This window comes from Electrophorus electricus, chromosome 4 (assembly GCF_041902795.1).
Source record: "Electrophorus electricus isolate QZ-2024a chromosome 4, ASM4190279v1, whole genome shotgun sequence".
NCBI lineage: Eukaryota > Metazoa > Chordata > Actinopteri > Gymnotiformes > Gymnotidae > Electrophorus > Electrophorus electricus.
In genome coordinates this window covers 22,118,082-22,187,510 of record NC_137500.1, presented here as the reverse complement: position 1 = coordinate 22,187,510, position 69,429 = coordinate 22,118,082, and the positions used below count along the sequence as shown (strand labels likewise).

General features: G+C 40.1%; 7 protein-coding genes and 3 non-coding genes across 16 annotated transcripts in view; 3 read left to right on the top strand and 7 right to left on the bottom strand.

The window, feature by feature from the left end:
• clic1 (chloride intracellular channel 1) overlaps window positions 1-4,377 on the top strand; it is a 6,823-nt gene extending 2,446 nt beyond the window's left edge. For 3 of the 4 annotated variants that reach the window (XM_027028528.3, XM_027028526.3, XM_027028529.3), the window contains exons 5-6: window positions 1,197-1,378; window positions 1,546-4,377. In XM_027028528.3, the coding sequence (XP_026884329.1) occupies window positions 1,197-1,378; window positions 1,546-1,707 (344 nt within the window). In that variant the 3' untranslated portion in view covers window positions 1,708-4,377. The remainder of the gene's footprint in view (window positions 1-1,196; window positions 1,379-1,545) is intronic. The other variant, XM_081712781.1, reaches the window with a different exon arrangement.
• Window positions 4,378-4,933: 556 nt separating this feature from the next.
• Window positions 4,934-10,652, bottom strand: lypc (ly6 domain containing, pigment cell). The gene is made up of 3 exons (XM_035534215.2): window positions 10,333-10,652; window positions 9,004-9,126; window positions 4,934-7,709 (listed from the first exon to the last, which is right to left on the bottom strand). Exons 1-3 carry the CDS (start codon window positions 10,385-10,387, stop codon window positions 7,498-7,500), a joined length of 390 nt encoding a protein of 129 aa, XP_035390108.1. The 5' UTR covers window positions 10,388-10,652; the 3' UTR covers window positions 4,934-7,497.
• A 2,352-nt stretch (window positions 10,653-13,004) lies between these two features.
• Window positions 13,005-23,634, top strand: ddah2 (DDAH family member 2, ADMA-independent). 2 transcript variants are annotated; one of them, XM_081712780.1, is made up of 7 exons: window positions 13,007-13,373; window positions 14,728-14,827; window positions 15,104-15,347; window positions 15,571-15,759; window positions 16,483-16,602; window positions 20,221-20,364; window positions 22,995-23,634. In XM_081712780.1, exons 3-7 carry the CDS (start codon window positions 15,195-15,197, stop codon window positions 23,109-23,111), a joined length of 723 nt encoding a protein of 240 aa, XP_081568906.1. In that variant the 5' UTR covers window positions 13,007-13,373; window positions 14,728-14,827; window positions 15,104-15,194; the 3' UTR covers window positions 23,112-23,634. The 2 variants fall into 2 exon arrangements, with proteins under 2 accessions (XP_026884325.1, XP_081568906.1); XM_027028524.3 differs by having other exon boundaries at window positions 13,005-13,373; window positions 14,728-15,347.
• A 2,009-nt stretch (window positions 23,635-25,643) lies between these two features.
• LOC113589072 (small ribosomal subunit protein uS7) lies at window positions 25,644-31,797 on the bottom strand. Its single transcript, XM_027028530.3, has 6 exons — window positions 31,645-31,797; window positions 30,186-30,291; window positions 29,512-29,721; window positions 28,695-28,823; window positions 26,270-26,368; window positions 25,644-25,763 (listed from the first exon to the last, which is right to left on the bottom strand). The coding sequence occupies exons 2-6, from the start codon at window positions 30,288-30,290 to the stop codon at window positions 25,695-25,697; spliced, it is 612 nt and encodes a 203-aa protein (XP_026884331.1). The 5' UTR covers window position 30,291; window positions 31,645-31,797; the 3' UTR covers window positions 25,644-25,694.
• Window positions 25,839-25,971, bottom strand: LOC113589078 (small nucleolar RNA SNORA3/SNORA45 family). The gene has a single exon (XR_003411911.1). It is a non-coding gene; the product is annotated as a small nucleolar RNA SNORA3/SNORA45 family (small nucleolar RNA).
• On the bottom strand, window positions 28,993-29,125 carry LOC113589079 (small nucleolar RNA SNORA3/SNORA45 family). Its single transcript, XR_003411912.1, has one exon. It is a non-coding gene; the product is annotated as a small nucleolar RNA SNORA3/SNORA45 family (small nucleolar RNA).
• On the bottom strand, window positions 30,370-30,502 carry LOC113589077 (small nucleolar RNA SNORA3/SNORA45 family). The gene has a single exon (XR_003411910.1). It is a non-coding gene; the product is annotated as a small nucleolar RNA SNORA3/SNORA45 family (small nucleolar RNA).
• An 802-nt stretch (window positions 31,798-32,599) lies between the features above and the next one.
• Window positions 32,600-41,856, bottom strand: ppt2b (palmitoyl-protein thioesterase 2b). 2 transcript variants are annotated; one of them, XM_027028535.3, is made up of 8 exons: window positions 41,389-41,855; window positions 40,377-40,530; window positions 39,925-40,020; window positions 39,557-39,664; window positions 38,887-38,970; window positions 38,450-38,534; window positions 38,305-38,359; window positions 32,600-34,732 (listed from the first exon to the last, which is right to left on the bottom strand). In XM_027028535.3, exons 1-8 carry the CDS (start codon window positions 41,569-41,571, stop codon window positions 34,589-34,591), a joined length of 909 nt encoding a protein of 302 aa, XP_026884336.2. In that variant the 5' UTR covers window positions 41,572-41,855; the 3' UTR covers window positions 32,600-34,588. The 2 variants fall into 2 exon arrangements, with proteins under 2 accessions (XP_026884336.2, XP_026884335.2); XM_027028534.3 differs by lacking the exon at window positions 32,600-34,732 and adding an exon at window positions 34,737-35,687 and having other exon boundaries at window positions 41,389-41,856.
• Window positions 41,857-42,630: 774 nt separating this feature from the next.
• cratb (carnitine O-acetyltransferase b) lies at window positions 42,631-52,599 on the bottom strand. 2 transcript variants are annotated; one of them, XM_027028532.3, is made up of 15 exons: window positions 52,238-52,599; window positions 51,599-51,817; window positions 51,086-51,204; window positions 50,121-50,174; window positions 49,647-49,812; window positions 48,172-48,346; window positions 47,566-47,656; window positions 47,298-47,385; window positions 47,108-47,208; window positions 46,750-46,869; window positions 46,333-46,455; window positions 45,521-45,656; window positions 45,360-45,422; window positions 45,129-45,266; window positions 42,631-44,073 (listed from the first exon to the last, which is right to left on the bottom strand). In XM_027028532.3, the coding sequence occupies exons 1-15, from the start codon at window positions 52,283-52,285 to the stop codon at window positions 43,870-43,872; spliced, it is 1,845 nt and encodes a 614-aa protein (XP_026884333.2). In that variant the 5' UTR covers window positions 52,286-52,599; the 3' UTR covers window positions 42,631-43,869. The 2 variants fall into 2 exon arrangements, with proteins under 2 accessions (XP_026884333.2, XP_081568904.1); XM_081712778.1 differs by lacking the exons at window positions 51,599-51,817; window positions 52,238-52,599 and having other exon boundaries at window positions 50,982-51,175.
• Window positions 52,600-56,564: 3,965 nt separating this feature from the next.
• zbtb22a (zinc finger and BTB domain containing 22a) lies at window positions 56,565-61,949 on the top strand. Its single transcript, XM_027028531.3, has 4 exons — window positions 56,565-56,902; window positions 57,549-57,760; window positions 58,833-59,553; window positions 59,759-61,949. Exons 2-4 carry the CDS (start codon window positions 57,554-57,556, stop codon window positions 60,826-60,828), a joined length of 1,998 nt encoding a protein of 665 aa, XP_026884332.1. The 5' UTR covers window positions 56,565-56,902; window positions 57,549-57,553; the 3' UTR covers window positions 60,829-61,949.
• Window positions 61,950-69,429: the final 7,480 nt, after the last annotated feature.

Sequence of the window (69,429 nt, the reverse complement as noted above, 5' to 3'; positions counted from 1 at the left end):
AGATTTAAAAAAAAGAAAAAGGAAAAAAAAAATCCTGTTACTTCAGCACCCCTCAACAAATATGCACACAACATTTTCAAAATATTTGAATGAAAACCCAGTGATTGTCTTTATAAAACAGGTGGTTAAGGTTAAGGTTTAGGTTTAGGTTTAGGTTTAGGTTTAGGTTTAGGTTTAGGTGTTGGAACAGGCGTCTATATACCATCATTTGCCATTACATCAGCTAGACCAAGGTTGCAAAGTAACTGAATATGAAAAATAATTGTATGATCAGATAAGAATGGCCCTACTGTGAATATTTATTTGTCATCAAGGGGCCATGTGGTTTTTCACTCAACAATCAAATTCTCAGATGAAATTGTTTCTGAGTTTCAGATTGCAGAAATATTTGGAGCATAATATTGCATAAATCTAGTTGAATAGTTCAGATTTATTTATTTATTTACCTTTTTTTTAAATAAATAAAACCCACTGAATCACTAGTCATGTCTAAATGGCTTGTTGGCAAATGGTTTAACTTTACAGTATATCTCAGTCCTTCAGAAACCTTAATCAAGGTGTCATAAATACTGTAGCATACCAAATTGGACAGTTTCTTATTTAAAGTGCTCTATGGCTACACCCTCCAGGCCAAACCCATGTGATGGAGGAGTTCGTTAACACAATGTATTGGTGCTTATGTATGTGCAGGCCAAGCATAATTCAGACCCAGTGTTCCAGGATTATAGCAAACACTAACAATGCCCTTTAGCATACTAACATATAGATTTAAATCCTAATCTAAATATTAATTACACTCTCTGTGAGGATGCCCTATGGAAAATAATTTTGGTTTTACTTATGAATGTGAAGTTACACTTTTATAGCACCTTTCTCAGTACCCAAGAACATAACAATCAACACACTATGCAATGCTTTTACATCCAGTAAACACACTGGTGACTGGATAGTTAATTTTAAATGGTTCTTAGTCGTGGTGTAACCTCTGGCTGGGAAACTGGCATCTGTTCAGATCAAAATTATTTTTGGCACCTCTAAGATCAGCCTGGTTTATCACATTACTGTGATTGCTGTTTAAGGAAAATTTACTTGGTCATAAATAACTTTTATTCGGTGGTCAACATGTATAACATATTCTAACATTTGTCAATCTACGCTGTGTGTGTGTGTGTATGTGTGTGTGTGTGTGAGCACAGACCTGGAGAAAGGCCTGTTGAAGGCTTTGAAGAAAATGGATGATTACCTGAGTACCCCTCTACCAGATGAAATTGATGAGAACAGTGCTGATGATGTCACCACATCGGCCCGCCCCTTCCTTGATGGCCAGGAACTCACACTGGCTGACTGCAACCTACTGCCTAAATTACACATTGTCAAGGTAACCAAACATCCTGGTTATTCATTGTAGCTAAATAGGGTAAACATGAGCAAGAGAAGAGAGAAAGTAAGTCACAGACTACCTATCATTACTTCTTTATTGCACCCCCCCCTCTCTCTATCTGTTTATCTCTCTCTGTCTCTCTCTCACTCTCCTCTGCCATTCAGGTGGTCTGTCTGAAGTATCGGGGTTTCTCCATTCCTCACTCTCTTTCAGCACTATGGCGATACCTGGATGCAGCGTATGCTCGGGAGGAGTTCTCCTCAACCTGTCCGAGCGACAATGAGATTTATGAGGCCTACGCTTCTGTTGTAAAAGCACTCAAGTAGGAGAGAGAAGATGTGTACACACACACACACACACACACACACACACACACACACACACACACACACACACACACACACACACAGGTATATGCTTGCTAGATGCATAAAGAGATTGTCAACATCTGGATTAATGTAGTTAGGTGGTTAGGGCACGCACACCCAGCTGTATGTAATCACAGAAATTCCTTATTATATGCATATAAGAGATTTCCATTTTGAGAGCTGTTAAAGGGAAGGATTACAGTTTTCATAGTTTTGCATATTTCACTGTGTTGACTGACCAGTGGGCAAGTGTAAGAGCTGCCAACCATGGAAGAGTATGGTGCCAAATTGCAGTATGAATCTTTAACCTTTTCATTCACAGCCTGAGAATGAAAAGTTAGCTAAGGGGTACAAAATAACAGCCGATCACCGCTGTGCTTGGGATGGCAATGTTTTGTGAGATTTTGAAAACAGGGTGAACCCATCCTTTAACAAGCAGGTCACTGAAGTGTCTAGTGCTTTATCAGCACACAGGGTCAAGCCTCATATTACAATTTGCACCACAGTGACAAAGTCTGAATTATTCACCCATGTCCAATTTTCTTAAAAGTGGCTAAACTGTTAAACACACACCCTCTTTCTAGGTGCCTATCTTACTAGTTTACTCTTTCATCCCTTTTCTGATAGGCGCTTCCCAATTTTTTGCTTTCACTTTTGTTTTTACTTATCAATGGGTTTTTCTGTGAAATAATAATTGGCTGTAAGTCACTGAGGATTTGGTGATTGTGTTTCTTTGATGAGCCATCTCTTCTGTTACGATGCTTGGAGCCCAGGTACCTATGCTCTGTGTTTCTTAAAGAAACAGGTGCACATACACAAACACACACACACACACACACACACACACACACACACACACACACACACACACACACACACACACACACTCCAAGACGTCTGTCTTTCCAAATCACAGCAAGTGTCTATGCATGTGAAAGCATGCAGTATTTCAAACTGTTCATCTTCATTTCAAATAGGGTAGACTTTGTAGGTTTTACTTCCCCATCTTGCTACACCCTGGGTCATACAGATAGCATATATTAGAGAGGGTTGGAGGTTTGTTCTGAGGTCAGCTTCCTGTGAGTTCAGCATGTGGTTTCCAGCATATGTCTGACTTCAGGTCAGTGTGTGGATGGGCTTAGCGCTTGGGCGGTTGCTGACAGGATGCAGTTGCCTCAGGCCCATTGTTCTTTCCTCTTTCGGTTCTTTAACTGTAATGAAATTCAGTCTTTGATGAAGCAGTGCTCTCAGGGTACACTGCTTATCCTGGGTGAGGTTGCTACAGCCTTAAGCAAAACAATCTGACTCTCTTTACAAGCCTCCTGTCCACATTGTTTAGCCAAATTACTGTATGGAATGATGTATCACATGTGGACACCTCCGAGCATGCTTGTGTGGGCATGGTTGTGTGTGAACTCAGGGTTCAAGCATGCATTACATAGTGGAGGCCTCTGTAAGGAGGGGGGCTCACTCTTGCACATGCCTCCACAGCCCAAAGGGAAGCAACGTGGAGCCAAGTTCTGGGTGGCTCTCTCTTTGAACTTCTGCCCAGCAACACCTGCCAAGCACATGCACATCAGTAGACACACACAGACATAGCCCTCTCCACACCCATGAGAGGTGAGCTCAAGTAGCGCTGATGTGTACAAACAGGAGCAGTGGCACTAAAATCACCATGGTTTGAAAGGTTATACTAGGACTTAAGGATAATTATCCCAGACTGTCCCAGATCCACATTAGCTTGGCAAAAATGTATGTGGTCACATTAGCTTGGCAAAAATGTATGTGGCAGTGTGAGGAGAGGAGGGGTTGTGTATGTAGGGATGTCTCCTTGCGGGTTTAGCTATTGTGTTGTTGTCTTATGCGTATCAGTACAGAATTGCTATTTCCAAACCATGAAAGAATACCAGACATAATCTCATATCAAATTCCTTGGTATCTATGGTAATCTGAAATCTAAAGTGTGAGATCATCATTTCTAGAGTTGAGTTTGATTTTCATTTTGTATATGGCGATGCGGTTGTCTGAAATGATATTAACATGTCTGAATGGGCCCACAATAATCATAATGTTGATTTTAGTGTTTAGATATTATTACCACTTTATGTTTTGCACCTGTTCTGTTACTGGTTTGCTAAATCATAGGTTTTTGTTATTGAAGAAATATGTAATTGTCCCCAAGAAATTGAAATGTCAGAGACTTTCATTTAATTCTTGATTTTTATTTCAGTGTATCTGATATGCTCTTTATTTCACTGTAGTTATGGATGCTGTATTTCTGCCCAGTTCTGTAATCAAAGACTGAGTACCACCCATAAAGCAACAACGGTTGAAGATTCGCTATGAGTTGCACAATAGAAAGTGAAGTTGCTATGATCAAGAAAGGAATGCCCCTGCCCCTGCCTTCCCCATTTCCATGGCATTCAGTTGATGAGCTGTCACACTCCTTTTCTTCTTATACTGTTTCTATCTTTCCTCTTTTCATTTTTGTTGTTTTTAATTAAAGCTGCAAATTTCTTCATGACCTGAGGCTGCCCTTGCACCTAATGTAGTCTATAACACATAAATGTCAATGCAGTTGACCATAAAAAACTAATAAATAGGCTTTAATAAAAAGCATGTGAAATATCCAGTGCAATTGCCTTTATTTTTATATATATATATATATATATATATAGATATATATATATATGTATGTGTGTGTGTGTGTGTGTGTGTGTGTGTGTGTGTGTGTGTGTGTGTGTGCACGTACAGTAGAGATATTAAAACTTAGTAAAGTACAATTTCTAGAGAAAAAGGCCTGAAAAGTGCTTTGCTTGCACAACTGATGAAGGACCTCTGTCTGAAATGTTTCTCTGGAGACTGTGTTCTTTACTAAAAATGTGTAATATCTCTACATAAAGTACTAGAGCTATACTACTGTTGACTAGAACCTGTTAGCCCAGTCAACAACAAGGTTGCTGGTGAGTCTTGGGGGCCATGGCCTAGGTCCTCATAAGGATTGCTGTAATATGTGCAAAATATTGTTTGTCTAATATCAGTACCTTGAAAATGTGCTATATTAATCAGATTTTCTATTTTAACCAATGTGGGAGCCCTGTCAGATGCCCTGTGATTACTGTGGTTGAGTAGGTGAAGGGATGGATGGGAGAGAATACGGTTAAAGAAACACAGAGAGAAGGAATGGTGATGGAGGTAGGTTTAATGTTGAAGGTTGCAGGGTTAGTCATCAATATGTTATTACCAGGGTGGTCTATAACACGATCTTAAAGATTAATCGTTCATTAAATTGCATGTAGACATACGTTTAGCTAGAAACAGAGAAATATTACATTAACGTTTAAGTTACGTAATTACTGAGATACAGTCACATTCTTAGGCTACAAAATTAGTTGCATAAATCACTCATAACCTAAAATGAAACAAGGACGTACTTTGTTTTAGACTAACGCCCGATACTACTTTACATCAGTATACGTTACCACGCGGAGGAAAAATATTTAAAGCTCAATCGGTTGGCCAGCTAACAACTAGTATACTTAGCACACATTATCGTTTGCTCAGCAAATAAGGAACAATAAATATGCATCTTATTCACTTTTAAGTTAAACATCTACACTAAATGAACTGCAACAGGTTTAACTGTCCAGTGAACGGTCAGTCGCGTTTCACCTGCAACCTGCAATGTATCACTGCTGAACGTAACACCAATGACGCCATAGTTTCAAGAGTGAAGAATCATTTAATCATTCTCACAATTAACCTCATAAGCTGTTTTGTCATTTTGTCATTATAAGCGACCAAATATCAAAATGATTAACTCAAAATGGGAGCAAAATTCGTTGGCTCATTCAGTCAATGACATGAGGATGTGAAAAGCTTATTTGTGTTCCTCATAGATAAATTGTTGTTTTTTTTAATCCGTATTTCTGTATTTCAGAGATGCTGACATCACGCTTATGAGGTGTGTTTTTTATATTTCAGATAACAAAAAAGTACATTAATAACCGTCTAAAAGAGGGTATATACTGTATGTAAGAAAAGTGGATTTAAGGAGAAGCAATAGAAAAAGGGTTTTACGGTGTTGGAGAATTTTTTCGTAACATGTTTAGAATTTAGAACATGCCAAGATCATTCTTAGATTTTGTGGAATCACCCGTCAGTATGACGAGCTTCCTACACCTGACTGCCATACAACACATTTAAATGGGAAGTATAAAAGGCTAAGACTGCAGCTGCACAATGTGCGATTAGACATAAGGGCCTTAGAGGAACATTTTTTTTTTGTGGCATGTGCACATTGTGTGTAAGTGTTGCTCTCCTTTGTGGATGTCAGTGGTGAGTGCTCAACGCTCAACTTTGTGTATGCATGCAGCATCATTTATAATTTAAAGGGAAGGTTCGTCATAAATAGGCTCAAAGATATATGTTTAGATGCCCAAACACTCAATGGTCAATTAAATTAATTGTTTGTATTTTTATATTATTTGTTTCTATAACCCTTTCATGAATAACCGATAAACTACGCTCTGGCTATAAACTGCAATGGCTCACACAGGATCAACAGGTCAGACTCCGTCGCTAACTAGTTATCTAGCTAGTTAACTTGAGAGACGAACCATAGAACGTTTGGGCATCAAAACGTACGTTTGAGGCTGTATCGGATAATACTTAAGTTCTCAAACAAAACTAATTAACAGTTTGACTAGACTGACTACATGAAAATCGTTTCCACTCCAGTGTGGAAGCTAACATTCATTAGAAGAAGTAAGTAAGTAGCTGGCTAAGCTAGCAACTTGTAGATTGAACATCTCCAACGTCCAGTTATCTTATGAGTTATGTCTTGTTCATGAACTATAAATTAAAAATGAGTTAGTTACTACTTAAATCTTAGTAGTAGTTACTAGTTATCTATAATGGGTAGCTATGTACATGCTTTCAATCTTGACAACAACAAAGTAAATTAAAGTTGTTAGCTCACTATGAATCTTTCACTGTAAAATCTGACAAAACGTTTTAAAATCATACAACATGGCTGGCTACATAATTAGCTAGAGGTTCCGCTTGGGCCTGTGAAGCCATAAAGCTGGAACTGCCCTTCTTTTCATTGTCAAACGCTGAGCAAATCCTCGGTATTGTTTAAAGTTTGAGAAAATGTCCGCAGTGATATGTGCAGAGCAAACTAACAACTTGTCCGGGATGCCACTTCAGCAAATTGGGAAGGGAATGAATAGCGCCGAAACCCCCATCACAGCCTAAAATGTTACATTTCTGTATATAGTTTGGATTGTGCAGGTCCATGTTAATATTGCCTATCCTAGAATGTGGGCTGGTGGGAGCAAAATGTGGGAACATAAATATTAATCAGTCAAGACTGTTAGCTATGTCTAAAGTTTTGGAATTGGTGGAATTTTAATTTTATGGCCCTGTTTTGCTTAAGCGCGATTTACATTTGAAGGTGACAACGGAGTTTTAGGTTCACTGTGCAAACGTAAATTCAGATGTCCATTCTTTGGTACATTTAAGAAAAGTGTATGATGTGTTTACACTCCCCTTAGCAATACTAAAGAAGCCAGATTTGGGCCACACACCTTCACCCGTGTACCTTTTGAAGTGAAAAAGTAGGGGGGTCTTTAGTAGACCTAATGGACTGTAATTTGATAAGTGCAGGCCTATACATGTTCATCCGTGTTCGTGGGTGTGCATTATTAAGTAAGCACCCCCAGATAAATCAAGACTCCTTCTGACTTAGGACAGCAGGATAAAGCTAACCATGCCAAAAGTAAGTACCAAGACTTTCCAACAGGTGGCGAAGGAGAGTTCGGCGGCGTTGCAGAGGTCTATGTTGCAACATTTGTTGGTGTAGCTGAAGTTAAAACCTGCAGCATGCTTCACACCGCTCAACCCACACTGAGACGGAACTGCACAGCTCTTCTCATGGAGAGCTACACTCAAAGAGCCTAGAGAGAACCAGGGAGGATAATGAACAGCAGAGAGAAGACAGAAAATACAATGTGAGAATGAGAGAGAGGAAATGGGGATATAAGTAAAGAGATACAAGAGACAAGAAATATTTAAGAAAGTTTCAAGTTTATTTGTCATGTGCACTTGGTCAGAGACAGTTGTGCAGGTCAGGTACTCTATAGCTGCATTATGAAAAAAATTAGAATTACAAAATAAACTAGGGGGAACCTCAGATGGTATGACAGGAAGAAAGGGAAGGACAACAGATACAAAGGACAAACGATAAAGGAGAGACAGGCAGAGAACTTGTAAGAATGAGGTATGTCAAAAAGAGAGTTAGGTGCCTAACTACTCAAAACCAAGAGCCTCATAGCTGTAAAACAGCTATAGACGTTTCCCTCTGTGACTCTCTGTGGCCAAGAGAATGGCACCAGGTGTAATGCGGGTGCACACTTCCACCTCTACTCACTTGGAAGATGGATGTTCATGTAATGTACTTCCTCCATTACATGCTCATCCTCCCCGGTCCAGGAGCAGGACTGTGTGTCTATTCCAAATTATTATTTGGTGCACAGATTAAGATATATTGGAGAGATATATAGTATAGACAATGTGACAAAATTATTTATTGGTTGTTTGATTGACAGCTGTCTATACCCAGAGAGATGTGCTCTGAGGGGAGGGATAGGGGTGTGTGTGCATGTATGTGTTTGGGCAGAGAGGCATTGGTAACAGTCAATCAAACAAGCAAAGGACTCACTAAGGGATTCAGGGCTGGGGAACACTGCTTGATGTTAGCTAAAGGGACAAACTATTCAGTTTGTATTTACATTTAGATTTGTATTTAGACTGACAAGATTGACATTCTTTGCTCTCATAGCCTCTCCCTGGTATTTTAACTCAGTTGGTTGGATGCATTTGCATTCCTCTTAATCATTATTGAAAGCATCAGATATGTCATCTGACTGTGATTGGTTAGCCCAGCTGAATTGTGCTGAAAAGTTGCAGTTGGTTATTACACAGGACAGTAATTGTCAGAACAACTCTATTTTAGTGATAGCTGTCAGGATTTAAAGACAGTTTAGCTGTCCTCAAAATAACAGCTTTAAGAATCATTAATGCTTGTTTCTCTCTCTTACACTCTCTCTCTTATACACACAAACAGATCCACACTCTCAGACATCATCAGAATATGCCGAATACCACATCTGACTGTCCACAATCACACATGTTCATTTACAGAATACCGTGTCCCCATTACTGCACTGCACTATTTGTGTGTGTTCTCACCTTTGGTTGCTGTGGCAGTGCTGTAGAGACACTGTTGTCCTGAAGAGCAGTCCTGAGGAACCATCACACAATCGAGTGGAGAGATGGCCGGGAACACACATGTATAACATGTCAGGGACATCACTGAGAGAGAAAGAGATAAGCCATACATTGACTTTTAATCAAAGCATTTCTTTGAAATTATTTACTATAAACACATCTTGCTTCCTTAACCATTATTTTAGAGTCTCAGTTCCAGCAGTCATGAGTTCTGTGGAATCTGGCTCAAATGAGTCTTGGTTCCATAATTCCATGTAACATCTAAATCAAGTAGAATGGAATTTAGTTCCAACAGTCACAGAATCCACATGACAGCTAAATCAAATGGAATTGAAGATAACTAGAGTCAAGGGAGAAGCGGGATTGCTGGCCCATGCTATTTATCAAAATTAATATTGTATAGTGTTAATGTAGTAGAAATGCTAATTTAGTGCATGATTCCTATACAGCCCAGCTCCCATACATTCCCTCATCAGTGGAAGTGGAAATGACCTCAACAGCCTGCTGGATACCTAATTTAAATTATATTGGCATTCCATTTTATTTTAGCAGATAAAATGTCTTATGTAAATATGAGCCAGACTTTAAGGAATCTGTAATGATACCAGGATACACGCATACAAACACCAGGAGGTGATAGGAAAGCAAATTGAACTAATCATTGACTTTCTTGTAAGACAGACATGTCTGGAATTTTCCAGACGTGATGATGTGATGTTTGTGTCCATGCACCCCTGCTCACAGGCGGAGGTGGCCCAACTCACAGCAACACAGCATCTACTTGCAGACAACAAATCTATTTGAGATATGAGTGGACAATTATTCTATTCATTTGTAGCACAACAAAGTGCCATTGTTAAGGCACATTCTCCTCACCAAAAGGGCCAGATTGCCCTGTGTCCATGTGATTTTGTAAATGGTAAACTCAAAAGACCAATAGGCAGATGCAGGATTTTATATGAAACTATTGTATATTTGCGATTTGGCTAAACTTGTAAATAAAAACTGTGTTAGGATGCATCTTTTAAAACCACACTAGGTTCTACTGAGTCACAATTTAGCTTTAACAATTTAGTTTTAGTTTGTTTGCATGCAGCCCTTTCTGTATCTCAAAAATATATGGCATTAATCTAGGATTATTTGACATAGTTCTCTGGACAAATTAAACTCCATTACATGTGCAATTCACAAGCATGTGCGCATTCAACACACCTTCACAGCCCTGGATATGCATGTGTCAGATGTGGGAATGCAGGCTGAAGTTTTGCCCAGTTCCCCCAGTGGTCCTACCTGCTATAGGAAGGGAGCAGAGCAGGAGGGTGTGCAGTCCTTTGGATCTGACCATGATGGCAGTTCAGCCCTGCCACGCTCACTTTCTCTTTCTCTCTCTGTCTCTCTTTTTGTTCTCCCTCTTTGTCTTACTTCTTCTTGTATTCTGGAGTTCTGATACTCTCATTTACAGCTCAAATTTAATTTCTGCTTCTACCTATTTTCCTGTGAATCTTTCACTCCTAACTCACTCTCTAAGCTCACTGTCTTAACATTCTTAAAACAACGCTGAACTCACCATGATTTTTCCACCAGCCTCCACTGCTCCTGCTCTCTAAGCTGTTTGGAGAAGTGTGGAAATAAATATGTGAATGTGCAGCTTGTTTTCCTGCTGCTTAGACTGGGATGTCTCCTCAATTCACCATTGTTAGTGAGCATCTAATGCATCTAATCTAATCTATTTAAACTGGGGAGTTTTCAGGAGTACCTGTATTTACAGTATATCAAGAAGGGAGATATGGATATAAGCTAACGTTTGTGACCGCATTTATATAAACATAATGAATATGGTAATTTTATCACTAGAATTGTTAATCAAATGTTTCAACACAGATTTTGTTAGAATAAGGAAAGGTTCAGCAATGAGTAGCCACACACTTAAGTTTGCATTTGCTTTAAATTTCAATAAATGAATACATAGTGATAGATGTAACCATCCATTCTAATCTGTTTATTTGAACATATAAATAGAACAGAATTAAACATTGTTGCAGTGGTATTATTCATTATTAACAATATAACAAAGTTATGAAGGCCAGAAAGGAAGACTTCACTTTATATCTTGCCATCCTGCATACATAAGAGATGACACAAGCTGTTTGCTTATTTGATAGGAGAGAAAGGCAGAGAACTGTGGATGTTCACGTCACCTTTTCGAACTCTGAAGCAAACTTCTTTATAAACACTATATTGCCAAAAGTATTCGCTCACACGTCCAAATCATTGAATTCAGGTGTTCCAATCACTTCCATGGCACAGGTGTATAAAACCAAGCACCTAGGCATGCAGATAGCTTCTACAAACATTTGTGAATAAATGGGTCCATCTTAGGAGCACAGTGAATTCCAGCATGGAACCGTGATAGGATGGCACCTGTGCAACAAGTCCAGTCATGAAATGTCCTCGCTACTAAATATACCATAGTCAATTGTCAGTGGTATTATAACAAAGTGGAAGTGATTGGGAAAGACAACAGCTCAGCCATGAAATGGTAGGCCATGTAAAATGAGTGGGTTCAGCGGATGCTGAGGCACATAATGCACAGAGGTCGCCAACTTTCTGCAGAGTCAATTGTTATCGACCTCCAAACTTCACGTGGCCTTCAAATTAGCTCAAGAACAGTGCACAGAGAGCTTCATGGAATGGGCGTCCATGGCCGAGCAACTGCATCCAAGCCTTACATCACCAAGGGCAATGCAAAGCGTCGGATGCAGTGATGTAAAGACTCTGCCTTATGTTTCTGACTTCAGCCGACCTGACCATGATTACCCTCCAAACTCCTCTTTCCTAACTGGGAAAGCTTCAAGCCCTATAACCTCTCCCTACAGTTCCTACTTGCCACATAATTTAAATAAAAACTCTAGCTGTTGTATCGTCTCCCTCGTGTGTTTGTGCCTTCATCACACCATGTATGACTATGCCTGCTTTCCTGGTGTTTGCCTTTTTGCCTGACTCTTATTTGGGTTGTTTGCTTGGATTGACTTCTGTTGTGTTGCTGACTTTTACTTATGTTTTTAACTTTGAACCTGGGCTCAAAGCCAAGCCCTTTGAATCTGAAATGTAATTAAAAATGCAATCATTTCCCACTTCCCACCACTGATGACATCTTTTCAGATTTATCCAAACCAAAGGTATTCACTCTTTATGAGGTCAAGCATGGATTTTGGTATGTGAAACTAGGGGATAATTCAAGCTCTCTTAAAATGTTCACTACACCTTTTGGAAGGTACAGGTGACAGGATGTTGATGGATATTAGTCTGGCAACAGGGATACTCCAAAGGAAGTTAATGCAGACACTTGAAGATTTACAATGGAATGAATGTTATTGCTAATGACATACCACAGTATACAGACATACTTAGTATTAACAGCAATTTACACACCCGCCAAAAAAAAAAAAAAATTAAAATTAAAAATTCACTCTGTATCAGCTCTCTCTAATCATGTTAGGTTTATTTTGTTGTACTCGTTAATGATACTGACCACTAGGTGGCAGTATCAGCCAATAGTCTCCTAGTATGTGAAATATGCACCATCTGGTCTGTTCATGTTTTCTGCGCCAAAGTAAGGACGCTGTTTAATCTGTGCACTTATCTGTTCTTAAGTTAACTATGAAATCGTTATCCATACACAGTGATAGCGGTAGAAATTATTTTTATGAAGGTGTTTTAAGGACAAACGTGTGAACTGACAGGCAAATAACGATAGATTAATCTTAAATTTCGCTTTCTCTTTTCAAACGCCCACCCAGAGAGAAAGAGAGAGTCAGTCAGTCTTTATCGAAAAACGGGACTAATGTACAAGAAGAAGTAATACGGCTAAGGACAACTGTATCCTGGCTCTTTCAAACCTCACTGAAACCTGCTTTTTGGGGTGGGGGGGGTGGCGGGGGAATTTCAGGCTTCTCTCTCTCTCTCTCTCTCTCTCTCTCTGGAAAAAATCACTTTCCAATCTCTCCAGTATTATATCAATGTGGTCTATGTAGCAGAACTGGATATGCTACTTCCCTCTCACAGGGAAAATCACTTAGATCGGATAATTTAAAAAAAGTTAAGTTAGCTTGTATCTTTATGTGTAAACTCCCGTCCAACAACGTAAAACATTAAAGTCCATTCCCGTCTCAGCCAACAGGGGGATGGAAAGGGGGATGGGGAAGGGAACTTCAGAAGAAGGAGAGAATAACGGGCTGTTTGGGTGTGGGAGGAGTGGACATGAAACAGACTCAGAAACACTCGGAATATTCTCAATCTAATTCTAAGACTACGTTTCGCAACCCCAGAAGGTAAGACATATCTTAGCTGTTTTCCTGTAGACTAGCTCGGCAATTCTCTTCATATTTGCATGGCCAACGGGTTAATACTGTGCCTATTGTGATTATTGCAAAACAAAAACAAAAAAAAAAGTGATAACTCCTAAGTAGGACTGTTTAGAATTTTCTTTACCAAAATTAAAGATTGCGCATTTGTGCGTAGCCGAGACAGATAATAAATGCAGCAAGTTTGACTGAGATAAAGGTTGTTGTAACGTTAACTGAATGTTTGAGTTTATAGTGAGACAAGGGACTCGGACGTTTGGAGGGGGTGGGGTGCTAAAGGCTTTGCGAGACTTCCCTCACCAATGTTTTAACCGGACAGAGGTTGTCACTTGTTTAGCACACTAAACCGAAAGGTAAAATAAGGCATCTTTTTTTTGTAATTTCTCAAACACGTCCGCACTGGTACAGGTCAGTGTTAGGGTCGACTGGTTTGCGGCGCGCGCACCGGATTAGCACCGGCGTAGATCAGGCTTAGTGTCTCTTTGTTTATTTAAGGTCTGCATTGAGAAACAGTGTCAATGTAAGGCTTCTGATGTTAGATCAGATTCCCTCGGTTTATCATGACCAAAAACAAAACAAACAAACAAACAAAACAAAAAAAAACATTATAGGCAAGTAGTCACTGTAGGCTACCAGTTCTTTTTGAATCATGGACTATACAAATCAATCTGGTCTCATGAGTTTTTTAAACTGTAAATATGGCCCTGTATTTACCCATCTGAACAGAAATAGTTTATTTATATATATTTTTACATTAGTGCAAAATTAATTGTTTGTTGCAATCAATATTTTTGTCATGCTCCACATAATCTTTCTTGGCTCCCTGTGACTCAAACGGCTTAGATGAGGAAGAGTACTTTATCTAGGCCACACTGTGTATGTGTACAATTGTTTGCTTGTATATCCTTCAAAAAATACTTCCATGCGAAGGCCTCATAAGTATTTTCCCAGAGCCATATCTCTTTAACGGAATCTTGATAGAATGGGAATGTAATTCAGTTCTGCTACTGCTGTGAGTTTACTGTTAGGTTTGAGCATGTGTAACAAGGCCCCTCATCTCCATCAGAGATGAAATTATTGATAACACTGTGCCACACACACACAGGGCACTACATTATCCCATAAGCCTAGACCACGTTCAAACCATTACTTCTTCTGTATTTTTTGCTCTCTTTTTGCTCTACCTACCTTTCTTTCTTTGGACATTATTTTATTTTATGTTTGTCTTCTTCGCTCCCTGTCAGACAATAAGAAACGCTAATGCAGTTCTCTCTCTCTCTCTCTTTCTCTCTGTCTCTCTCTCCCCCTCCCTGTGGGGCAGATGTAGGACATTCAGTTAGGCTTGGGGAAAAAGCTTTCTTCACTAATATAAGACGCCTGCTTCTAAGTCGACTTCCTCAAGCTGATCCATTAGAACTCAGGTGGCAGTGGAGATTCAGAGCACACACACTTTCATCCATACACACTGTCTTACACACACATACTTGCTGAAAGGAACATCCACTCTCCCTCTAATCAGTTGTGGGCAGAACACCAGGAACAAAAACACAGATTTTCCTACAAACACACTCACTCATACATACTTTTTTACAAAACATACACACACACACACACACACACACACACACACATCACACATCACACACTGACATGGCAAGTGTTTGTCCATATGGTCCCTTTACCCATGCCATTGTCAGAGGAATCCCAGAATCCTTTGGGAAGCTGGCAGAGGGTGGTGAGGCTGTAGAAACAGATGTGGCCAGGGCTCAGCGCCAGTTTGGGGTGCTGATGGGGGCGCTGCGGCAGAAGGTGGGGCTTCAGCTGATGGAGATACCAACAGACGCCGAGTTTCCTGAGAGCTGGAGGATAGAGGACATTGCAGTCATCCAGGGAGACACGGCCCTCATCACATGCCCCTACAAACAGCAGAGACGTGCAGAGGTGAACAGCACACACACAAGCACACGTTCATACATACACATAAACAAACGCACACACATACATTAATGTATGCACAGATACATACACTCACACAGTATTTATAAGTGCTTATACGGGTACACTTGCATATACTTTACACACAGATGAATGCCCTTACCTACCCTTCCTACACACATGCGTGTGTGTTTGTGTTTATGTGCATGTTTCATCATGTGTGTTTCAGGCAGAGGCAGTGAGGGAGGTCCTTTATGAGCTGAACATGAACGTGGTAGAGATGGGAGAGGAGGAGGGGGGCTCTGGAGGTGCGACCCTGGAGGGCAGTGACGTGCTCTTCACAGGGAAAGAATTCTTTGTGGGGATCTCCAAGCACACCAACCATCACGGAGCCGAAGTGCTCGCCAACACCTTCAGGGTAAGCACATGGGGCAGCTTCGAGACTGGCCATGCAGACCAGTGAGAATGATGGATTAGTCTGTTGTATTGGTTTAGGTAATGTATCTCTCAGTGATGAATATTGATTGGTGAATGATTTGAGTGTGTATTTGTCTACAAAACTCTGTTATGATGTTTGGTGCATTATCACTCTTTTTCACATTATGTCTTCAAAGCTCTTTGCCTGTCCAAAGTATACAACCAGCTTTAGATTTAAAAAAAAATCTTAGAATAGGTTTAAATGACACTGCCTACTGAAAGTGTGCAAACAATTTTAGATTGAGTTTAAGAATGCCTGATCTGTTTCTGCTTTTAGTGGAGTGTTTGAGCAGCAGCTGTTATGGCCCCTGTGGATAGGATTATTCAGATTGGGGTGTGGTCTGCACAGCAGTTCTTTTTCTCTCTTGGCCCTTCAACATGTCTGACAGTTTGGGGAAACTCCTCTCACTTCCTCTCTGGTGGCTAAGCCATGCCCCCTTGAGGTCTCAGAGTTTTCATCACCACTGTCTTTTCAAGATCTTTTTATGCTTAATAGAATCCATGAAGTCCACAGCTGGATTATTTATGCCCCCTGTGTGTATGTGTGTGCTTTAAAGTGGGCATTACTGTGGACAGGACTATAATGACTCTAAATATTTGTTTCTCTTTATGATTCGTTTATCTTACTTGTTAATCCTGATGATGTATTTAAATGTATGTTCAGGACTTTGCCGTTTCCACGGTACCTGTGTGCGGGGGTTCTCGTCTGAAGAACATTTGCTCCATGGGAGGTCCTGAAACCATCATCTTCAGTAACAGCGAGGGAGCCAAAAAGACCTTACGGGTAAGATAAAGGTCTAAAAAAAAAAAGACCCCGACACCCCTGCTTCATGTCAGACTCAACTGGTTACTTAAAACTGTCTGATGGTTGGGAGAGACCCAGTTGGTGAGAGAGACTCAGCAGGTGAGATACACCCAGTGGGTGAGAGAGATAAAGTGGGCTCGATGCTCTTACAAATAAAAACTGCAGTAAATGTTCTGTTTAGTTCAGCTGCATTACAATCAATAACAAGCTATTTCTAGTAAACTCTGATACATCAGTGGTGATGTAAAAATGCACCGTAGGAACCATACCATCTAAAACTGAATCCCAGCAAGACTGAGTTGCTAAACATTATTAGAAATTCGGTAATGAAGAGTCAGGAGACTGTGTTGATCCTCAGGTTCCAGATGTTGGCACGCATGGAGAAACTTCAGATCATTTTTTTCTTAGCCACAAAGAAGCGTACTAGTTTAACATCAGGCAGTCAGTTCAGAAGCAGGAGAGAGACAGCAGGAGAGAAGGGAGAAGGGTAGATGGGGAGGGGGTGGAAGAGGGAGGCCTAGGAGAACCCAGCCCAGAGCACATTATTACTACCTCACAGTCACCATGGCAAAGATGAGTTACAGAGCCATTGAGAACAGTTTTAGAAGTATGAATGCAATATAAAACAATAAGAATCAAGAACAATCACAAAATAAAACACACACAACAGGGACATGGAGCAGCTAGCCTTCACCGTGATCTTGCTATCCCTTTTGAGAACTCATTTATCACTCCATCGAAGAATGCAAGAAATCTTGGTGTAACTGTGGATGACCAGATAGTATTCCCAGATCATGTTACAAATTTGACCCAGTCATGCAGGTTTCTCCTCTTCAACATTCACGTTTTTATCTCTATGAAGGCCACCCAGGTGTTTGTTCAGTCTCTTGTCAACTTGTGGCTTGACTACTGCAACATACCCACAGAAAGATTTGCCTGGAGTATCTTCAATCCCTTGCAACTGATCTAGTAACATTTTCCTATGTTACTCCACTACTCCATTCACGTCACTGAATTGCTGAAGCTGTTTGTAACAGATTTAAATCTCCAATGCTTGCATAAAGGTCCAAAGATAAACCTGCTCCTTGATGACTGGTCAAAAGCTGATCTGCACCTTGAGCCCTTCAAGTTTCAGTTATGGGCTGGCTTGACCAGCCATCCTTCAAGATTCATGGAATCATCAAGACTCTTCTCCAACATAGTACCCAGTGGGTGGAATGAACAGCAGAATCCCTCACTGACTTCAAACACCGACTGAACATGGCAAAAATTATCGGGGGATGGGGGGTTCTGACCCATCCCTTCCAAGGAATATACAGTGTTGTTTCCCTCAATCATTGTAAACATAACTATATGATAATACGGTAAATAATAATATCAAAATAATACGGTAAAATCCATTGACAGAACATATACTAATTCTAGATGCAAAACAATTTGTTTGTAACTTTTGAAAGATTGCATTCCTCCCTTCATATGCTTCACAGTGGTTTAGTCCACTGCCTACCATCACCCAAACTCCTCAAACATTAGGCCTCATTATAAGTAACTGTGGAGCAAGAAAGTTTATAGATAGCAAATGCCCATAGAATAATGAAATGTCCATAGAAAGCCACAAATTCATACAAATTGTGGCAAGTTCTATAACCCACAAACACTTCAGAATGAGAAAGCAATCATGCCCAATAAAGGGCAGGTGGCAATGGCAATGCAATGTGCCATGATCATTCTGAAGAAGTTTAAGAAATATAAATTTGATCATAAATGGTTATGCTGTGACAGTACCAAAGGAGCAACTTCACAGGAATGACGGTAGAATGTGGTATATACCGCACCATGCTGATGAAGACAAAGATAAACCTGGATTAAAATAAAATATGGATAGAATGAACTCATACCAGAAGCCAAAGCCAGACCTCAGCAAAGGTGGATAATAGAACTTTACCAGTTGTCCGAGTTCCATATCAACAAATGTATGATACCTGAGCACTTTGTAAAAATTAAGACCCCTTGGCTTCATCATTTCAGTGATGGAACGTCAATCAGGCTATGGAACAGCAAGTTATTCGAGGATCCCAAGCCTCAGAACAGATCAAGGAACCAACTTGCTGAGAACTGGAGGAATCTCTTAAAGCATTAAACCATGTTAAAATCCAGAAGGTGCTGGTAAAAAATGGAGTGAAATAGGAATTCACCCCCTAAACAATGCTCATCATGGTGATTCATGGGAGAGACTGATCAGTAAGGTTTGCTCAAAATTTTACCTAAGAACACTGCCATGAATAAGAACTTCTCCCAATGATCCAGGAGCAATTTGGTGATGAACAAATGCTTTTTTCAGCATAACGGAGCTCCATGTCACAAGGCAAAAGTGATAACCAAATGGCTCGGTGAACAAAACATTGAAATTTTGGGTCCATGGCCAGGAAACTCCCCAGATCTCAATCTCATTGAAAACCTGTGGTCAATCCTCAAAAAGAGGGTTGACAAACAAAAACTGTGATCGACTCCAAGTCCTGATTAGGCAAGAATGAGTTGCCACCAGTCAAGATTTTGCCCAGAAGCTGATATCCAGCGTGGCAAGGTGAAATGCAGAAGTCTTAAAAAAGAAGGGTCAACACTGTATCGAGTGTTGGCTTAAATTGGATGTATTTGTCAATAAACAGTTAAAATACTTATGAAATTGTACTTCACTATACCATTTAAACATCTGACAAAAGGATCTAAATAAAACTGGGGCAGTAAACTTTGTGAAAACCAAAATTTGTGTCAGTCTCAATACTTGACAGGCAGTGGCCATGACTGTACATTCTTAAATATTGCATTTAATTGTATTACACTAGGTTAATTCTTAAAACTGATTGACTTTTACTGGCTGATTGTATATTTTGTGTGTGAGTGATGAAAGGGGTAATTTCAAAGACTGCATATAAATGAATTATTTAACCAAGTTGATTTTTGTAAATGCTGAAAAGGTTTGGACAGATGTAAGCAAACAAGGTGTAACAGGTGCAGTCTGCATAAACCACACTTAATCATATATCAACACCCAACAGAGCAGGTTCCAGTTATCCTCTTGCCACATCCTTATGGCTGAGGTTTGCAGTGTCTTGAGCACACTACTGACCCTGGTGCACACCATGGTAGTTCCCACTTACACATGGCTATTATTTAAGTAACAAAATCCTCCCTCTGCCTCAAGGTGCTGTGGTCTGGTTATAACCTCATTACTTTGAAGAGGGAACAACCTGGAATGCCGTCTCTTTTTGTTCTTAAACCAATGCTTCCTGGTCCTAGCCAGGAGACTCCATGTACCATTCATTTTGGGGATTTTCCTTTTCTTACATGCCCACCCTTAAAGGGCTTGCAAATTACCTCCCTGGACTGAATCAAATGCATTAGAGCAGGGAAAATCCTGCGAAAAGTGCTGTTAGACAACATTGAAACTTATGCATAACTTCAAAGTGTGCATCACAGAGCCATCCCCATCTGTGCAGGAAGATGACGTTTACCTATCAAAAAGCACTCCAAAGATTATAATAGTTATCATTGTGTTATTCCTCCAATACTTGCCTTGCCCTGCTATCTCTGCTGTAGATGATGGAACAGCTGACGGATTATAACTATGACATGCTGTCTGTGCCGGAGTCTGTGGCAGCTAACTGCGTGTATGTGCGCAGCCCAGCCAAAGTGGACTTCCTGCTGCATCCCACTGTAGATGAGTGTCCCAACAGCATAGCCGTGAGTTTCCTTCTCAAGTAGCACATTTTGCACAATGTTTTTGCAGAATGTGTAAACAGCAGTCTGCTTTCAAGTGTGCCTGAACTATAGGGACTAAAATACTGTATTGTGATTATATCACTGCATCTTCTGAGTGTAGTTTGCCTTAAGAATACTAAAATGCATTATTTATTATTGTTTTAAAAAAACTTAAGTAATTTAATTAAAATTAAAAGTTATTTACATTTGTTGGATCAAGTGAATGTCATAACTCATCAGGTTGCTTACGGTAAGTAACAATAAATCCTACAGTTTGTTAGACAGGTTGTTTCATAGTACAGCCTTCTGAAATATGGGTACCTCAAAAGCCAGTACTATGCTATTAACAATCTATTGTGCAGAACTACAAAACCACCAACATCTTTTCTTGTGTTTTAATTTTTAAAAAAATATATTTACATTTACAGCATTTAGCCCATACTCTTGTCCAGAGTGACTTACAGATGTGCTGTTTTGTTTCCATGAAACTGCATGAATCCCTGTGCTAGTACAACTAGACCTGAGGTTAGCACATTGAGGCCCTGTCAGACACAGTGCAGAAATACATACACAAAACCAGTACAAGATTTTGTTACGTTTATCTAAAACTTTTATCCAAAGCGAAGTACAATTTGAGCAATTGAGGGTTAAGGGCCTTGCTCAGGGGCCCAACAGTGGCAATTTGGCAGCAGTGGGGCTTGAACAGGCAAATTTTTGATTTCTAGTTAACTACTGAGCCACCACTGCCCTCATGATTAATTATCTAGTGCCAAATAAGAGACTGTTTAGGACTGTATTTCAAGACAGCAGGGCATTTCACTGTACATACAGTCAAATTAAGATCATTCCATCACCTGTTTACACAATGTTGTAAAAATTACAGCAGGTTTTGTGACTATAGCTTTCTCCTGTGTACAGCATGCAGTGGTGTAGCTTTCCCAGGATCAGTAAGCGATACTTAGGCTTGTTTATTTATAGTTATATGCCACTATCACGTGCTACCACTATGCTGGAGCAGGAGATGGTTCCTTTGCATTTTTTTTTGTTTTCCCTCCTGCCCCACACACTCCTAAACCTCTTTCTGCATATCTGGGAGGGACCCGAGGTAATACTTGTGCAGGTCAGTAGACTTAATAACTCCTTACTGCTCCCCAGTGTTGCAACTGCCCATTGATTATTACTACGTAAGGTGTGCATGGGTTGTGGACCAGGGTGTATGTTTGGGATCAGGCCTAGTCTGTGTTGTGCCCAAGCTTGTAAATATGCCAAAAACATCAACTTTTTCTGTACAGTATTTTATTTTAATTTTTTTTGTATTTTACATTTTTATTTGTACATGGTTCATATGCTCTGAAAATGGTTTGTTCTGGGATCTTTTTTTTTGTTGTTGTAATTTTACATCCTTAAGCAGCCCACTATCATTTATGTTCTTTCTCAGCATTATACTTCACTATGCTCTTACTGCAGTCACATGGTCTGTATATATTCACATATAATCTGCTCAATAATTATAACTGTGATTCATTAAGGTTTATTAATGAAGTTATTTGTCAGTCCTAATTATAATTCCAATCTCTAAATTATTCATAGAATCGCAACAATTCTGTTTTGTAACTGTTTTTCAATTAGAGACACGGGCATTTTCAGAGTTCATTATAGCCCAGACAGACATGAAACCAAGACAAAGATTCAATGAATGATATGAGAGGACTGAATGAAAAGAAATATATGATATCAAATGAGATCCTGTAGAGAAACCATTAAATGAGAGAGCTCCTTTAGAGGATCCATTAAATGGGAGAGATCTGATAGAGCAGAGGTTCTCAAATCACAGTCCTCAAGGTTCAGGTCCTACAGGTTTTGCACCCTCCCTTTTTCTAGGGGTCAGGGGTGATGACAAAGTGGCCAACCAGTTACATGAATAATTAATTAACTACAAGAGATTACACAATCCAAGACTGTATTTGGATTTGAGGTCTAGATTTGAATTTCAGTGCTCCAGAGGAGCCAATTAATAGGAGAGATCCATTAGAGGGAACTGTTAACAGTGTTTTTGTAAGAGCTGTACTCTAGTGAGACCTTTCTTTTCAGGTTCCTTCTGTTTAGGGCCAGCTTGCCAAAGTGAACATATCTGATGTAAAAGGTCCTTGGTCTGATATTAAAGAGGCAATCTGGACAGGTTCCAGTGGGTGAACCTGGGTCTGTTACACAGCAAATAAATGCAAACAAGAACAATGCTGCATGCAGCAAAACCTACCAATATAGCTAAGACACAGTATCCCAGTATCCTAAGAATTAGCTATAATTTTAACTGTAATTTAACAGCATTGACATCAGTTTTCCTTCTCAGGATGCCTTATAATTTAACTTCCATGTGTAAGTAGGTGTAAATATAATAGAAGAATGTGTAAGGAGCCATATGAAAAATTAAAGTTAAAAGAGTAATAAAGGTTTGGCCTCAAGGTTTTTCCTTTTGCTTTCCATTTATAATTCAAATTAACCATATTGCAAATAAGGAACAGTCTGAATTCTCTTTACTTCATAAATTGTCAGGAAGATTTGTTTTTCTCTCAGCAATATATGTGCCCTGTTTCTCCATCTCCCTCCTTCAGGCCTTTCAGAAGTTGCCTGACTACACTCTCCTCCCCACCGCCTGCAGTGAGGCCTCCAAGCTAGGAGGGATGCTGTCTTCTTTCTGCCTGCTTATTAACCGGAAGTTCAACTACTAAACCTATAACTCATATCTGTATGAGTTAGTTGTATTGGTGTGGCTAATTTAGTGTTCCATCAGTCTCTTACAACTGTGTGATCAGTGACCTGTTCTATTACTTCAATGTATTTAAAACTAATCATTAGTTTATGATACATTCATGTAAACACCTAGGAAACATGCAGTGAAATATAGAAAATATTTTATACAGATTTAAGACATTTATGTAACTATGTGCATGAGTTCTCAGTTAACGAGCAGTTATTACATTTAATTAGTTGCTTGTACACTGGTAAGTTGTTTTGTACCCTGCGAGTATGCTGTTTGTTGATGTACCAGCATATCTTTGCATAAGAATATTTTATATAATAGGGTTGTGGTTAAAAAAATGGTGATGGTTCAGTGGTGGCATCATCACAACCTTGGAGGACACCTTCACTGATACCTGAAAGATTTGTGACCAAGCCCTTGTTGATGTCACAACCTCTGTAGAAAAAGAAAGACATTTCATAAATAAACAGACCACTGCATAACTTCTCAAACTGGTAATGTTAATATTGCAAGTTTTAATATGAATGTACATCACTCCATTCCGTAAAATTCTGTAGAATGGAGTTGAACGGACTGTATGAGAACACAAGAGAGCACACCAATAGATGTATAAGAGCCTAGCAAAGGTTTCATTCTCAGGTTCTTTTATAATCTCAAGATTAAGAAATGCAAAATCCAAAGAACAGGTGATCCAACAAGTTTCTTAGCCAACAGTTAAGAAAGAGTGGCTGCATCGTGTCAAATGTAGTTGAGAAATCCATATTAAATTCTAGCATTTGTTTTAATGTATCTCAAGGTATTTATGAGGTGAGGTGGGAGGTACACACCCTGGAAGAGATTGAAGTACTTTTTCTATTCCATTTCATTGCCAGGGTTGTACAAGTTAAAGGTGGAAAGTCATCAAAGGACTTTGGAAGGTTATTTCAGGCAGGAAGGCAGACAGTTTGTGTTTGTTGAGGGTTAGGGTGAGAAGGGCAAAGTCCCCTGAAAATCTGGCAGTACCACCTCTGTATAGAAGCAGACAGGAATAAGTAGAAATAGGACACCATAGGGGGTATGCTCTGCAATTTATATCTGTGGAGGGTTATGTTTAAATGAAATATAACAATAATCAAAAATCCAGTCTAGAATATTCTTACTGGTTTGCATACCCACAGAGCAGATGAGTGTGTAATCTAGGACAACATAGGTTTATAGATATAAAAAAAAAACAGTAAAATAGGTTTCTCACATGTAGCTAAAACCACCCCCCAAAACATCCATTTCCATTGTGTAGTGTGAATGTAGCCACTGAATTTGCAGAGCAGCTTCTAGATAACATAGGCAATCTGATCAACCCTTGTCCACAAAACATTCAACATTTTACATGAACTGCACAAGCTTGGAAGGATGTTTTATTTAAATAGTATTTCAAACAAGCCTAATGTGGAACTTGGCCAAAACTGTATAGGCTTACTGTTACCTTTAACCCCAGCTGGGCTCTAATGCTGTGGATTTTGCAGACACGGCATTAGCTGTATACAGTGTGCTGTTTGTAATCGGGGATAATGAACACTTAGCTGCGAAACACTTTACACACTAGTGTAAATTTTAAGGGTGTGTTCAGTGAACTGCAGTAACAGAGCAGTCTGGAGTGTGAATGCTTCCTTTCAACCTCTAGTGAGGTTCGTTTTAAGTATGAATTCAATATGAAAAGAACCAAACAGGACATGATGTCACAAAAGATGATACTAAACACGCAGAATGGTGCTTTGAAAGCAAAAAGTTTTGTACAGGCATCAGAAATGTGTCATCTCTTTGCAGTGCACCTTCTTTGATATGTGCAGCAGAGGAATTCGAGTCTGATTTAGAGTCCTTTATCCATTTTACCACCTCTTGCAGTGTTTCCAGATGGTAATACCACCAGATATAGACAGAGACATAAGTGCATTAAGACCATAGATTCTATCAAACACTTTTCATATGTCTATTTTTTTATTATTATTTGTTTCAATTGTGAATGCTAACAAACCAGGACTAAAATTTAACAAATGTATAATTTTGTTAAGTCCGCACCAAGGAATCCGAACTACAAATATGAACACACCCTAATCCACCACTGCCAACACCACTACTGTATTCTGAAATCACTTAACTGACTGTACCTGTGCCCATTGCATCAACTTGTACTGGCCTCTTTCACGAGCAACATTGGTCAGAACAATGTTACCTGGATGATTTTAATACAAAGGCTACTGGAAATATGGGCCAATATCATATACCAAAGTTACCATCAGTTAATTACCTCCCAAGTACAAAAAAAACTTAAGCACAGTTAGTAGGTGCTGGTTTGTATTTGTGGATAAGATTGCCTCCACACAATTCAGCCAGCTGCAAAAATTTGCACTTTTTAAGTTCCAGATATTTCCACTTAAATGCCAACTTCTGCATCTAACTGAACACAACATTTTCAACTGAATATCAGATCTGGCCCAAGACAAGTGACCCAAATGCGACCAACTGAAGTTTGTTTAAAATTTATTTCATCCTTTTGTAGAAAGCAACAGATATTTTAACGGTTGGATTTGGCCACTCTCTCCAGCTCATCCTTTTTCTTGATGGCATAGGAGTTTGATGAACCCTGAGAACAAAATAAGAAGACATTTTGAAAGATAAAACAACTCATTCTCCAGGTATTAAAATAAATCACAACAGAGTATGTTTCTGAGCTGGTGATTGGCTAAGCAATGGAATGCAGCAGCCAATGAATAAGCAGAGAACATTTGCTCTGCGAAGACTATAGCACACCAGGACAACGAAGGACATCGAGATGTGACTCTAGTCTCGCTCTCTGGACAAGCTCCAGTTAGACTGCTATGATTTCAACCTATTCTATCCAAACAATATAGTTTCTTCATAACATCTATAGACATTCATCTATGTTTTTATATACTGTTAATAAAGCAGGCACAAGTTCCAGTGTCTGACGGTTGGAACCAGGAGACTGCATTCTGCATCACATCATAATGCATTTTGCCTAAGTATTGTTAAGCTTTGTCAACTTCACTGTGCTGTGTTCTTTAATGAACTGTTCAGAATCTCTGGCGTCAGAAAAGTAGTCAGTATAAATGTTGTGTGGTCCATTACCTTTGCAGCGTTGATGAGCTCATCTGCCAAACATTCAGCAATGGTTTTAATGTTCCTGAAAGCAGCCTCTCTCGCCCCCGTACACAGCAGCCAGATGGCCTAACAGACACACACACACACAGTCCATTAACAACAAAATAGATACTGTTTTAAGTTTGCCATGTATTCCTAAACTACCTCCCGTAGTAAGTGACAGTGCTATTCAGTTAAATAGCAATGGTCTTGTTCCTGTGCCAAGATGAAACAGCTGTGCCGATCAAAGGAGAAATCATATAGAAGTGGGGATTGGTCACTGTACAATCAAGCAAGGAATTCCCTGAATAAAGAAATCAGAGGCCAAGAAAAACTACTCAAAAACTGTGTAGAATGATGCCCACCAACGAGCTATCAACTATCTGGAAAAGCTTGCAGGACATCACCAGCTACAAAAGGTCACCCTCCCAGACAATGGGTGATGACCAGCTGGCTAAAGACCTTAACACATTCTACTGCAGGTTGGAAAAGCCCAGCACCACACACCTATTCAACCACAACCCACCCCTCAACACTAAGCTACCCACTCAGCCTGCCTTGAAGATCTGCGAGGAAGATGAGATGCCTCTTCAAAATACGAAAAGTGAAGATTCTTGCCCTGATGAAGTTGCATCGTCTCGTCTGTGGGCCTGCGCAGACCAGTTTGCACCTCCCTTTACAAAGATTTTGAACAAATCACTGGAGTTGTGTGAAGTACTGTCCTGTTTCAAATGCTCCACAACTATACCTAAGCAAGCCACCATCACAAAATTGAATGACTATATACACCTGTTGCTCTGACTTCTGTGGTCATGAAATTCTTTGAGAGATTGGTACTGGCACATCTGAAGGACATAACACCCCTGCTGATCCCCCTGCAGTTTGCATACTGGGCCAACAGGTCAGTGGACGACAAAGTGAATATGGGGCTTCACCTAATCCTTCAGCACCTTGAACACCCAAGAACTTATGAAAGAATTCTGTTCTTGGACTTCAGCTCGGCATTTAATACTGGAGCATCCACAATAACCTGGAGCTGAACACATGGAAAACACTGGTGATGACAGTGGACTTCAGGAGAAGTCCCCTGACCCTCCCTACACTCCCCATCCTTGACAGAACAGTGGAGTCCTTCAGGTTCCTGGGTACCACAATCACCAAGGACCTGAAGTGGGTTGTGAAGTGGATAGTAACATCAGCTCCATGATCAAGAGAACCCAGAAGAGGATGTCATTTCTGTGTCACCTGAGGAAGTTCAACCTGCCCCAAGAGCTTATGGGGGCATCTACACTGCCATCATAGATTCTGTAAACACCACATCCATACTGTGTGGGGTAGCTGAGCCACCAAGCATGACCAACAGGCTGCAGTGCATTATCAGGTCTGCAGAGAAGACCATTAGTGTTATGCTGCCAGATCTGCTCACTTCCAGAATCAAGAGGCAGGTGGAGAAAATCAGAGTAGACCTATCTCACCCCGTCATCACCAGTTCCAGCAACTTCCCTCAGGTCAAATGAGGATCACAAGAACCAATCTACAGAGAAGCTTTTTTCCAATATACCATCAACTCAAACAGCGCATACCTCAATGCATAATAAACTCCGTATAACACGCACAATCACAAACCTAACTGAACCCAACATAGAAGCACCTAATTTCACCAGGTATGAACAGTTCTGCATTAAAGAGCTGTGGTCATTAGTGAGAGGTGGCACTCTGCAGCATGGCGTAAAAACCTTTAAACAATGGGTAGTAAAATGGCTTTTAATTGAGATTTGCAAACCTACTACTGAACATCCTTAGGACATCAAGACTAGTGATAAAGAAACTGTGTTGACATATGAAAAGAAGCAAGACACACCCCATAGCAGCTGTGGACAGTTACAGATAAGGTTTCTGTTTCAGAGTTTGTTACTGGCCAAGCACTGGAAAAAACCTCCAATGAACTGGCAGAGAATATATGCACTGAAATTCTACAGCACACCAGGGCAATGACTGGTGCCAGGATGTAACTGAATATTTGTGGACCTATCAGAATAAGGCTAAACAGTTTTGTTAGCACCTCAAAATTAGCCAGTAGAGGATACAGAGAGGCATCTGTGATTAGATATAGAAGCATAAATGCAGAGCCGTGTCCAGAAACACCCTACCCCAGAACTTCCATCACCTCAGTACTGATCAGATGAGCTACATACACAGAAGTGTCACTGTTCCCAATTTGATCAAGTGTCCCCAGTACAATAGGCTGGCTCAGTTCATCTGGGCTCTTCTCAAGCAGACATGTTTTCAGTGTAGAGACTACAGAGAAAGTGCCATGTGCCCTGTGACTGTCAAAAAGAAGATGCTGTATTATGGGTGTATTTGTATGCACGCATGGGTGGTTCTGAATTTGATAAAAGGTAGTAACATGCACCTGGTTGACCCTGCGAAGCGGGGACACATCCACAGCTTGTCGCCTTACTGTACCAGCACGGCCGATACGGGTAGAGTCCTCACGGGGGCCACTGTTGATGATGGCATTCACCAGCACCTGCAGTGGGTTCTGCAAGACAAACCAAAGAAAACCATGAAAGTAGATGAATTTGCAATATCACAAGGAATCTTAAAACACCAAAGGTTATTTTTGTAGAATCACATCCTACTATATATAAATGGTAGATCTTTTTAACAAGAAAAATGTAGCAGCCTAACTTGATATGTAGCTGAGGGAAGTCTGTTTCTGAGCTGGTGATTGGCCAAGCAATAGAAAGCAACAGCCAATGAATATGCAGAGAAAGTTTACTCTGCGAGGACAATAGCACATCATGACAATGAGGAATGTCAAGATGTGACTCTAGTCTCACTCTCTGAACTTTTAGATTTAAAGCAAATAAGTCAAAATTAATCTCAGAATCTCAGACTGAAAATGGATGAATGCACCATCTTCCAACCACAATAAATAAATAAATTAATAAATCAGCATTTATACTTTTATAAATCTTTGAAACAGTAACAGCCCCTATATGATGCTATTAAATTGACAGTGGATCATGTTTATGTAATGCTGCATCTTTCCAAAACATCTGTCCAGTGCAGAGTTTCTCTGAATTATACATGAAACCTTAATTTCTCTAGCCATAAATTTGTTTATATACCTAATTTATACCACTTTAAAAAATAAACAAAAGATGTACTGCATTTAGGTGCACCAGGCATGGTCAGTCTGAAATGTGCTCCATGAGGGTTCTGACCTCGCCAGTCAGCAGGTGGATGATCTCGAATGCGTGCTTAACGATGCGCACTGTCATCAGCTTCTTGCCATTGTTACGGCCATGCATCATCATGGAGTTGGTCAGACGCTCCACGATGGGGCACTGTGCTTTACGAAAGCGTTTAGCAGCATAGCGCCCCCCAGAGTGTGGGAGGTACTTGGCGTACTTCTCCTTCACGGCAATATAGTCCTGAGCAGTGAAGGAAAAAAATCCAGCTTTATGGGCAAGACAGTGGATTATTACATAGAGCTTCATGAACTGCCATCATATACTTTGAAAAAAGGACATTTTAATAAAGAAAAATTAAATAATCTTTTAGTGGAAGTGTTTATAATTAACCATCATCCACTCTACAGTGCATTTACCCTTTTATATTAACAGGGTAAAAAACATCACCTTAAGCTTTATCTGGACAGACAAGCCCAATCTATATAGGGTCACTATTGCTCAAATGGGTTTAGCTGCTTGAAAGAGTTCTTAGGAATGTTTCTGTGCTGATCTGGTTCAGCAACAGAAATCAGCAGCCAATGAATGAGATGGTTTGTTCTACGAGAACGATAGCACATCAGTACAATGAAGGGTGCGAGGATGCAACACTAAAAAAATACAAGAAGATTTCTCTGACCAACTGTTTCAGCATTCAGGGCACTCACCTGTAGAGAGATGTCATTGATCTGAACATCATCTGTGCTCCATTTCCCAAACAACTTGATCTCTGGTGTCTCAGCCACAGCTGGCGCGGTCTCCCAGTCCGCCATCCTGAGGACAGAGCACCGTTCAAATAAAAGTTCCACAGGTAGCCATGTAGATTTCATAATGTAGATTTACACTATAAAGAGTTGTTTCTGAGCTGGTGATTGACTGAGCAATTGGAAGCTGCAGTCAATGAATAAGCTGAGAAGAGCTGTTCTGCGAGAACTACAGCACACCAGGGCAATGGGGAATGTCAGGATGTGACTCTAGTCTCGCTTGTGTACAGCTGGTACAGGACCCCTCTTAAAACATACCCAGACAAGTCAGGACAGACTTTAAAAAGACTTGTTTTGCATTAAAGGACTGAGGAAACTAGCATTTAGGAATGTAAATTGATAGCACTTAAAAACGCCAAACTTTGAATAACCCTCACCATGCCTTGCTATAGTATTAAGAACAAATCCGCCCTCTTCTATTGATCATGCATGTATTACACGTCGTTGCTAAAAAACGTACCAATGAGGAACACGGGTAAAATGAGTTGCCATTGAAACGAAATCACGTTTTATGTTTGTTTCTTAAGTTAATTCTCTATTCCTAATGAGAAACAGAATTTGGAGCAAATTAACTAAACGACCAATTCCTACAAGTTTGCCAATTGTTATTACCTAGCCCGCCTTAATTCCACTTTATCGACCGGAAGTAGACTAGCTGCATGTTCTATTTCGTTGTTCGTCCGCTTATGAAATACCGACTTGACGTTTCATGTAAACTAGACGGAATCAACTTCAGTCGAGGGACTCGACCATAATTGCCAAAAACTGCAGGCCCTTTGTGATGAATTAACAAACAGCCTGCCGAACTAACCAAAGACCAGCGACCAGTTCGTTAGCTTACATGAGGCTATCGTCAACCACATCTTACCATCCACCAAAACTGACGGCAAGAACAGCAAAATGTACGCCCATACAACAGGCCGCAAAATAAGGCCAGCGAGCTAGCTTAGCTACCCGAAAGGAAGCCACTACGTTAGCGTTAACTAGCAAGGTAGGGATCACGGAACACGAAAATAGCACGTTCCTTAAATACTTAACGATTCAATGTATTACATTTGTAACACATTTGGAAAGCTTTCGACAAGCGTGTACACACTAATTGCAGCAACGCTCGACTTCTGAAAACATGCCCAATACCCATCTAGCTAGGTTAGCCACATAGCGGTTAGCTAGCTAGCGTCGATAGACGACACATGGGCACTTTAGAGGAGATACGAATTAAATGTTTTTTAGCATATAAACCTCCATCTGTCACATCTGCAGTTCCGGTTATCTTACCAGATATTTTAGAAACGTGTACCGTACAACAGTTTTTACTTCTAGGATATTTAAACGCCAAATTCAAATACAATTTTTCACTCACTTGTGTACAGTCCCACACTGCACTTGGTAGAGACCGAAAAGGGCCAGTCTTTGCTGTGTGGCGCCTACATCCTCGTTGGTGGAAACGTCATCTTTTACTTCCCGTGTACATCTGCTTTATGAAACTGTAGTTTCTCCATGGATATTCCATGGCAGGGCTTCTGAGCTCCAGTCTTAGAGATCCTGTGCTCCAACTTAAGCTAGTTATCAGACCCTTCATAAGTTGAATCAGATGTTCAATGCATAGAAAAGGAGTAGGGAATATCTAATTAACTTGTGATCAGCTATGCTTAGGCTCACATGAAATGGCTTGACAGTACCCGTCATACACAATACAATACAAAAAAAAAAAAAAACCACACACAAAAAAAAACCGAATTTATGAGTGTTGGCACATTAGTGTCAACAAATCATGAACCTTGATCTTTAATAAACCTGAAGATGTTTTTCCAACACTTTTAGATTTATTTAAATTACTAATACAAGTCCCATCTCCCTACATAAATCTCAGTAATAACTGAATAGGGCTGCCTTTCTCAAAAGTAAAGTCATAAAACAAAGATGTTTAATTGGTAGAACAACCATTACATTGAACACACACACTCACTCTCTTTAATTTAACAATCTTAACACTTCAGTGATTTGGGGTCCTGCTAATTTAACTCTACTTCCAGTTGTAGACCAGTCAGTCATACTAACAGAAACCTCTTTGATGACTGAAAGGTTTTTACCCTCTGGGGGGGGGGGGGGGGGGGGGTCACATGTAAATCTGAATGTGTTCTCATACTCTGTTCTAAAATGCAGATGACCACAGCAAAATCAAATACCATCACTTTAAAACTTTTTTTCATTACAGGTTAGACCTTACCACCACAGTGCTCATGAAAAACCCAGGTCACTGCAAGCAGCTTTCTACCAGTAAAGCATGATGCTGAAAATCAGTAAGACAGACAATCTTTTTGAAAACAGAATTTTATTTGATCAAAATTGTATTGACAATGTTCCATAAGATGTTTTAATATTCAAAATATATCCACAGACCTTCAGATGAAAAATTCAATTTCTTATGAAAAATTGTAAAGCACATTGGTTTGAAAGAGGAGGAAATTACAAATGTTGTTCATTTTGTGTGCCTGCCCAAAATAGCAGAGGACTCAACAACCAAGTCAGATTTAACTGAATGCTGCAACTGACCAGATTTAAAAATTAGGAGTTTGGTTAAAAGAGATCCCTTGAAATATTCCCCATTACACTGATTAACAATATTAATTCCTCCTGTTAAAACAGGTTAAATAGATGGAACAATAAAACAGCATATCTCCGCCCCCACACTGAGTTCTTTAAAATAAGGCATACATTCTGGTATTCGTCAAAACATTCCCTTTCAATTCAGGTTAAACACAGAATCTAACACACTTCAAAATACATACAATATTACAGATCACTTAAAAGGATGCCAATGTTTTCTATTATCTTGTAAAACTACCATTTGTGAACTAAACCTGCAACATAGTAGCAGTTGAAGTTGCAATACAAGTGAAGCTGGCTCTTTCCTGAAGTTACACTAACTGTTACAGCTATGGTATTATGGCAATCAGGTGAGCCAAACATGCTACAAAATGTAAAACATTTTCAAAACTGAGATCTCAAACTTTTTATTGACCAAATATAGTGCTAATGGCCATTATAATCATTGGCCAGTAGGGGTATATGTTGGTTGAGAAGCAACACTATGTGACTTATTTTATGCCAAGATAAAAGTAAAATTTAAGCCAAGCTAAACAGTTAAAGAAAAACATCATTTGCAACTTCTGAATGTAAAAATTGATACTCTCTCCTCCCCACTGAATCCCTTTAAGGGTTCCACACAATACTGCATGATGGATGTTTTCATACAAAACCCTAATTTAATTCAGTGGGGCAGAAATACCTTATGCATTACATCTAGTATAATGTTTTGTGCATTATTCTTCTCTTTCTCATCAGCTTATACTTTTGAAAATATGAGTGTTTATTTAAAAACTATTCTCATATTCTGTGAATTTGACCCACTGTGACATGAGCACTCAGCCCTGTTAAAATAAACTTCCGTAAAAAAATCCTCTTTCCCCTTTACAAATAAATCATAATACTGCTATCCATCATACACCTGAGGCTTAAATATGGTGTGGTAAAGACGTATGCCACACCTTTTACATTTAATGTGAATGCTGCCTTAACACTTTGCCATGGTCCTCAAGCATTCATTCCATTCATCTACTTTAATTTTCCTTCAAACCTTTCATCTTATTTTCTGCCTTTGTGTCATTCCTTACATTTATATATCTGCATGTAGTCTGTCATAGCATTCTCTGAGACAGTTACCAAGTGTAAACATAAAAGGTAAAAATAAAATTGTAGTGCATGATTTCAACTACACTAACAATAGAACTACAATTTTCATTTGCTGTGGGGACTTCAACCAGCAATATGTAGCATTTGAGATGGTGAAGGGGGCTGGATGACTGGTCAGCTTTATAACTGGAACAAACCACAGTCTGGCTGGACCTGCCTTACCACTAGAGGAAAGCCATACCAATCCAATAACCTGGACTACTGGGACCCATTTTGCTGACACATAATCCATAGCTATAACCATTCAATTCTATTAATCTTATTTCATGTTTTTTTTTTCAGATTTAAGTGATAAAATTTTACTTATTGCTCTTAAAATCAGTCCTTAAACCATATCCAACAAAAAACATGGCTAAGTCATCTAAAGGTGATACAAACTTTGTATGAGCAAAACTGCACTTGTGTTGCTGATAATCAGCTTCACCGTAACAGGCTGCAGGTATAACTTTACTATCGCTTGATGATACCATATGAAATGATATAAAAGTATTAACAATATGTTTAAAAATAGTCATCTCTACATGTGCATGTGTGCGCTTGTGTGTGTGTTTTTATGTCAGCCATTTCTCGATACAGGTTTTATAAACCGTTTCGTTGGAGTGCCAGTACACATGTTGCACACCAGGCACTGAACACATCTCCAGATCCCCTCGAGCATACAAAGTCTTTAGTCCGAACAAATCTCTCAGGAATGCCTGCAACATAAACACACATGCACAAGCATGCAAAAAATGAAAACGACTGGCAAGGCTGCTACATGTGAGTCATAACCAGTGGATACAAGTTGTATGTTTTTTGTGCATTTTATATCTATTTTAGAAATGCTAAGCTATTAGTAGCCTCTGGGGGGAAACAAGGGTTACTGTCATGCAGCTTGCTTTGAACAAGTCTCTTTTGCAGCACTGTGGACTTGGATGCAAATAATTACCACCAGCATGTTCTAGAGATGGCACCAATCCAATATCATGCATCAGAATATGGCCAATATCAACAAAAAGGTTGAATCACACATCAATGAAGAAATTTAAGGAAACCAATTAGGTACAATCACAAACCAGCCTGAAAGTAGCACAGCAGGTGCAGTGCATGTGATCTGCTAAAATGGTCACATGATAACAGCTGGGCTAGTATGAACAGGTTATACACCCCTAGTTTAACTAGTGGCCTATGTTTCACTTCGACCTTGGATGGAATACTACTCACACCAACCAACGCAACATATCATTTGAGTAGCTCACAGGAATTATTGGGGGACCAGTTCCATCTAAATCTAACAGCTAGGAGAAAACACTTCACACTGTTTAAAAAGAAAATGACTGTAGTTGCTGTGAGCAGAAATTATTTCCCATTAATGATTAAAACTATTACATTCAAATGCAAATATCCATGAACTCACAAATGTGTGATTTCCATTACTATCATTCTGATAACTCACTGAGGATAACAGTCTACGTGCCTTCTAGTGAGAGCATTTTACATGACAAACTAAGATGGTGTTTTAGCACTATTCACTGCCATAACCGTGATAACGGTGTTTTGTTTGTTAATCCATTCCTTAAAAAAAACAAAACAAAAAACGATGACGTTTCCAGCTTGTCCATGAAGTAAAGGAAATTCAGGGTCTGGGAATGGAGAATGAGCAGCAGAAACCTGACAGAAACCAAGAAGGAGAAAATAAATAATAACCAAATAATAAAGTACTCGCCTTCTCTAAATTCACAAAGTTAATTACTCTAAGGCTTCAGTATATTCAAACCGCAGTACAGGTAGTCTCTCTGTCTGGTCACATAGTGCCTGGTGTGTGTGTGGTGTGTAGGGGGTAGAACAGCGATTTACCACTGAGAACCGAGCAGGTGATGACCAACACATTAAATATCATCTCAGTAAGAAGAGACATGGATTATAAGGTAATGGAAGGCAAAAGAGACATGCTTTAGTCTTGTAAACAGTTTGCTTTTTATATAATTGTATTTCTTTTTATCCGTAATATCCATGCATTACATCTATAAAATTGCATATACAATACATCTTAGGGCTGAAACAATTCCTCAAAAAACTCAAGTAACTTGATTATTAAAAATCATCAAAGCTTCTATTAATCCATATAACTATATCCACGATATTACTGCACCCCGTCCTTCCTTGCACAAAATATGTGCAAAACATCCATGAAGCCAAAAACATTCAATAACAAGCTACATACTATACTCGCTAAAAAAATGTGTGAGCATACCAAAACAATGTTAAAGATGATATTGTATGATGGGTGATATTGTATTACTTCTACCATAGAAAGGGGAGAGGATGATCTGAAGAAGCCAAAAGTTACTATTTTCTTAAATAATTAGTAGGGTGAATTTAAGTAATCTGGGACATTTTTAGCAAGTTTGAGTTCTGTGACTTATTACTCTGCAATCTCCAAGATGTTTTCTAACCACACGAGTAAAAAAAAAAAAAAAAAAAAGTGGATATCACAAAAGAAGAGACATACCACACCTATTAGTGTCCTTTGTGCCAAATAAATATATATATGTATATATATATATATATATATATATATATATATATATATATATATTTATTTTTTTTTTTTTTTAATTAATTTATTTTTTTTTAAAGATAAAAAAAATAATCTGCGTGAATGACAATCTGGGACTCTTATATTAGTTTTATAAAAAGCCTAAATTACCTTACCCTTGTGGGCTACATGACAACCTAATATGGCTGGAGAGCTAAATGATTATGTACTGGTTATCTGGGTTACTACATTTGCCAAGTACCAAACAAGCTAACTAGATTGTCAGAGGATGATGGGCCCTCCTTTGAGATTTGGTTCCTCTCAAGGTTTCTTCCTCATGCTCTAGGGAGTTTATTCTTGCCACTGTCACCTTTGGCTTGCTCACTGGGGGCTTGGACTTGGACATTTGTAAAGCTGCTTTGTGACAACATCTGTTGTAAAAAGCACTATATAAATAAATTTGACTTGACTAGTTTGGTCACTAACCAGACAAATCAGTTTAATCAGACAGGAACAGACTGTATTTGTACCATGAACGTCTGTCCGACAACTGCAGGCCAAATGCTAAATCTCTTTACGGAATTACGGAATTGTACCGGAGCGATTTCTCGTCATGTTTACTGGCAGAGGCATTTTACATTTTTGGATCTATGCAGTAGGTATTATAGTAAATTGACTGACTTAAGTTACGTTACTTAAAATATTTCGGACGAATTAATTAATTGAATGAATAAACAAATGTACTGTAAGGAACCATCTTTTGTAAATTACGTAAGTAATAAACTGCTGATTTGAGAATTCTAGCTTTAGCTACTTTTACACAAACGTTGCGGCCCACTGAGTGTGCTATGAAGGTTAGGGAAAGCAGCTAGCAAATGGCAAATTACTTGGTTTACATGGTTTATTTTTCATGGGTTTAAGCCAAACTATTTTATGTTTGACATTCATATCAACAATCACTTTGTTCCACCAACCTCGTCAAAATTGTGTTTAACGACTCAGGGCGTTTTCACACTTGCCCCGAATACACCCAGTATTCTGTCTGAACTGTGGCTTGATTGCGCAATTACATACGTCACTTTTCTGTGCGTAGGCTCGCAAAGTGGTAGGAAGAGGCTTCATCCGTTTGCTGCCTTTTATTATTTTACTTGGATACAAACGCAAGCAATATCGCTTTCAGGATGCATGGAATTTCGCCGTGCAGGAGCACCTGCCAAGAAGGAGCCGTTCTCGTATGAGAATTTTTGTTGTATTGTATGTATACAGATTTTTTTTCTTGTATAATATACTCTATAATCCTGTACAAAAAAACTAAATTAGATTTTTAAAAGTTTGTCTGGATAGTAAGCGTCTATTTGCTCAGAAAATACACAAAACCTGAAAAGGGAAGTAACGCGATAAGTCGAAACAGTCACGTTACAAAATTAACCAATCACGCAGCACCACACATGGCACCGGGAGCGGATAGCTTCCACATCTGCTGCAGACCACAGTAGAGTTCGCTATCATCGATTTCAGAACGCCCAGAGATCTGTACTCTGCACCACTCTCGGGATCGAAAACTGCTTTCACACTTGACCAAGCGTATCGAATTCGCGGAGCGAGGGGAAAAAAGTTAGTGTGAAAACGCCCTCAGAGCTCAACAAAAATGCACAAGACTAAGCTTCAGAGCTACAGCTTCACCTGCTGCACACATTCCTTTTAGGCTGGGTTATGAGTAATTACCCCATAAATAAATAAGTTACTTACATCCTGATACTTCATTTCCACAACTGTCTCATTGTCATCATAGAAGCCAAAATGACTGCAAAAAAGCCACATGTACAGATATCAGGCTTTGTACTGTACTGTCAAGTGCTAGCCTACTCAACAAAATATTAAGTGAGCAGCTAACCTTGACTGCCATGGCATGATGACGCCGTCATCTGGTCCACCAATCAGGACAAGCTTTTTGATGCGCAGGAAATTCTCTTTCCACACTGGATGTGAACAGGACACCACACGTCACATTTTTGAGTGTTAAACACAAGGTTTAGCTCAATACTAAAACTCAAGTCTTTATCTAAATGTAAATATAAAAATGTTTCTCAAGATTAAAGATCCTTCAGTGACAAGGACTGAGACTGAGCTGTGTTAAACAACACAAAATATACATAAAATAGTTTTTCAATGGAAAAATGTGAAGAAAAAACAATGGGGCCTTCAATATTACCACATTTAGCAGCTTCAGAACTCTTTGATCAGTGATGCTATCAGACCAATGCTTCATCAAGAGAAGCCAACATCAAGAGGATATTTTTGGAACAGATAAACATCTTAGGGTATGATTACCAGTGGAGTTGGGATGGGGTCTCTCATTGTTCAACAGTGCCAGGTAATCGCTGCTGTTCACATACATTTCTCTGTGATGTGGGTCTATGAGAGAAGCAGCAGACAGAAACAAGCACAGCTGGAGAAAGGAAAACTCATAAAACATCTCCTTTAGACATCTAGTAAATGCACTCAAATTGTCTCCCATTTTAAAACATTATATAAAACTGTACTGCATCTCAGTCTAGGTTTCACTCACTTTTTTTCTGGCAGTATCTGAGGTTTAAGGGTATTTTTGGACTTAAAGCTATTTGTACTAACTAAAGATACTTTTCTGATTAGAACCATGTTAGCCCCCATATGAGCATCTTGTGATGCTTTGGGGAGCATTCTTGTCATGAACAAACTGATGTTAAGAGAAAGAAGCGCATTACGAGGATGTGGAAAGTCAGGAAATCAATCCCAGTCCTCACAAGACTGGTGTTTTCCAGCTGATTCATATAGGGCTTCACAGTTAGCATGTTAAAAGAATGCAAAACAATAAAATTTGTCATGTTATGTCCTGCATGCTTGAGCACTGTAACATCCCATCCTCTAGGTGTCATTGTGATCCCTGTCTCTCTCTGACGCCTAGATTCTAGAACTTAAGTGCCCTATAGGTTGATGTTTATCACCACAGCTGTCCACTCACCATTCCAATAGTTGCAGATGGAGATTCTCTGGCCCAGGGATGTGTAGCAGACACGATAAATATTCGACTTGACGAACTTAGGAAAGAGGTACTTCAGGTAGTCTGTGTCTATTGCACAAAGACAGTTAGCACACAAATGCATTGAAAACACATAAGGAGAAACACATAACTAAACTATAGTGTGCATACTGGTGTGTGTGATCAGTGAGCCCTCCTAACACCATGGCACTGCACAGTTCAGTGTTTTCCGTGTCGTAACAGCCCTAATTAGCCACATGAATGGTTTGACAGTTAGCTGAATTGCACACACTAGAACAGGTCTCCACTAGTGTGCACAAGAGCACAACAGGAGAAGAGAAACAACTGACCCCCATACTGTCCAGCCTGAGGTGAGGAGAGTGAGATGAAAGAGTGAACATTGTGATCAGGAAGGACAGAAAGAATCCCTCTACATATCAGCCCTCCTGCGTGGGAGACAGTAAGAGAATGAGATTTGCGTGTGCTAAGCTCATAAGGTTCAAAAACAGTGTAAGAACAACAGAGTGCACATAGACAAAATATCGTTTATTTTCATATAGTCAGAATAATACAAAACTTGGGCAATATGAATATTTACATTTAGTTGACGCTTTTTTATCCAAAGCATCTTACGATTATGACTTGAGAGTCAAGGGCCTTGCTAAGGGGCCCCAACAGTGGCAACTTAGCAGTGGTGGGGCTTGAACCAGCAACCTTCCAATTCCAAGTCAAGTACCTTAACCACTGAGCTACTACCACTAACATAACTCATAAGTGTATGAGGTGAATACTGAACACAGACCTTGGGAGTAGCAGATGAGGTTAACCCCATCAGCTGAATTTTGCATTATGGGATAGATGGCCTCCTTGAAGCCCTCTACCTGTTTCCATAACGGCAGTAGGCTGGCAGAGCGATCAAACAGGTCAATGACTGACACGTTTGTGCCAGGATGAGACTGGGGGGTAGAAATATGTAGAGGTTAGTGTCCATAATTATGCATCAGGTTTCTGAAGTGGGCTGTTCGGGTTTAGTAGACAACAGAGCACAAAAACAAAATGATCTCACACCCACCTTATTCATGAGCTACTAAGTAACAAGTATAGCAGCATCTCGATGACAAAGTACAATCAAACATTTAATTATGGGTGTATTTTGATAAAAGAGCATTTTAGACTTACATTAGTGCTACAGGACCATAATTATCTAATAATTGCTCAGGAATGTGTAATTCACGTATACTTATCTCCATTTCATCCTTGGGCTGCTTATCCATTTAAATGGGTCGTATTAGGACTCTGGCAACTCACGTGACCGGGTAATTCACACGGTAGCTAATTTCCATCGTATAACTCATTACCCAGTTATTCGACTTCACAGAAAGCTCTTTTATCGGTCTACTAATGTATTGTGGCCGAGGACTAAAGAGCCTGCCAAGGGCATTGTACAATAGTCAACAGTTCTCTCTCTCTCTTCTTTAGCGCTCTTATCACGCGCGGTCCATCTACATTCCAAAATATAACTGCTGGTACTTTTTATTATAAATCTAATCTAATCTAAATTAGGTGAAACAACATACAGTCATGCTAAAATGTTCGGAAGCGTTGCGACACAATTCAAGCAAATACTTTTCGTTATCGAGGTCTGCTTTTACAGACCAGCACTCGACGACGCTGTGCAAACTATGCAAATAGCTGGCTAGAAAAAGAAAATTATTAAGAAGAAAGACGCGGCTACAATAACCCAAATGCATCGTTAATCAAACAAAACGGATATCCCTACTCAGAGTCACAAAGTCAAGAAATTATCCAGGTACCTGATTGATGAACTGGTTTAAATCTGTGAAATCAGCAGAACTATCGAACAATCCATGGACAACAACCACCGGTTTATATCCAAACACTGTGGAAAGAAAACAAGAACCAAGTAACGTCCACAACAATCTGGTCTGCCCGCAGTTTCTTTGGGAAAGGCTTCTTGTGCAACAACACCTTCTCATATTTTTAAAACACGTAAAAGAAAAAAAATGACTTGAAAGCAAATTCAAAACGAATCATAAAATTAAAACTGAGACCGGCTCCAAATGCTTGCTTCTCAAATGTCTGACGGAGCGATCGGAAGTTGTCGTTTGCTGTCTTCTTTCAGTTTGTTTTATGTCGTAGGTAGACCCTCATCAGACTAACACGTTTTGCTGATAACTTCTGAATTCTAAAGACGTTTACTTAACACTAACAAACGTGATTAACTTGCTTTCCATGCATTTCACATCTGTAACTATATTTGTTCCGGTCACATTCTCTAGATGAAACATACAGGCAGCATACATCATTTCCGGTTTACAAGTGACAACATAGACCCCCGTAATTATCAAGAAGCTACCAGACATAGTTGTATTATACATGTTTTTAATGAACTATAGTTTCCATATTCTTGAATTAAAATAAAATAACCAGTAAAGTGTACTTCTCATACAGTATAACCTATAACAGCCTAAAATAAATGAAAATAAAAGCAGGTATGAGGTCTAATATGACACATTTGGCGGTGGTTAGAAGAAAGACAACAAACCTTAAATAAAAAAAAAAAGATAATCTTTTAATTTTACTGGTGCAAATAGCAAGCAAAGGCAACCTGAATAACTCAGAATATGCTATATAAAATGTTGCCAGCATACTGAATACCAAACAAATGTCATTCTACTTTTGTCCTTTGAACCACACACTTAGCATGATGCACATTTGTAAGTAAAATGTGATTAAATCCTCCACAGCTTTTAAGAAAATATCAGGGAGTGTTGGACACATATGAAAACCTGTCTAATGACCTGATATTGACCTAAACTTGTCAATTCAACTGCCACAACCAAAACACATACCCAGAATGTCTCTACTATTCTGACCATGAGCCAATTTGATCATAAATATCAGTACTTATGTAGGATGGTGTTAGGAAAAGAATAAGGCCATAGGATGGTGTTTGTTTTTCCTCTAGTTTGAACCTATTCTCTGGATTCGGATAATGTAAAACCAGGTGAATCGACACAGATTTGAACAAAAGCTCAGATTGGCATACTATTTATTAAACCTTTCCATATGTGATTAGAAAACAGGTGAACGATTAAATGTAGGTTATCCCCCCCCCCCCAAAAAAAGCACACATTCAAACTGCACAAAAGCTACTGTTTTCCAAACAAGAACAATTCCAAGGCCACATTTTAGATATTTTTAGATGTAGGTAGACATCCCATAATGCACTGCAATAAAGGTTCCATGTGACTTTCCTCAGACGCATTCCAGTCAGGAAGAGTGCAGTCACAGCAGCTAAAGGAGTACAGTGAATTACATCATTTCACCGCTCACCGCTGTTTGAATTAGACATGCTGTGCTTGACTATAGGTGTAGCATTTCTCAAGCTCGACTGTACTACACTACTGTTCAGTCTATCTGATGCAGTCATTTACTCAGCCTTCGGGTGGGTTGTCTCCTCAGCGCCCTCTAGTGCTCATGTGTAGATGCTGAACCTACACGTCCCACAGCTGTTTCACACAACAGGTCACTTGCTAACAAGACACAAGCCATGCTGTCAGATAGGATGCGTTTTACCTTCCTTACAGGGAGATCAGCAATAGAGCTTCCAGCTATTTCATTCCCCCCTTTTATAAAACAAGTGTTATGAGGTGAAACCTGAGCCAATAACACTGGCTAGATAAATAAATGACCATGGTGAAATAGTGTCATGGCAAAAACATCAAATCAGATATGTACTGCTAACTTAAGAAAAATCAGGGGTAATCATGAATGGTACACATGGCAATTTCAACAGCATGAAATATTTATATCTGCAGGCAGGCAGACAGATATATATATATATATATATATATATATATATATATATATATATATATATATATATATATATATATATATATAAATACTACTACTAAAATATTGAGGCGTTGGCTTGCAGGTCATTACCGGATTACTGCTGGTCATACAGCAAATGAGGAAGCATCTCCAACCACTCCTGAAAAGAAAGGGCTCACTAACCCATGGGAGCCTGGGATTCACTACTTAAGGTGTGAATTTCTATCACTAACTACAAATACTCTTCAAGTTTTAATGGCAAAGTTTGTTGAGCGCCCCCCGTTAATGTGCCTTAAACAACACTAGATAATGCTGTGTTTATATACTCCTCCGGACTGGACTCTTGGGTAGTCCTCTTGAAAACTAGACAGAAAGGAGGATATTAGGGAGGTGTTAAAGCTCAGTCCTGCTCCAACTGAAAGCTGACCGCTGCTCTATGGAGAAGGCTGCAGTAACTCCTGGAGGTCACATAGGGCACTCTCGAGTGTAAGAGCCAGGTGCTCTGCGTTGGTCTCTTCGCAGCAGTTGAAGGCAGTGACGGAGAAGTGAACGTGGTCTGACTGTGGGTTGTAGCACACGGCATACCCGTCCGGAACCAGAGGTCCAAAGCACATGACGCTGTCCGTATTAGTGGGGACCTATGGGTGAAAATGGACAAAGAATTAGAACATGGTATCCACAAAGATCCAGTAAAAGAGATGGATCACCCAGTCATGCTAAACTGATTAGAAACTATTAAAAGTTTCCATAAGCTCAAATCCCAACCCCAAACTAATGCTTTCAAGACTGCAATAACTGCTAGCAAGAGTGTTGAAAGTGTTACTCCAACATTTTATATTAATAAAATTTCACATTTATAGCATTTGGCAGAGATTAAATCCATACATGCTGCGAGCTTGGTACTGCTAGCACATCTTGCTCTTCATGCCTGTTTTACCAGCTACAGGAACAGAACCTTTGCTCTATGATGCTTAGATTCAATAGCAGCTCAGTTAACCACAGGAGGTGCACACATGACTGAGTGAGTGATGGGGGGGGGGCTTTGCCTGCTGCTGCTGTTAAAGCAAAACAGTCCTGGAGTATATCCAAAACTCACATTTAAACACATTGCTGGGATAGCAGAACCTTTGATGCATCTGCATTTCTAAGCATCTGACATGTTGGTGCGGTTTTAGACTCAGCATTGTGCTGGATCAAGTCATTCACTTTCAGATTTTCACATCATCTATGTCAACCAGTGTGCTCAATTACAGTAAAACTACACACTATAATGCTGATAGTGGAGTCGGCTCAGTTCCTTCATTCTTCTCTCTTTAGATTCTGTTTTAGGTGCGGACATACCAAATGTGCACCAGACCTTTTTTGCCAACACCATGCAAACTGATTTTACAATGTTAAACAGAAAGGGTTTGGACTTAACATATTATATTCTTATGACAATGAATATGAAAGTGCCTTATTTAGTCTGTAATAATTAGTAGTGTTCCTTGCAAGAAACTCAGTCATATCTTAAATTATACCTAACTGCATGTATTAAAAACTATTATAATTTAACATCACATTGCAGGTTTCTATTGCACTCTGCAGAACCATTCTGTAAAACATTGTGAAGGTCACTCAAGACCAGAGCTACCTTATCCGTTTAGAGAAATCTACCTGGGGGGGTGCGTTGTGTGTGCGTGTGTACTGGTACCTGTCCAGTCCGCAGCTTAAAGTGGGTAGCCAGTCCATAGGCTGTGTCCATGAACATCCTGGGCACACTCAGTCCCTCCTCAATGGCCTGCAATTTCAGGCCCAGTAGGTGGCGATCTATACCCTGGCCCTGAAGCGCCTGATCAAAAACACACCCACCCAGAAAATGAGCAATTAGTAATGACCATGTTCACACAGATAAATAGCTATTATGCTCTCTAGTCATGAGCACCTGGTCTGTGAGCTGACTGTACGTCTCCACTGCCTCTCTAAGCAGTTCAACCTTGGCCTCTCTCTGAAAGAAACATGTGTGAAGACTGTTTGTATGCTTTGAAAAGGTGCCATTTTGCATTTCCATTTTTTCTCTCTCATTGAACCAGTCTCATCACTCACAGAGACAGAGGGATCATCAAATGCTTGAATGAAGCTCAGCATCTGATTGGTCGGAGAACGGATGTAGTCTGTGCGTCCTCCCCGGAACATTCTAAGCGAGGCAATGTCACATGTGGCGCACACCTCACTGTGCACTCTGGTGACAAACCAAAAACACTTACAAGATACCAGAATACAGATCCAACAGTAACCACAAATTACCACACACCTGGACACATCCACCTTCAAGTTTAGTACTAAAACAGGTAAATGCAGTAGGGAGAGGGAATGGGTGATACCATTTTTAAATAGCAATGCCCCAGAAAACTCATCCAAAAAAAAAAAATAAAATTAAATGCTATAATCATCCAATCATCTACCAGTTACTATAGTTTACATGCATTGAACATGCCTAGTACCTCTTTACCTGCGACAACCAAAAGCAGAAGTACTCTGGGTGGCATGGTGTGAGTTCCTGCACAAGTACTACCCAAGTGAAGAAAGCTATATTTGCTTTGAGGAACATAGCATATCATTCCTCATGCTAACCATCTAGCTATGTATACAATATGTAATGGCACTGATATTTAGAATGCATTAGGTTACAATAATTATGTGAAAGATTACAATAATTATGTGAAAGATTACAATCAAAGGGCATCATAAAATGGTTTTGCTTTACCAGGATTCTAGGCTTCTTATAGGTTTGTACTGCAATCCATATTTTACATACACACATGCTTTTGAGATTCCAGGACAAGTACAACATCTGCGTGGCTAGTCACTCATGGCTGCAGGGTAGATGAGAACATCCATGGGTGGATCTTGCTCACCTGTAGTACGCCAGCTGGATGGCCAACTGTATGAAGGAATTGGGACTGAGGATAAACTGTTTGGGGAACTCCTTCCCAAAGCGCTGGAAGTTAAAGCAGGTGATGTCCAGGTCATTGATGAGGCTAAACGAACAACACCGCTTGGTCAGTTGTTTTAACGTTAGCCCAAAAGACACAAATATCATAGATGCTGTACAAGGGTGTCAAACTACTACCCAGAGGGTCAATGCACTTCATTTCCACTATGTACAAGCCTGGAATGAAGCAGTATTCCTCAGGTTAGACAATAATGCATTAATAGTTTTCAGTGTTTTGTTTATCCAAGTTTTCCCACTTTTTAAAAAATTAATTGATTAATTTTTTAGAAATCCTTGGTGGGAGAGGCTGGGCTATGTAAACTAAGTGGAGATAACTCACATGTCAAGGTTCTGCTTGGCCATTTCAATGTCCCATTTGATGGCTGGGTCAATGTAAAAGTAGAGCTTCTTGGGCATTGGCAGAGGGATGAGAGGAGCTCGCACTGTATCAGCTTTTTTACTATAGGAGAGAGAGGTGGAAAGAAAGAACAAAAGAGTGCCCTGTGCTCACAACAATCCACACAGCTGATTGCCAGGCATAGATTATTACTCTTTAAACTGCAAGGTCAGTATGGATTCTCCTCTGATGGCCTACAGTCCTGGATTAGTGTCAGATCAGGCACTTTCTGGGAAAACCAGCTCTGAATATAATATTTTATACAAAATGTCACTATACTATACTGTGTGCGCGTGTGTACCAGTACTGCAGAATGTGGTGCAGGAGTGTGGCTATTGGAGGGCCTTCAGCAGTCGCCTGTTCATACAAGAGTCCCCACGAACCATCTTCTCCTATCACAAACTACAGAGAAAGAGATATGGGGTGGATTTGTAAATGAGAAGGAGAGGGAATGACTTAGCCATATCCAGATGGCACAAAGTTCCACCTACCTGTAATGTTTTATCAAACCATCGGTTCCCACTGTTCGAATAAGTCCCTCCTCCATGCAAGATCTGAGCTGCCATTCGGCTTGCATACCTGAAATCATCCATTATCCAAAGAAAATTAAATAATTTCAAAAAAGACATTCCTTTCATTGTCTAAACACATTAACTCAAGAAATTTTTTTTTACATACTTCAAGTCACAGATTCAGCAATATTTATTCCTTTACCCATACAGTAAAATGCAAACAAAGCAGAGAGAGAGAGACTCGTACTTCTCATCAGAGATCCTCATGACAGGAGAGTCAAGGCAGAGAGTGAAGAGCCCTTTCTCAATCAGCCTCACTGACTCCTTATTAACCTTATCTACAGAGACCAGGGAGCAGAAGAAATCTAATCAAACAGGTCATGCAAGACATGAAAAAGAAAAAACAAAAAGACAGCAGTGTGGGTCTGGCATGGAGCTTCCAGCACAATGTCGGTGTTCCCTGCTCATCCCCATACTCATACTCATGGAACACAGAGTGGAGTGGGGAAATGTGAAGGGCACATGGTGGATATGAGACACACTGCTGGGAGATGGGTAGGCTAAAAAAACATTCCTCATGCAGAAGGACAATGTAGAACGACTATGGTTTGGTGTCTGGGAGGGGCAATGATGCATCAGTGGTGGTGGTAGTGGTAGTGTTTAGGTGCATTTTAGTGTGCAAGTGAGAAATTAGTTTTTAAGCACACTGGTGTTGTACGTGTGCTAAACACTGAAAGCAAACAGTGTTTGTACTGTTTTTAGGGGTTTAACATGGTTGTGATGTGTATATTAATGTTCTAATCTTTAACACAGCGGTATGTTTTACATTTTGTGTAACTTAGGAAGAAGGTACCTTGCAGCAGCCGGTTGTACGCCTGGCCCCAGGTGTGGCGGTGCTCGCTGGTCAGAATTCCCATGGGCTCCTTATCAGTCTTCCATGACTGGGAGCGAATTCGGCAGAGCTGAGCATGGATCTGACTCTGAGTGAGCGGAGTGCCGTCACTGTTGTACACATCTAGCTGGAAAAACTGCATGCATGTGCGTGCACATGCCAAATTAAGATATTTTGCTAGCACACACTATAACGAACCTTACACAACAATGAACCTCAATGTCCAGGTTATTCCAGCCTGCACTGCAATGGCATCCACCCCCCATCAGACTGGTATACACAGCATCACCTCAGAAGTGGCAGCCCCCAGCACCACACCGCTGAAAGGGAGTGGCTGTCTGATTTTTGTATCCATCAATGCGGTCTGCTAAGCCAAGGGCTGTTTCATCTGATATGGGTGATTAGCAGCACTACTAAAAACACAAGCTATAAACCTGCCTGGCTTGTTTTGGTTAGCAGCCATTTGTCTCAGCCATATTCATAAAAGTAACTGGCAGCCATGAGAACCCACAAGACTAGAACAGTGGTCAATGTTAACATTTTTCCACAACTTTCCTGGTCTGGCAAACCGAAGAATTCATAGACCCCACCCAAATTTCTACAGTGCCAAACAAATCTTTGTATTATAAAGCATTATTCACATAAATATATTGACATATGGGTACTTAAGTAAGGTTATTCTTAAAATGTACATTCTCACAATATACTTTGATTTAACTTGTTTTTCTGTGGTAAAAAACAGTATGCTTTTGTGACCAACTTGGTCAACATGGAATTGGCTTCATTGTTCATCTGTCGCTTGTACATGTCCAGTGAGTCACATGCGCTAGTGGGTTTTTCACTGCTATACGCAATGTGATTTCTAAAATTTGTCATTCAGACAAAGACTTTTAATCTGCCTTGATAGGATATTCCCTACAAACATTGCAGAACATCTCAGGGTCAGAGGGGTCAAATTGGTTCATGAGGAAAAGAAGCTACAGATTTGCTTTGCTTAGCATTTGCACTTCGCTATTTTCCTGCACACCTCGCTCTAACATTGTCAACAGAGAATATAATTGGCTTGTTTGTCAGTATGCATGAATGGAGACCATTTTTTGCACAATGAGGGGTTACATATTCAAGTACTGAGTTTGGTGTCAGTTACGTTGTTAACCCCACCCAAACATGAACTGGCCCAACCATGCTGCTGTACACACATCGCATTTTACTTGCCCCGGACAAACAATATTGTTGAACCCTGATGATGGTGGAAGGCTCAGGGATCTAGCACAGCCAGACTAAAAACCAACTACTGCACTTAAACACAAGTCAGCTGGGGAGGTCATTCTCAAGCCTTTCATAAGCTGGACTGGGAGAGATAAAAGAGAGCAGACCCGAGTCTCTGCGGGACAGCAAGGGGAGAACATGGCAGGCAGAAGGAGGGTGGGACTTACCTGGTAGTTGCGCACCACGGTGATGTGGGTCGGGCCACGACGGGGTCTGCCATAGTGAACCACGTGGTCGTGCTTCGGGCCCGGAACCCGACAGGACGAGAAGAGCTGAGGGAAGAGCTCCAGACACAACGGCCTGCCCCGCATATACTCCACTGACAAACGGCCACTGGGGGGCAGTGGTCAAGGGGTGAGAGAGGAAATGAGATGGGAATATGGGGCAGGTTGAGTGATGGAAGAAATGATCAGTAGCAGGCTCTACTAGTTGACCAGACCACTGATAAATTTAGAAGCGACATGAGGTCAGGCCCAGTATTTGGTGCTGGCAAACTCAAACAAGCAGTTGCCTGTAATGAAATGGTTAACAGTGAAAAGTAGTCGCTCATCATGGATAGTTAAGACAGAATAAATCAGCCCTTGATCACCACATTCACACCATTACAATGAAAGCAGATGAACAAATGAATCAGGACAAACCTGTCAACTCTGGCCTTGAAGTCCAGCACAGCAGAAATGAGCTTGGATGCAAACCTGAAGGAAGCAGATGCAATCATGTCTTATAGTGCATCCCCAACTGAAAGCCTCAAGCTCAATACAACTATGTGCTTTAACACAAACATCTAGACAGCTCCTTGCACGCCATGAAAAAGTGCAGGGGAGACCCCGTTTATTCATCCATACAAATATTTCTACAGAACATGTCAAATCAGGCCTGCACAATATATCCTGCATTAATTCACTAGCACAATACTGGCCTTTGAAATAGTGACATCACAGATGGTCCCAGTATTCAAAAACGGACACTAATGAATCACAAGTTATTAAGTGCTGTGAATATTGTGACCATTCTCAGATGCTCCTGGTTTGCTCTGTATGGGTGATATGATAAGAGACTATAAATAATTACAGTAAAATTAACAAAGGCCAACTTATAAAAAACAAGAAAGAGTAATTTCATACTGTACATCATAAAGAAAGCAAAAAACACAATTCATCGGGCAGTCAGTGACCTGTCCTGGTATCCAGAGATTGGTCTATGAATGTAAAGGTGCGTTTTCTTATTGAATGCAACAGTGATGTGAAAATATAACTGCCTCACATGTACATCATGTTGCCATTACTGTGTCAGTAAAGATATTGTTTCATATAATGAACCAGCCAGAACAGTCAGTAGAGCATTGTTAAGGAAGCAGACCACAACAGGCCGTTTATGTGTGTGCGTGTGTGTGTGTGTGTGTGTGTATTTGAGACAGACTATTCCAACAATGACAGACTGTAATATGCAAATTCCATATCATCTTAACCGAGTGGCCCCAAAACATCAGCAATAGGTGTTACCGATTCCATGTCTCATGACTTCCATACCACCATGTATGGAGACTGTGTATGCATCTAGGCATTTTCCTTTGTGCGTTTTTATTTGGACTGAGGTCGTCACCCACACTAGCTGGCCCCTCCAGTCAGAGAAGTCCCGTCTGGGAAGGGAGATGGCAGGGTTGGAGTGAACTGCTAGAGGCTGCCGGCTCTCCAGGTAAGCCCACTGTATCCACCAGTCTGTAATCTACAGTGGCAGAGGGGGTGTTAATGTCAACAAACACCATCAAGTAGAATGCCAACATCCAGCCTTATAGAAGCAATCTTAACCTCAGAGAAACAGCTCAACTACAATAAAACATGCATTCAATGACATCATTTAAGGGTCATTTAAGCAGTTACTGGCTGTTTTCACATTAGCAGGTGTGCCCTGCCTACTGCACAAGTGGAGGGGACCCATGATTAAGGAAAATACTTATATAAAACAATGACAAAAGAACTACACATCACTGGTCCCAGCTGGGCCAGTAGCCCTTTGCAAGAGTAAAAACCGACAAAAGGCTGCTTGCTAGCTTAAAAGTAAATACATCGACTCGCATACCAATAAGCACAAACACGCATAGATGGATTTAAGTATTTACCCAGTTGTGGGTGTGTCTGGCTCGCTTGTCCAGGCCTTTCTGTAATCTTTCGCCCAGACCTCCGGGGCTACCGAAACGCTGTACCATCTTCTGAGTGTGCTCCAGTTCATCGGACGGTAACAGTGGCTCCAGAGCCCGCAGGTAACGCTGCAGAGTCTGGGCCAGCGGCGGCACAGGCTGAGGTGGCACGGCGGAGTGCGCCTGCCTTACAAAGGCCTTCTGCCGGGAAGGAAAACGTTTTTTTGTTTTTTGAAATAGTCGTTTACAAAAGCATACGATTGCAGTAAGCTTAAAACCTGATTTCGGTCAGCGTACATCTTTAAACAAACTCTCGAAAAGTATGGCATTTAAAGTCAATTTGATTCAGCAGCTAACGTTGCTAGCTATTGACATTTAGATAGATAACCTACATGTGTTAGATCAACTTTATGTAGGTCAGTTATCAACAGTTAAAAGTGATAGCTGGCTAATAAGTGAACTGACGGTATTTGCAACTGTGCATAAGTTAGCTAGCGTTAGCAAGCTACCTTAATGTTGCCCAGACAGTAGCATTAGGTGACGTACGTACTTAAAAATCGGTTTTTCAGAAAGTTAGCTACCTAGATTAGGCTCTATGGTTTTGGTAATTTAGCTACTTACCCTCGAGCGAAGAACGAAGTTTGCTCTTGATAGCTTCTCTAAAATCATAACTGTAAGCTATTTGTAGCTCACCCCGCGATGTTGAAATCGAATTCATAAATGTGTAAACAAACGCTTTTAAGACACAGTGAGTCTGGAACGTCATCCAATCCTGTTTAACAACAAAGTAATTAGCTAGCTAGGTAATGAATACATAGCATAGTCTAAAGCAACAGCTAGTTAACTCCCCTAGTTTGCCCACAACGATGGTCTGACTAAAACCTCTGCTCGCTTTTCGAGCGATCGTCAAATGTTAGAATTCGTGATCCGTAGCACAACAGCACAGAGTAGGAACTGTGGACACGTGCAGTGTTCTCCGTCGTTTGGGATGATCACGCGACGCCAAACCCAAACCCTACCGTATTCCTTCGTGCACGGACGCACGTACTATTGCGCTATCTTACATATAGTATTATCAAGATTGGTCGGCACTTTAGCATAGTTTCATAAATAGACATGCAACTTTTCAATAACATTTTATTGAGCGCTTTCAGTTCTGAAACGGAGGTGATTTGAAGCGGTATGATGAATACATATGTTGGGATATGTCATATCCCAACTGCTTAACTACCAAGTGAGAAATGAAGATCCACACCATAAGCACTCTGTGCCATCTCCTATATTTCTTAATACTAACAGAAAACGTCTGCTTTTATCATGTCATATGCGATCATATATTACTAGGTCTACTTATTTCCAATGTTTGTATTTTTATTATTTAATGTATATTCAATATAGATTCAGCATTTTTATAATATGCTGGTGTTGACTGCTTTTCACTTTCAGCACTCCATACATCAGTTTACTGTATAAGGAAACTGCAAGCCAGGCTTTAAAAAGCAGTCAAGCCTTTCGCAATTACCCAAATGAGCCTTTCCTAATTAGCATAATCATTCCTATGTAGCTCCCAGTTAAACAAGCAGTTCATATTCCTGTCTTACAGATTCGACAATATTTGTTTTCAAACTTTATAATATTTTAGAGTGTATTTACAATGTATTCACCACATGCTTTATTAGAAACACCTGCCTTGTTCCCACAATCATCACCAATTTCATTAGTAACATCTTGTAGGTTATTTAATAGATGTACAAATTCAGACTGCCATTCAAAATTTGAGAGAGGTGCGATTTTGTCTTACATTGCATCATACATCTATAAACCACTGCAGTCAAAAATAAATCTGCACGTAATATTCTCGATATCAGTAACTGAACTGGAGTCTGACTAACATCCAAGGTGGTATTTTAACTCGCAAGCGTTTTCATCCTGGAATAACATAAAAGCTTTTTAAAAGCTTTTTAAAAGCCTAGGAATTTAGACCTGTACCGCCATCTAGTGTTCAGTGCTAAGGTGCTGTATTTGAGTTCTGGTGACTGGAGACCATTCGATTATATTGAACTCATTGTCGTGCTCAAGAAAGCAGTTTGAGATGATCTGAGCTGTCTCATGGTGCATCAACCTGCTGGAAGTAGACATCAGAAGACGGGTACACTTTGGTCATTATTGGATGGGCATGGTCAGCAACAATACTCATGTAGGCTGTGGCATTTAAATGATGAATTGGTATTAAAGAGACCAAAGTGTACCAAGAAAGTATCACACGTGTGACCACCAACCTGAACTGTTGAAACAAGGCAGGATGGATTCAAGATTTCACGTTTATGCCAAATTCTGACCCTAACATCCAAATGTCGCAGGATAATTTGATGTGCTTCATACCAGGCAACATTTTTCCATATTGTCCAATTTTGGTGATCCCATGCAAATTGTAGCCTTAGTTGCCTGTTTTTAGACACAAGTGACACCCAGTGTGGTCTTCTGCTGCTGTAGCCTATCTGCTTCAAGGTTCAATGTGTTGGGTATTCAGAGATGTTCTTCTGAATACCTCGGTTATACAAGTGACCCATCTATTTGGGGAATATTTAAAGGACAACTGACCCTGCTTCCATATTGACTGACTAAATTAGTACTTATTGTAGGGTATTGTTTATTGTGTTGTTTAACAAACTCTAGCACTTATTGTTTATTGCACTTATCATTGTTTAAGATAGACCTTATGTATTTTGTACTTCTAGGTATCAGTGGTGATCCCTGTATTCTACAGTATTCTAGTGCATTATTAGGTTGGACTTTAACCTACTGTACTAGGATATATCCTATGAGTAAATGACAAAGCACTTTTGTAAGTCACTAGGGATAAGAGTGTCTGCCAAATGCCGTAAATGTAAATGGTTACTTAAGTTACTGTTGCCTTCCTATCAGCTTGAACCAGTCTGGTCATTCTCATCTTACCCCTGGCATCAACAAAGCATTTTCATCCAGAGAACTGCCACTCAAGGGACATTTTCTCTTTTTCTGACCATTCTCTGTAAACTCTAAAGATGGGTTTGTGTGAAAATACCCCAGAGGTTTCTGAAATACACAGACCAGCCTGTCCAGCCCCAACAACCATGTCACATTCAAAGTCAATTAAGCCACTTTTCTACCTCATTCTGATGCTCGGTTTTAGGTTTAACAGGTTAACTTGACCATGCCTAAATGGGTTGCTGCCATTGGCTGATTAGATATTTGTGTTAAAGAGCAGTTGATCAGGTGTACCTAATAAAGTGGCTGGTGAGTGTATGTAAATAGAGAGAATGAGACTCAGGTTGTCAAAATTCACATTAAGTACATGTTTCCAGAGAAACACAATATCAGAAATGTCCCATTTTTAATATTGTTGTTGTTAACTGATGTGGAATAGAGATCTGATGTATTTTCCTGACACAATCAACCCTCTCTCCTTCTCATTTTACGTGGTATGTGTGTGGTTAAGATAGTGTTGTTTGGCTACAGCATCAAGCCCAGCAGGCAGACATAGCAAAGGAAAAAAATCTGCCACTTTATCTTAGATTAGATAGTTCAGATATGCTGTGATTAGCTCATTTCCATTGATCAAACTGAGCTGCAAATAATTTAAAAATATCTAAACTAAATTATTTGTTAAATTTTGTATGACTAAATATAGATTTTGATCAAATAATAATTCTTCTTCTTCTTCTTCTTGTGTGAGTAATGTTATTTAGCTGCATTTTATGGTTATTAAACTCCATGACTTTCATAAATCAATGTGTAACAAAGGCTAAAGGCAGCCAACCTACCCAGGGCTGATAGGAGCTAAACATGAGCTCTGACCACCAGAGAGCCAGCTCCCTGGCACAGCACCCAGAGTACCCATTTAACCTTTCTAAGTGATGGTCTCCATCACAGTATGTCAATGTCAACTAAAAAGTCATCACTTTATTCTAATAAAGACATGAAAGTTTGCCCCAATCCCCTCACTGTATGCACTGCTTGGGCTGGTTAAAAACCTATAACAGGAAATGTCTGACATATAAAACCAAGTGTCTTGCTCAACTTAACCCTGTTCTTTATTTAATATTAACTGATTCATCAGGTGTGACAAAGTCTGTCTGTCACAGTTTCCCTCTTTGGCTTTGCATGGCCCTAAGCACCATGTGGTTTTGTTTGCCCTTGGCTTGACTTTTGTATATCCCAGCTCTTCATTTCTTGCACTTATGTCTCATTTATCTCTATCTACTTGTATTTATACCCCTTGTCTTCCCTTATTTGGTTGTCAGACATTGTGTTGTACTCCTGCATTCCTTTGGGGTTCTGTGACATTTATGATTTCATTATATATTCTGGCTGCTTGACCCTGGATCAGCATTATGAATATGATTTTGTATTTGCCCATAATAACCATTGTTCGTCTCAGTGCATGCATCCTGTCCCAACTTGCTTGTTGTAACTGTCTTTCTAACTGAAGGGATTTACTACTGGAAAGCTATGACTCTTCATAATATGTTTATGCTACATTTATTATAAGTTATACTTTTTGTACCTTTGGCCTTGTAACCAAACTCTGCATGACCCATAATCCATAGAGGAAAAAAATACTGAATACTGAAGTAACCTCAATCAGTTCTAAGTTTAGACACAGTTCTTCTGCACAGTTCAGTAATTGTGCAGAATTGTTATATATACAATTCATTAGTCATTAAATAAATCTCAGCTTGCAAGAGTTCCCCTTCATATAAATAAAGTGAATAACTGCTATGTGTTCGTAAGAGACAAAAAGACCGTAAGAAACCTCACTTTATGCAGCTTTATTAGGTAAAACCTTTCACACAAAGGGATGATAATGTAATGGACACTCACACTCAGATTATACTTCTCTATTCCCTTAATACTTCCTCATTCTTGCTCTTCCGCATTTATACTATCGCTACGATTACTGCCTGTTTTATGTGGGCTTTGCTTACTTCTTGTTTTGCTTGCTTTTTTTGCTTTAACCTAAGAGGAATAAGTGAACGCTACTACCGATTAATCGGAAAGTATGCTAGATGGCGGTATTGTACTTTAACGATAGTTGCGAGTCACCAATACAAGTCAGAAGAAGATTTTAGTGCAAAAAATGGGAAAACGAAGGCTGTTTAACGACGCTAAGTTAAATATTACTGAAGGCGCACTAACTAGCGAAATTTGCCTGGATTTCCAGCAGTAACGAAATTCATAAGACAGGCGAATATTTGACAAGTTCAGATTCCACTACTAGACGCTTTATCCTTTTGGTCTTAGCGGGTAAGATGTAACCGAGTCCTTTTCACCCCAGGTATTAGCCAGTTAGCTTGCTGTTAGTGTTAGCTAGCAAATGGTTCAATATCTGACGTCGTTAGACGATTAGCGTTAGCTAGCTAGATATCTGGATTTTTTAAAATTTAGAATCGGACAGCCAGCTAGCTAAATGCGTTAGCTTTTTAGCTTAACTAGGTTATATCTGTAGCAGTCTATAAACTATAGCTAGCTAGCTATCATGGCGTAAGTAAGATGAGCTGGCTATTTAGCTAACATAACATGGTAGCTAGCAAGCTAACTGCATACATAACGCACCTTGTCACCAGGGCTTACCTAGCTACGTAGGTATGCTAGCTAACCCTAGCTAAGTTAACAAGCCAGGCTACAGTTACAGAATACACAGCCAGCTTGTATCTAGCTAGCTGTTAAACGTAGTTGTGCTTTAATGCTAGTTTGAGGCAATACAATTATTACATCGTTTCCTGTATAAAATATTTAATTAATGTAGATACCAGATATGTTGGCTTGTTGCCTGTGGAAATAAAGTTATTGCACAACTAGGTAGCTTTAACCACTAGTAGTATGACCACATTCATAAGATCTTGCCATTTGGCTAACTAGCTAACGTTTCAGTTTCACGTTTAATCTCCAGGCACAATGGATAAGGCGTTGAGCAGCGGTAGCGCGCCCCTCGGCCCGGTTGTCCAAGTGTGTTTTCCCAACGTGCGAGCATCAGTGTTGGACAACCTGAATAGGCAGCGAGAGGAAGGCCGGCTATGCGATTTGTCCATCCAGGTTCAGGGCCAGGTGTTCAGGGCTCACCGCTGCGTGCTGGCTGCCTCCTCGCCTTATTTTCACGATCAGGTACATGTCTAATTTCTAGATTTAGGTTGACCTGATTTTTAGATCAAGAGGATTTCCTTAAAAATACAGTCAAATGTGTTGAATTGCAATCTTTTATCTATCTATCTATCTATCTATCTATCTATCTATCTATCTATCTATCTATCTATCTATCTACACACACACACACATTTGTATACATTATTTATATATATATATATATATATATATATATATATATATATACACACACACACATTTGTATACATTATTTATATATATATATATATATATATATATATATATATATATATACACAAACACATTTTTATATAATATATAAATTGTGTGTATATATAAATAAATAATTATATATATATATATATATATATATATATATATATATATATATATATTTATTTATTTTATAATTTTTTACAACATTATTTATTACTTTTGTGTGTGTTTGCACGTGCCACATTAGTCAGGGCTTTAGCCTGAAAACAGGAGGGATTTCAGAGGAGTCAAATATTTTGTTCTAACTATGCTGTTTGAAAATATAGATTTCCTCTTCAGCACTGGTTACTTTGTAATGTAATGAGGAGGCACTCACTCACTGCTTGTGAAAGAATGAAAGAATTCTGCAGATTCAGGGATTTCTGCTTTTCTGAGTGGTGCTGTTACTTCCCTTCCTCAGTACTTTTAAAGGTGAAAGCTATCATCTATGATCTTTGGTTATTTAAAGTCTTCTAGACGAGATGTGTGAGCCACCCCCAGTGTTCTTGTTCAGCAAAGACCAGAACAGCATAAAATGTGCAACACTGCAAATTACACAAAACTGACTCTCATAAAGTAAGGAAATCAGTTAGATCATCTGCTGTGTCACTCCTTTGGGAAAAGGTCAGTGTATTATTGTTATGAAGTGTGTGTAAGACACAGTTTGATTGCCTTCACCTGTGTTTTGTGAAGACGGACAAAACCAAAAAAAATCAAACCCAAATCCTCCCATTTGTGAAACAGGCACGAGTATGATCTTGATCTTTACTATACCCCAGATGACCTGTTGTTTTTAACATTATCTTTTGTGTCCCAGGTTCTGCTGAAGAATGTAACCACGGTGTCTCTGCCTTCAGTCATGGACCCTCTGGCGTTCGAGAGTGTCCTAAACTCTGCCTACACAGGTCAGCTGAGCATCGTACGTGATGACATCGTCAACTATGTCACAGTGGCCAGCTTCCTGCAGATGTGGCACATCGTGGACAAGTGCACAGACATCCTGAAGAGGTCACGACCTTTGGCCCAGGTCAGCCCCGGTGAGGCCAGCTCCTCCAGGCACCAGTCTCCCAGCAGTTCGGACTGTTGCCTGACTGACCCGGAGGAACGGGGCCAAGGCGAGCGCAGCCTTCCCCCAGACAGGAAGCCTGTTGTGGATCACAGCACCCTGCCGCCTCTGGCCACCTGGAGGAGACCCCAGCAACTGCAGCAGCAGGGGAGGTGGGGCAGATCCAGGCTTGCCCCCCCCCCTCAGCACAGAGCTGATTCTCCCCTGGCTCACCGCAGCCCCTCTGGGGAGGGAGAACAGCCCTCCAGCCCTGAGGGGCTCTGGATGACCAATGAGAGAGCAAATGAGAGACACAGAGTCCGTGCTCGCCTCAGAGGGGCGCAGGAGAGCAGGGAGCGAGGGATGAGGGGGGAGGAGGAGCAGGAGGAGGAGGAGAGGCGGCGAGGGGAGAGGTGGATGGAGGCAGATGAAGGAGTGGGGGAGGAGTTGGAGGAAGAGAGAGTGAAGGTGGAGTTAGACGAGCGTGGGGCTGGTGAGTGGAGCGTCTGCATCACTGCTGTATAACTCCCAACCACCGGGGGGGGGAGGTTAAGAGTTCTCTCCCAAAGCAGCAACTCTGCCCTCCTGATAAAGTGAATATCCCAGATTGACATGTTCTACGCCCTGTGTGTGTGTGTGTGTGTGTGTGTCTTTGCTTGTGTTTGACTGTCTCTTCTCTGCTCTTCTCTCTCACTTAGGAGACTGTGGCTCAGGTGCAACTCTCAAAGAGGAGGGAGAGAGAGAGAGAGGGGGAGAGAGTGCAGAGAGAGAGAGGGAGCAGGAGGAAGGGTTTCTCTCAGCTCAGTCTCGCACGGATGATGCGTCGGAAGTGCAGGCCACTGCACCTTGTCCTCTCCCAGGGCCCTCCGCACGCGCTCACTGGCAGCCCACAACCGATTGGTCGGCGGGTCCGTACGCTCAGCCAGGTGGCAGGTTGCTGGAGGACCATTCGAGAATGAAGGACGGCGAGGATGACGCGGAGGACGAAATGGACTTCAGCCGCTTTGCGGAGGCAGGCTTCGAGGGAGAGACGTATGACGAGATTGAGGAGGGCACGGGACAAGTTTCCCAGAGGCCTTTGCTGCCCATGTCGCCTAGTGGCGGCACTGGCGGAGGGGAATTTGTTCTGGGGCCCTCGGAACTCACCTGGACGTCGGGGGGGCTCTCCCCCCCGTCACACGCCTCCTCTCTCCCTCCTTCCTCCTCTCCCATCCCTTCCTCGTCCTCGCCACCTGCAATGGCAGGAGCGCCCTACTCGGGCAAAGTTCACTTCTGCCACTGTGGGAAGGCCTTCACACTGAAGAGCATGCGCGACCGTCATGTCAAAATGCAGCACCTGAACCTGCGGCCCTTCGCCTGCCCTGTCTGCGCCAAGAGCTTCAAGATGAAGCACCATCTGACCAAGCACGTGAAGACGCATGGCGGCCTCCGGCCATATGAGTGCGCACTCTGCGGCAAGAAGATCGTGTGGAGGGACAGCTACCTCAAACACCAGGCACGGTGCCAACGACTTGCTTCCAGGGCAGCCGCCGCCGGACCCCATGCAGATGGCCTCACCAATGGCAAGGATGCGGATGCGGGGCAGGAGGAGGCAGGGTTTGAGTACACCGTTTACCTCAGTGAGGGACGAAGTCAGGTGAAAGTAGAGGAGGGGGAGGGGCAGGCAGGGGTAGGCTGTATGGAGGGGTTAATGGGGAGAGTTTCAGGGCGGGACAGAGCTCTAATGGAGCAGGTTCTGAAGGAGGAGGATGGGGGAAGGTACACGTGAGAAAGAAATTGGATGCCTGTTCTTATTAAAACTTCTGCTTTTGTGCTGATCCAAGATCAGTGTTCATCATTCATGTCCTAGTGTAGAGTAAACTCACTCACCAGAGTTCAGCTTTTCAAGTTATCTGATTCTCAGATTCTAGAGTGGATTTCGGGGCTTGATCCAATCGTGAAGTCACAGTCTAACTGGACAGATGAAAACAGAAAATGGCCGTAGGAATCTATTTTTCCTCCAAAAAACACAGCATTGTAAAACTGTTAGTAAAACTGTTGTAAAACTGTTAAAGGCAATGTTTAACTTTCTGTGGAGTGACTGCAAATATGACACGTGATCACATTTTCAGTCACAAGAGACAACACATCCCTTTAGGATGATATTCGATTTTGTAAAATTCAGGATGCTTTTGGTGTGGGGGATGTTATTTGAATAAAGCCATGTAAATGAGCTGTATACATATACAGGTAAATAGTTTTTGTCTGGCTTTGTGAGGCTAGTCAATTGAGAGAGAGCAAGCATTGGTTCTAGATTGGTACTTTCACTCATATACTTTACATATATATATTTGAGTGATGCGCTTGTGACTGCTGTCAGACAGTTGATTGATGCTGCTGCTCTCCATCAATAAGGTTGTTTACAGTGGAAATGGAACAGTTGTGCGTGTGCCATTTCTGCTCAGTGTTTTTAAAGGCAGTGTTAAATGTACCCCACAGTGCATTATTATGAAATGTTGCTTTTCTTTAAGAGGGTAGGATATTTTTGTTTGATTTTAATACAGAATTTGAAAAACTCGGATTTGCAACTTCAAATCCACATAAACCACAAAAACAAACATCTAACAAATTAATTAAATGTGTTAGCTTTGAGTAACTGCATGGGAAAGAGAATGTCATGCAGTGTCACACTTGGATGTACAGGGGTGTAAGAGAAAGTGCTTTAATTATATTTAATAGACAGTGTAAAAGGGCCTCAAAACATGGACCATGCTTAATGTAGCTAGCTATATATGCAGTTTCTATGCTTTCCCCTTCTTTGTGTATGTGCTTTCTGACACCATGCTAAATGTGCATTATTTGTATGATATCTGAATAAAGTGATATCTCTGAATAAAGGTGTGTGTGAAAGACTCAGAGAGACCCTAGCACTGACCCGATGAGCCACTGATGACTGAAGTGATTCTCTGTCCCAGTCCTGTACACCCTGTTTAGTGCTTTTGCCTAATCTAATACTTGTGATCTGGCCAATCAGCAATCCCCTATACAACTTGGCTTGTGGCTGTCCAGAACCAATGTTGAATACCCTGTATAGGAGCTTTGTGCCTCTAGCATTTAGAAGATTCAGTGTGAAAATTTTAAGTTTTACAATTTACAATTTTTGTTACACGATAGTCAAGTCAAATTTATTTATATATCCCTTTTTACAGCATTTGTCAAAAGGTGTCTTTACAGATGTTCGAGTCCAAGTCCCCAGTGAGTAAGCCAATGAAAAACTCCCTAGAGATGAACAAATACTCAAAGGGGGCAGGGGGCAATCCTCTGGCTAACAACAGACACTATAATAGTAACAATATAAACAATAAGACACAGAATAAGTAGTGAAAGAAAAATAAAAAAAGTTTAAAAAAAGCAATTTCTAGTCCGGTTTTCTAGAAGTGTGAGTCCAGTCCCAATGGTGTGTGTGTCTGAAACCCATGAGAACGAGCATCAAGGGCAACTGAGAAGTAGTTGGCTGGGGTGAAAGGTGGGTGGGCTACGGTAGGAGGCATTAGGAGGTTGTGGGAGGAGCCATGGCAGTTGAGACAAGTTGAGGCTCAGTAACATCATAATATCAGGGGTAGGTGTACCTCTGCAGAAGGAGAGTAGATTATTAGGCATGTCCAGGTGTGAGGGTGTATAAAGTGGGGAACTATAATGTGATGGACCAATGCCCATGGACCCCTAGTCCTACACCCTTACCTAAGATGGGAAGCTGTTAATAAAATGACAGACTGTACAGATTCAGCCTAGCCTTAAAAATTCAGACTGTGTCTGAGTCTCAGAACAATTAAAGGAAGGTTATTCTATAGTGTGGGAGTTTTATAAGAAATGACTCTGCCCCCTGTGGTAGATTTTCCTATTCTTGATACTAGCAAATAGACTGCACATTTTGATCTAAGCAGATGTGGTGGGTTGTAATGCCTTAGAAGTTTGTTAAGGTACTGTGGGCCAAGACCATTCAGTGCTTTGTAGGTCATTAGAAGTATTTTAAAGTCAATGCAAATGTAGCTTATCAAATTCTAGTTCTAGTAAGAACTCAGGCTGCTGCCTGTTGAACTAGCTGGAGCTTGTTTAGGCACTTATTGGTACAGTCAGATAGTAAGGCATTACAGTAGTCCAATCCTGAAGTGATAAAGGCACGAACAAGCTTTTCTGCATCATGTGAGGAGAGTATGTTCCTAATCTTTGCAATGTTCCTGAGGTGGAGAAAAGCAGTCTTAAAAATATTTACACGAGATTCAAATGAGAGACTGGGATCCATAATCACTCCAAGAACTTTAACTGTTAAAGAAGATGTGACTGGGAAACTATTGAGGTCAGCGACGACTGCTGTGTTCAGCGGCAGGTCTGGGAGGTCAATGAATTTGGCTGCTGCATTCAGCGTTGGGTCCGGGAGGACCGGAGGCACAGAGGAGATCAGTGGCGGCGTGGCCACAGGAACACACCTATTAAGAGGTAGAGTGGCGTTTGTTATGCCAAGGACAGGCTGGACAGCATCCTTCACTCCAGGAAAAAGAACTGGAATGGGCTGGGCAAGCTGGCTATAACAAGCTAAGGAAAGAACAAACAACTAACATAAGCGATAACATGAACAACATGCCGAGCAAACATGAGGCATATAAAAACAAACAGCAGCTAGGATTAACACAATAGCCAGCAAACAAACAGGGAGCAAGACAGGGTTTAAATACATGTACTAATGGGTTTAACAAGACACAGGTGCTGCAAATGATGGGCAAAGAAAACAAAACACGGAAGTAAAACACCCTTAACACCTTCTTGATTTAAGCCCCCATGTTCTTCCAGTCTTTGCTTTGCATTGACAGACCTTCCTCTAAATACATGTCTAGCAAGCCCTAAGAACTCAAGGACATATTTCTCTAAGTTTTGCCTTCTTGTTTCTGTTCCATTTTGCCCTCAGGTCACTTCTGTTTTGTATTCTGGTTAAGTTCTTCTTTAAAACCAGTTCTTTGTTACATCTCACTGGTTGCTTTTTAATTCATTTTTAATTTTTCATTATTTAATTTGTTTTCTATTTAAATGGACTATATTTCATTTTAATACTTTTTTTCTGGCAAAAACCTCCCAGAAAGATATTGGAATTTAATAAGCCAGTCTGCAATCTCTTACTATGACGCTGGAAGCAAGTCCCACTCTGAAGATATAATAAATATTTAATTTATTCTTTAATTAACTCTCTGGTGTGGCAGTGGTAGCTCTGTGGTTAAGGTACTCTACTTGTAATTGCAAGGCTGCCAGTTCAGCCTCTTCACTGTGCAAGGCCTTGACCCTCAATTGCTCAAGCTGTACTCAGCCATGATTTTAAGTTGCTTTGAATAAAAGCATCAGCTAAATGCTGAGAATGTAAATATCGAATGACATAGAATTTGAGTTTAGCATTTAATTTTTTCACCCCAAAATACATGAAATATGAAATGAAACAAACTGTAAAAATACATTTTGGCATCTGAATTGCATTATTTAGATTGACATTGTATTTGTTTTTGGTGAATAAAATAATGAATACTATATAATATTTGACAGGTAATTCCAAACATTTGAATGGTATAGTGTAGGTTCAATCTGTGAGAAGTTTGGGACCAGTGTTAGAAGTCGATTAAATGAGTGGGACTGCTTTAACAGAACTCTAGAGATAACGTTGCAGGTAAGAACTTATGAGTGCATAGTATGAGCACATAGTAGTTTTAGATTCAGGTTAGGAGAACATATTATGGCTGGCACCTTATAAGGCCAATTTGAGGATTAGGAATTCAAAAGAAGTGTAATGGTCGACCATTGATTAAAACTGGAGCATCTGAGTCAACTGAGCAATTCTAACAGTAACAGTACTAAGTAAGTAAAGTGTTATTCAGATAAAATAGGGTTTTGGCTATATATCAGCGAAAACCTATTTTAGAAATGAGAAAAGGTAGTTACTAACATAAATAAAACAACCAAGGTAAACTTACATATTTGCTTCAACTGGAAACAAGAAGTCCATACAATAAAGAAAGGACTTCAATGGGACTTTTGATGTGTGATTATTTTTCACATCACTAATATTTTTCATATCACTGCAAGGAGAGACTATTCATCAGGACCACAGTTAAACAGCAACAGTACTTGTTTACACCACATGGTGGTGATGCAATCATAGGTATTTTTACCTTATGATGACCAAGTAGTGAGATTAACTGCTTGAGTTCTTTAAAATATTGTTTAAAATGACCGTCCACTTCATACTTGCATTGCATTAATAACCTCAGAAGCCTTCAGTGATAGGGTTTGTTTTCTCATGTACCTGTTTCCTCTCCAGCACTGACTCCAAGTGGACAGAAACAATCCACAGTATTTTATAGTCTACCTTTATGGCATAAAATTGAACAAAATAAAGAACAAAGATTGCTCGCCTGTTGAGTACACAAACCATTAGTCATTTCTTTAACAAACTGAAGAGCATTTTATTTAATAAAGTTTATAATAAACCTTATTTATATAGCACTTTCTTAAAGTTTACAAAGTGCTTCACAAAGAGGTTCCTGTGTGTGTTTTACTGTTACTATTGTTAGCAAGCAGCAAGTGAGTCCAGCTGGAACATCACATAAGACTATCTAGTGCTTTGTAATTAAGGTATTTGAATGAACCTTCCATTCAAATCTCAGACCCTCTTCAAAGCAGCTCAGAGTAGGAAAATATTCTGGATTGAAAAAATATTCTGGATCTACTCAAGGGTGAGCTGTCAGTAACCGATAAATTCAGGTCCCCCGAGGATATGCCAGAAAATATCAGTGGGTGGAAATTTGGACTGTAGGGCTTACCTAAGCATTACAACCAACCAGGTTCATCCCCACATGATGTAGAATGGACTGTTCAGAGCATGTCAGTACCACCATCTAATTTGCAGAAGCTATACTGTTTGCGTGGGTCCAGATTCCTGCAGAATGATTTCAACACCTAGTGGAATCTATGCCATGGAGAATTGCTTTAGTTCAGAAGGCCAAATGAAGGCCACTGTGCTTCTAGGTGTCTCTAATAAAGTGGCCATTCAGTGTATATCTTCTCAGAGCACTATTTATGTTTGGTTTTAAGTTTAAGGATCAAGGTCAGGCAACTTTTACATCACCATCTAATTTTCAGTCCTTGAATGAGAATGGTATGTTCTAGAACAAGTAACACACTGTATGTCAGTAAAGCCCTCCTAGAGTGTGATTAAATTTTTGATAATGTAATCATCAGTCCATGTCAGATATTTAAAAATGCAAATAACTCTGCCATTAGTTTCTATGACAGCATCCCTTATTACCTTTCATTGCTTTGCTTCTGTATCGTTTTGCTTCCCAGAATTACCAACCCAGTCACAAATGGGCAAAGGTTAAATCTTCCTCACTGCATGTAAGAACAGACCCTGTGAATCTAGATGACCAACCGCTGTCTGTAAATTTTTGCAGTTCCCTCTGAGATACACATGCCTTCCTCACTGAAAGAAACAAGACTACATTGTAGCTAAAATAGAGGCTGTCTTTTAAATGTAATAAGCAATTGTTATTTACAGGTACTGTCCCTAGCGACTGCTAGATGACTTATATGTGATTACTTCAGGGCATCCCCTGCTGGATGTATTGGCCTTGATCAGAGGTATAACAGTGGCTCCAGGAACTCATTACCTGCAATCAAACCCTGTGACCTTTTTTGCTTCATAACTGAACTACATTTACTGGAAGCTCTTTGAGCAAGTTGCCTTTACAAGCAGCATGCGGTGAATCAATAAAAAATGTCTAGACCTGGCTATGCACTGATAAAGCTTGCCATATTTAGCAAGACACCAAAGTTAGCTCCCCCTTTAAAGTTTTTCATAAACTCCTTCACATCAACATACTTTGAAAAATAGGACCAGCTCCTGACAGCAACCTTTTAGTCAGTTTTACTGGTATACAATACTAATACACAGTTCATTGTGAAATAAGCATCTTAAATAACGAAGTGAAATATCATACAGGAAAAAAAACACTAACACTCAGATATGAAAAAAAATTATCTGCGTCAAATGACGTTCCACTGAGGTTTTATGAATATTATCTTTATTAAAATACAAGCCTATTCTGAGCCAGTAAATAAACAAACACACTAATCTCTCTCTCTCTCTCTCTCACACACACACACACACACACACACACACACACACAGTGAAACCAGTGAAAACATAAACAATCTAAATATGCTCAGACAGGCAAATGAGAATTCCCAAAGACTGAATAAACACAGAGAATATAAATACATAGACACATAAAGGCAACAAGATACAGGTGTGACTAATAATCTGGTGACTGGGAATGAACAGGAGGTTTGTGGGTAACATAGACCTGGGAAGGCGGAGCTCTTGTGGCAGACATGAAAGGAGTATAACAGGCCAATTGTTACCACTCACCCTCCTGTGTCCTATCTTTAATGTCAATATTTAATCTTGAATTGATCAAAAAAAAATTGCCCCTCTGTTTAATTACTGATAATTAGGGTCAGTATAAGAACAGATGTAATACAGCACTGTTACATATGATCACAAATATACATCGAACACACCTAAAATCAATGTCATTTCCTACATATTTTATATAAGTAGTGTAGTAGTTCAGCATAATAACTGGTGTAGGGGAGCGTACCACATGGCCTGCACTCAGGGGGGTCCAGAAAGGGACTGTATGTTTAAAAAATGATAAAATAAATAAGTGGCAAGGCTCCAGAATTTTGCACTATGCCACTGATCATAGTAGCAGCGTTCACATGAGATGTGAAATTTCAGAACCCTCCAGTCATAATCATAAACTAATTATAGTAACATTTTAAAATACACAGTTTGGATTTGACTAGCATGTGTAAACTAGAAGTGTGACATTACAGAACTAATAATTCACTTGCTGATGTAAAATTGCAATTTATTTACAGTTGGATAATCCTGAATCGTAGTATTAACAAGAGCAGCGGTAATACAAGACCCAGCAGATTAACAAACTCAGGGGACATCCAAGAAACACTGCAAAACATTCCAGGTCAAAATCAGATAGACAATGAGATCAGGTAGACAAAACCAAACAAAACAGGTAAAGACAGACTTGATATTGAATCAAATTTTAAGGGTGAGTAGTCTGTGAGCAAACTCTTAATCAACATGGAAAAAATCCAAGCCTGACATGGTTTCTTAAAATAATTCAAAACATTTTGAGATATTATCTATGTTCTTTTCATATCCCGTAAAAGCTCCTATGACCTCACTTCATATGTCAATATACGTGTAAGAGAATGTTATTCTAAAATACAAACACTTTACATTTATTATACATAGGCCACATTTTTATTTGACACTCAATATGCACACCAGTCCAGTTCTCATCTGGGACAGAACCACTGTGGTCCTGGAGGTTCACAGTGTTGCACACTTCTGACAACTCTGTCACACCACATACTTGAGTAACAATTTGCACTTGACCAGGACGGGATTGGTCGCTGTTGTTTTCACATATCATTTCCTGTATTGTTATTATTCCATTCATGCAAATGTTTATCAGGTATAAGATGTTACAATTCTATGACAGCTCCATCCCACTGCAAGTTTGCTGACGTCTTGCTAAATCATCAACCTGTGTGAGTAGGAAACCACTGAGCAGATGATGACTCAAATAAGCCACAGATGCCCCAGCCTGGCTGCTATGTAAAAACAGAACACCACTAGGCACTTTTGACGGCAGGGAATTTACATAGCAAATGTGTATGACTTGTTACAGTATGTTTTTTTAAAGAAAACATTTGATTATACATATCTCTTCCGGCACAATGTTTGCACACTGAACAGAAAAAAATACTTGCAAACTGAAATGCTCTGCCAGAAAACTAATCTGCACAATGATGGGTATGACTGAACTCTTGTTCCTGTAAAAATGATTCAGCAATTCAGACTACACCCCACTCAGGTGAAAAAGTTCTGAATGGTTTAGTTTAGGACCAGTGTCAGGGTTTGTTTACCCTTTTCTTATGACTTAATTTGTCCAGAATTCACTGACATCTTTTGTTAGGCGTAATACATTCAAACTTTCACGTGGGTATATTTTCCTGTGTGGTCTCATGAACTGAGTCTGCTGGTGTCTCTAAAGTACTATAGCATTTACATCCACTTCACCACTGATTACTAATAAACAATGGCTTGAATAGATTTAGCCTTCTGAAAAACACTTCACAGACTCATATCAAGTTACCTTGTACCAGCATCTATAGCTGCTGTGCTACTCCATTGCTTGTGTAGCATGTCAACAATAGAGGCCCCTTTTTTCTAGACTGTTAATGCACAGACAGATTCTAA

Coding starts and splice junctions, on each gene's coding strand:
- lypc (XM_035534215.2), bottom strand. CDS start 10,387: ATGGTCAGATCCAAAGGACTGCACACCCTCCTGCTCTGCTCCCTTCCT. Junction 9,127..10,332: donor CTGCTCCCTTCCTATAGCAG/GTAGGACCACTG, acceptor TTTCTCTCTCAG/TGATGTCCCTGACATGTTAT. Junction 7,710..9,003: donor CACTGCCACAGCAACCAAAG/GTGAGAACACAC, acceptor GGTTCTCTCTAG/GCTCTTTGAGTGTAGCTCTC.
- ddah2 (XM_027028524.3), top strand. CDS start 15,057: ATGGCAAGTGTTTGTCCATATGGTCCCTTTACCCATGCCATTGTCAGA. Junction 16,603..20,220: donor GAGCCAAAAAGACCTTACGG/GTAAGATAAAGG, acceptor TCTCTGCTGTAG/ATGATGGAACAGCTGACGGA. Junction 20,365..22,994: donor AGTGTCCCAACAGCATAGCC/GTGAGTTTCCTT, acceptor TCCCTCCTTCAG/GCCTTTCAGAAGTTGCCTGA.
- LOC113589072 (XM_027028530.3), bottom strand. CDS start 30,290: ATGGCGGACTGGGAGACCGCGCCAGCTGTGGCTGAGACACCAGAGATC. Junction 26,369..28,694: donor CGCTTCGCAGGGTCAACCAG/GTGCATGTTACT, acceptor TGTGTCTGTTAG/GCCATCTGGCTGCTGTGTAC. Junction 25,764..26,269: donor AGCTCATCAACGCTGCAAAG/GTAATGGACCAC, acceptor TTTTGTTCTCAG/GGTTCATCAAACTCCTATGC.
- ppt2b (XM_027028534.3), bottom strand. CDS start 41,571: ATGAGAAGGTGTTGTTGCACAAGAAGCCTTTCCCAAAGAAACTGCGGG. Junction 40,531..41,388: donor TAAACCAGTTCATCAATCAG/GTACCTGGATAA, acceptor TCTACCCCCCAG/TCTCATCCTGGCACAAACGT. Junction 38,535..38,886: donor ACCCCATCCCAACTCCACTG/GTAATCATACCC, acceptor GTTCACATCCAG/TGTGGAAAGAGAATTTCCTG.
- cratb (XM_027028532.3), bottom strand. CDS start 52,285: ATGATTTTAGAGAAGCTATCAAGAGCAAACTTCGTTCTTCGCTCGAGG. Junction 51,818..52,237: donor ACTTCGTTCTTCGCTCGAGG/GTAAGTAGCTAA, acceptor CCTTCCCGGCAG/AAGGCCTTTGTAAGGCAGGC. Junction 44,074..45,128: donor TTAAGCTGCGGACTGGACAG/GTACCAGTACAC, acceptor TTTCACCCATAG/GTCCCCACTAATACGGACAG.
- zbtb22a (XM_027028531.3), top strand. CDS start 57,554: ATGGATAAGGCGTTGAGCAGCGGTAGCGCGCCCCTCGGCCCGGTTGTC. Junction 57,761..58,832: donor CGCCTTATTTTCACGATCAG/GTACATGTCTAA, acceptor TTTGTGTCCCAG/GTTCTGCTGAAGAATGTAAC. Junction 59,554..59,758: donor GTTAGACGAGCGTGGGGCTG/GTGAGTGGAGCG, acceptor TCTCTCACTTAG/GAGACTGTGGCTCAGGTGCA.